This window comes from Notothenia rossii (genome assembly GCF_949606895.1).
Source record: "Notothenia rossii genome assembly, chromosome: 7".
In the NCBI taxonomy this organism is placed as follows: Eukaryota; Metazoa; Chordata; class Actinopteri; order Perciformes; family Nototheniidae; genus Notothenia; species Notothenia rossii.
Window position 1 is genome coordinate 28,770,805 of NC_136905.1, and position 72,089 is coordinate 28,842,893.

General features: G+C 41.1%; 1 long non-coding RNA gene across 1 annotated transcript; it reads left to right on the top strand.

The window, feature by feature from the left end:
• The first annotated feature begins 212 nt into the window (after window positions 1-212).
• LOC307047503 lies at window positions 213-32,089 on the top strand. The gene is made up of 3 exons (XR_013810451.1): window positions 213-393; window positions 31,362-31,554; window positions 32,027-32,089. It is a non-coding gene; the product is annotated as an uncharacterized lncRNA (long non-coding RNA).
• Window positions 32,090-72,089: the final 40,000 nt, after the last annotated feature.

Sequence of the window (72,089 nt, forward strand, 5' to 3'; positions counted from 1 at the left end):
TTAAATTGTTTTGGTGTTGAAGTATATTACTCAATACAATCTGACCAATTTAGCAAATTGTGACTTTGAGATTTTTTAATGATTTAATGTGGATTTTCTTAATGGAGAGTAATTTTTCTGATTATTCTGACACTACATGAAAGCAGCATTCGAGACAGCGTCTGATTCGTCAACAGGTTCGACCCAAAATCATCATGGGAAACACCCACACACCTTGCCCCTGTAAGGCTAAAGCTAACGGCTAACGACAACAGCAACTACTTTAACACTTCCTGTTATCTTTTATGAAGTCTCTAAATACACCACTGCTCCATTAAAAATATTGTGAAGAGGATACGGACTGAATTCCTAAATTGGAAAGCAACAATGGTGACGAAACGGACATCATTTAAGGTAAGTGTCAACACTGCATCGTAAGCGATAGCAAACACGGTATTTTTGTCGTGATTACCGTGGTTATAATATCGAAAAGCTTAATTTCATGGAATTTAAGTTAATTTCTTTATATATAGAGTCTATGGTTAATTTACGAAGACCCAATACTAGAGTTGACCAGAACTACAACAAAAACAACACTCTTGGAATGTGTAACAACAGATTAAAGCAAAAAAAAAGTTTAGTGCTTAAAAACCATTGATGTTGTACAACTAACGCTGCACAATTAATTGTAATTTTATCAAAATTGCAATATGAAATAGTAAAATATTCTAACCACAATATTTGGTGAAGGCAACATTTGTTAACATACATCCCTAGAGAATAACAAATTGTGGAGCTGTAGACCCACATACAACACAACCATAATGAGAATAATGTTTAAAAAATGGTAACTCTTTTTAATGTTGCAAATCATTTAGCAATTGTATTGTCAGTCAAGATAGTCCAATTACTAATTTGTCTAAATCCTGCAGCCCTTGGTTTCTGTCACAAACCTAATATAATGTCAAAGGCTTTAGCAGTGGTCCTAAGCAAGAGCTTTGTTTGTTCTATTTTGTTGCTAATTATTATTTTTAAAAGCCAGACGCAGGTGTTTTCATGGCATTTTATAGTGCATCAGATTCATTAGTGATCATCATTTGAAAGTGGCATAAATAAAGCCCTAATTCTGTTGGCACAATTGGCAGTCCAAATGTTCCCATTGTTTTTTTCCGGGTGATGGCTATAGAAGCCAGACGAAGGGCACATCCATATGACTTTGGTCCTTAATGAGGCCCGTTCTGGCTTTTAAAAAACTGAGACAAGGTCCTTATCAGACGCTCTCTCCCCGGGGATTGTCACCCTTTGCGGAGTACGTTTCCACGTAAGAGAGATTTTCCTGACACAAAGGCATCTCTCGTCTATCTGCAAAGCTTCTTGAAGTGTTTATCCACCAGAACTGACAGAGAGCTGACTTTAATTAGCACTGTCTCTCTTTTTTTACCCTCCCTCCCTCCTCCTCCTTACACCCCCACTTCTCGTCAGATTGCATAACTTCCAACTGAACAGTATATTAGGGTTTTTTATTCACTGAGGTTTTTGAAGGACCAGTTCATAGAGAGACGGGGGAGCGAGCCGGCTGCTCTCCTCATTTATGGCACATAATTAAAACTAAATGACAATTCCACTCTCCTATTTAATTAACCACTTTAGATAAAGCAAACACACATACAGTATGGTACAGAAACGCACACACCCATCACATCCAGACACTCACAGAAGCAGGTCACACCCCCCAAGTCTTATTAAAGCCCATAATATTTCAATCTGGGGGCTTTACTGACTTTGATAATATTCGGAAAGAGGAAAGCCGCCCCTCCCTTGATGGTTTTTTTTTGGGGTGGGGAAGGGAGATGTCATTCAACTTGACACCCTGTAAATACGCTCTCAAGCTCCTGCTCCAGCTATTCCCCCCTCTGTCCAATCATTTGTGAGTTTTTCTCAGTGTTAATGATGAAGGGTTTAATTCATCATAACAGTATTCGCACAACCTCTAATTAGCGGCAACACTCGTACAACAATGCCAGCGTTATCTCCTCATGCAAATGAGCTCTCAGTCTGTTGCGTTTGCTAATTTTATGAAACGGCAGGGCGATAACTACGCAGCCCGTGCTAATCTTCCCCGCGTTTAACCCTGGTTTTCTTTTTAATCCGCCACCCATAACAAACAAACAACAAACAATAATCCTATTATCGGTGAGATGATTCTTCTTTTGACTTTTTATTTATTTATCTCAGTTATGGGCAGGGGGAAGACATGCACTTCCTCTTTACATCGAGATTTTTACTCCAGATGAACTCATCAATACAAGTCCCCTGACAGAGGCCTGGTGATAACATCCATATAATATTATGCCATTGAAAATGAATGGTTCATTTAAATGCTATGTTGTGCCTTATACCACCGTGGAGTCTGGGGTATAATGGATCAAATTAAATTAGCACCAGACTGAGGTGTATAAGGGCTTATTCACATTCATTGTTATTTTGTCTACTACTTTGAAATTATAACCATGTTAATGTGTGTGATTGAAGTGAGCCCAGGCAGTGTGTTTATTGTGTGTATTCTGGGTGTGTGTGTGCATATGGTGGCGGGTGGTGGGGCTTGTTATGGCCCAGGGTTCACTAACCTTGTCCATATTGACAGCTCCTGCTATTAGGGGCCAAAAATGTGAGGGATCCCTGTGGTTAGATTAGTGAGAGATGAATGTCTGAGTGTGAATGTGTGAGTCCACGTGTGTGCGTGTGTGTATGCGTTTCTGATTACCCAGTACCCACTCTACCTGTTGTCGCGGTGGGGGAAAATATCACATACAGTATTTGCCAGCAATGACACAATCAACAACCATGGAGGTTCATACTCTAATATGGCCATTTAAATACACTTGGATTCACAGTGTGGCATATTTAGTTAGATATGAAAGTATCTCAAAGTCATATTTGATAAATACTTATTTACTATGAATAACATACATAATACATAGTGTGTGAGTTGACACTTTGCTGTGACAGGTCATTTTCAGTGACCTAAGAGAGAGTCCAGCCCAAACTTTCGTTTTTTTACAAAGCCATTAAATGGCCTCTAATAATAAACACTTAAATTGTGTATGTCCATATCTGGGTTAGTTTTTAAAATCATTTTCGACATTTAAGACCATTGTTTTTCTTTATTCAATCTAGATAGTGCTTTCAGACTTAATACAACATTTGTGAGTTTGTGTTATTATTGACATTTGTGTTCCTTTTCAAATTAGCTGCAATTGTAGCATTACAGAAAGCACTTTCAATTGCCTTGTGTTGAAAGGTGCTATATAAATAAACTTGACTTGCCTTACAGATAGTGGCCCTACTTCTCAATCATACATATTTGTATTCTTACCTTTTTAATGCAGTTTTATTTTGAAGGGGCCCTATTTAGCTTATTTTCAGGTTTCCTATTTGTATTTTGTGCCCCTTCTGTGACATGTTTACATGCTTCAATGTTCAAAAAAGCACCTCTTTTCACCATCTGTCTGAAACCAGAGCCAAGTCTGCTCTTATTGGTTAGCTGGCCGGCTCTTTTGTGATTGGTTAACTGCATTTCACGTTCAATGTGTTGGAGCGTTAGCCAATAGAAATGTGAGTGTGACATAGTGATGTCATTAGCCACTTTCACACCAAGTACTTAGCCGATACTTGTTCCCCCAGATCTCTTTAGTCCCTCAAACTGTCCTAGTAGATCGCGTTCTCACCGGAATAAGTTCCCGAGGGAGGATGAGGCAAATGAAGCCGCTGACATCACTTCTTCTTCTGCTTTGGGTTTACTGGCAGGCCGCAAACAACTTCACGGCGTATACTGACACCAAAAGTCCCGGTGGCCCCCGGAGTTGGGGACTGTCTTCAGTAGAAGCTGCTGGGTCGCGTCTTCCGAGTAAATTGCCAGAAGCGCCGACACCTCCTCATCACTCCACCGCTCCCATGTTTTCTTTTGTGTTAGTCTCTCTCTGTTGGGCTAATGCAAGCAAATAAAATGGCAGTTTCACAAAACTTTTCGGAGTTTTACGGGCCGTGGTTTGCAATTGGCCCAGACAATCAGAAATTGTTAGTGTGGCCGACACACCCAAGAACCATTTCTTCCTCAGGAACGTACCACCTCTCTAGCAGGGACTATCTGGGGGTGAAAAGGTTTGCGCGAACTAGGGACTAGTTCCAGATCCTTTTTGGTGTGAAACCAAATCTCCCCCCTATCAGCCTAGTTCGGGGGGAAAAGTACTCCGGTGTGAAAGCGCCTAATATGTTACAGAAGAAAACAAAGGAGTCCATTGGAGGCGTTTTCAACTTAACTTATATAAATATTTTAACCTTAGATTTTCAGTTTATTTTTAAAACGTTCTATGTTAAGGGTCACATTTGATACAATGTGTATAGCCTCCTTTTTGGATCTAGTAAAATAAAGTTCTCCTTCATGTTTCATAAGGACCTAAACATTTATTTGTATATTTTTGTGGGCACAGCTTTGAAGACACCTAGATTTGCTTTGATGATGATGGTGTCAATTACACGCTTGCTTTTATCAGTAACAGTATTCATCTCTTCATTACCTGTTGAGGTGAGGCCTTGAGATGATATGTCAAAGCACTGGACAGATGCATTACTGGGTCTACGAGACAATTACAGGCCTGTAGGGTGCTGGTGTCAAGGGTGAGATGTTAAAGAGGGAAGGAAGGGGGGCTGGGGGGTTGTTGGGGGGATAGAGTGTGGGGCGTTTAATGGATTGAGCTTGTGTTGATATGGCTTCTGCTGGCGTCCTCCATCCTCTCTCTGAGCCCACCAGCCATTCCCTTAAAGATGTAATGACATCTCATAATTAGCATAATGTCCCAACTTGTCTGCTGCTTTTAGCTGTCACACTGTATTTGTGTGAGCCCAGCCAATTACAGAGGCGATGCACAACAGGGGGGGAGGGGGCTACATTGGGAGCAAATAGAGGCTCACATGATAAGCCACATCCAACCGGCTGTTGCTCGCAATAGAAGCCTGATGTATGTGTATGAGGCTTGGATGTTACTGGCTAAGTAAGTGTGTACTTGAGTATTGGTGGTGTAAAGCAATTCCTGTACAATTCTGACACTATTATTGTTTTTTGTTTCTTGTTTTACATTGCTCTATTCAGTATAATTTAGTATTGGCCAAATGTAAATGATGATGTTAACATTATTTGAATAGATATTAGAGAGGAAATTATGCATTATAAAAAAACAAATGCAAATATATAAAATAAGCGTATGTTAATATAGGCTACATGGGACTGTCATGGTTGACACGTCTCATCAACGTTGCGTGGAAGTCGGAAACAGTACCGAAGGAGTGGGAAAGTTTACTCTAAGGTACTCGAAAGGAGGGTCACGCCGATTGTTGAACCTCAGATTGAGGAGGAACAATGCGGATTTCGTCCTGGTCGTGGAACGACGGATCAGCTTTTTACTCTCGCAAGGATCCTGGAGGGGGCCTGGGAGTACGCTTATCCAGTCTACATGTGTTTTGTAGACTTGCAGAAGGCGTATGACCGGGTTCCCAGGGAGTCACTGTGGGAGGTACTGCGGGAGTATGGGGTGAGGGGGTCTCTACTCAGGGCCATCCAATCTCTGTACTCCTAAAGCGAGAGCTGTGTCCGGGTCCTCGGCAGTAAGTCGGACCCATTTCCGGTGAGGGTTGGCCTCCGCCAGGGCTGCGCTTTGTCACCAATCCTGTTTGTAATATACATGGATCGGATTTCGAGGCGTAGTCGTGGGGGAGGGGGTCTGCAGTTCGGTGGACTATGGATTGCACCACTACTTTTTGCAGATGATGTGGTTCTGATGGCTTCATCGGTCTGCGACCTTCAGCACTCACTGGATCGGTTCGCAACCGAGTGTGAAGCGGCTGGGATGAGGATCAGCACCTCCAAATCTGAGGCCATGGTTCTCAGCAGGAAACCGATGGACTCTCCACTCCAAGTAGGGAATGAGTCCTTACCCCAAGTGAAGGAGTTCAAGTATCTCGGGGTCTTGTTCTCGAGTGAGGGAACAATGGAGCGTGAGATGGGTCGGAGAATCGGAGCAGCGGGAGCGGTACTGCAGTCGCTTTACCGCACCGTTGTGACGAAAAGGGAGCTGAGCCAGAAGGCAAAGCTCTCTGTCTACCGCGCCATTTTCGTTCCTACCCTCACCTATGGTCATGAAGGATGGGTCATGACCGAAAGAACGAGATTGCGGGTACAAGCGGCCGAGATGGGTTTTCTCCGCAGGGTGGCTGGTGTCTCCCTTAGGGATAAGGTGAGAAGTTCGGTCATCCGGCAGGGACTCGGAGTTGAACCGCTCCTCCTTCGCGTCGAAAGGAGCCAGTTGAGGTGGTTCGGGCACCTAGTTAGGATGCCACCTGGGCGCCTCCCTAGGGAGGTGTTCCAGGCACGTCCAGCTGGGAAGAGACCAAGGGGTAGACCTAGAACCAGGTGGAGGGATTATATCTCTTCGCTGGCCTGGGAGCGCCTTGGGATCCCCAGTCAGAGCTGGTTGATGTGGCCAGGGAAAATAAAGTTTGGGGCTCTCTGCTGGAACTGCTACCTCCGCGACCCGACCACGGATAAGCGGGAGAAGATGGATGGATGGATGGATGGGATTTATTGTTTTGTTTTTATGATTTTACAACTGTTCTCCACCGTGCCACTGTCAGTAAGCCTGGACACTGCGGGGCAAGACGTTTACCTAGTTTATTAAAGGTACGATACTCAGAATTGGCGAAAATTACTGAATTGGATATATGGGGAAATACAATTTATTATATGATACAATCCATTAGCCCACATTTTTTAGCAACTTCATTGAGGTACTGTACAGGATACATTGAGTGTAGGGCTGGGCAATATATGGATATAATATCGATACGGTAACATTAGACTAGATATTAGGGGTGTAACGGTTCACAAACATTTCGGTTCGGTACGTACCTCGGTACAGCAGAAAAAATTATAACAAAACATAAAATATTTGTTGGTTTTTTAAAATTATTATTAAACTGTGAATAATGTATTCACTCAAATAAATACAAAATATAATAAAATAAACATTAAGGTGCAGCATTTCGATGAACTGAAATAATCTGTATTTGAACTTTACTGTACTAGTACTCACAAAACATAAACTATTAGTTTTGGGTTTTTAATTATTATTAAACATTGAATATTCACTCAAATAAATGCAAAATATGATAAAATAAACATTCAGGTGCAGCATTTCGATGAACTGAAATAATCGGTATGTTAACTCTACTGTACTAGTACCTACCTAAGCAGCCAGTTTGACATTATGACTTGCTTGTCATTGTATTTTCATGTTTTTTTAAAGAAAAATTAACTTGTCCACATTGCTTGCCGAAAGGGCAGAGCTGGCACTAACAATGTCTCCTACTGTGGAGAACACCCTCTCGCTAGGGACAGAGGTAGCAGATACAGCCAGGTAGCGCTTTGCTAACATGGCAAGACAAGGATATTTGGCGTTTGTAATAGCTTTGGCTCGGTCTGGACTTTTTGCTAGTGGTGGAGGCTTAAATGCTAGCGGGAGTTGGGTTTGCACTTCAGTCTTTTTTCTTTTGGTACCGGTGATATTCACGTTCGGGTGATGCCTTTTCAAATGAGTGTGCAAGTTTGATATATTGCCAGCTGCGTAACCAATTTTAGTTGAACAATGCCGACAAACAGCTTTGGTTCGGTCCACCTGTCTTTGTCTGTCATCCTTGTACCTAACTGCGAAACCAAAATGTTCCCAACCCGGAGACTTCAATGATGCTGGAGGATTTTCGAGCTCAACTTTATCTGCATTCGCCATTTTGACAGTTCCTCAAATTACTGACTAAATTTGAACGCGTCCCTGTGACCAGCTCTCATAGTATGTCTCTCACCCAATTAAATAACTTGCTCGCTCTTTGACGCGTTGAACCCAATTTGAGCAAATTACTCTGAATGCTTCCAAAAAGTTGTTCACGTTCTCAATTTTTTACGTTTAACGTTATATTCGTTCAGTACACTTCGGTACACACGTGTACCGAACCGAAGGGTGCGGGTACGTGTACCGTTACACCCCTACTAGATATTGAAAGGTTTACTTGTTTTAAAGGCTACAACATTAAAAGGCACGTCATTTTCAGAATTTACCTGATTTGCTGATTCTTCTTTTCTTTTACCTGATTCGTCATCTAAAACTTTCATTGTGTTCATATTATGTCAAAGCATTAATAGTCAACTCAATATCTTCAATGTTTTATATCAAGCCTTTTGGTCAAAATATTGTGATATATGATTTTCTTCCTCAGCACTGTTATTGAACCTTCCCTACTATTGAGTAGCGGAGGATTTAAAAGGAAAGTTTGGAAACGTCAGAATCTTTCTTTGGAATCTCGAATAAATTAAAGTTTGCTTACATCGCCACACTCCTCCAATGCTCTGTAACTGACACTCGTTTCAGCTTTAAATAACTACAATTTAACAACACCTCATACATTTGATTACTGTGATGTATTCGGCGCTGTCATGTTTATACAGAGAGACAAGCAGCTTGTCACAAAGCTAAATAAACCTCGCATGGCACTCCGAAGCCGCTCTATTCATCAGACATGTTTTAATCCATCTCCATATGATTCCTTACCCTATCAACCATACATCCAACTCTCTGCAGCCTTATATATAATGTATCGGAACAGAAAAGAAATGGAGGTGACAGAGTCAGTAGTTACTATGATCAAATATCATAGCTGGAGGCTAACTGGGCATCAGGGCCCACTGACAGACACAATCCACAGGGAATGAAGGGATACAGAGAGGGAGGGTGTCTGTACTATAAGGTAAAGGATGGCGGTGTGTCGGTATAAATCACCATTGCGGAGGCTAATCTCTCAGGGTCTCTGGCAGGATAAATACTTTGCTTATAGATCCAACACGCCTCAGTCTCCGCCACTCATTGGGCACGCTCAGTAGGCACAAGGCCTCCCTGGGCACGGTGCTGGCTCTCCCCTCCTTAAATCATCCCTCATTCTCATCTTTTTTCACTCCATCCTTTCAACACGGAGAGGCTGAGAGCCTGGCTGTGTGACTGGAAGAGGGATGAGAGAGATATCATTCTCATTCCTCTTTATTTCCTCACGCTTCCGATCACTGCAAGAAGGAAGAAAGAACTCCCTCACTTTCATTGAGTCTTTTAGTCTTATATTTAATGTTAAAGTCTTACTTTTTAAAATGAGAATGCATTTGAAGATTTCTCCACTAGAATCTAACATTGTAAAACAAAAGGAAAGTTCTGATGTCTCTGCCAATGACAGACTATTGTCTCGCCCAAAAAAAGACTTCACTTGAAAGAGATACCTTTAGAGTCATTCAGATTTAACTTGTTTTCTTCTTACAAAACTCTTACATATGCAACCTTGCTCTCAATTTGGTACATTTTTGTATTTGCATGTCCCCTGTTTCATCCCCTTTCATCTCTGTGATGCCAAGGTAAAGGCATCCTCCCCCCAACGTCCTCCCTTCCCTTCCCTTCCCCTCCTCCTCCCCTCCCTCCCTTGTTCCCTCTCTGGGTAATCTGGCCCTGTCTGTAACAGTGGAGGTGCTGCCTGATTGAAACAAACGGCCGCTGATTGCTGATCAGCCAGCTGTAAAGCCTGGCAAGGATATGAGCTAATGAAAAAATGGACCTGATTTGAGAGGCACAGAGCGTCGCTCACCCTGCTAGCCCTGCTGTCCCCTGCTGTTACCCTCTATCCCTCCATCCTTCCCTCGTCTTCCTCCCATCGCCCCCCCGTCCCTCCCCTGTATGCCTATCATTGTCAGCTATCCTTACCGGTAGATAAAGAGAAACAAGGAGAGATGTTACGGATTGGTCAGGACTGGTTGTGCAGACATGCAAAGGTCTTGGGTTTTAGCAACGGTCTGTTTAAATATGCGACTGTGTGTCCCACAAAATTACGGACCAATGCGACTGCGTTCTCAAATACATTTTGAGGGAGACATATTTCCCCCGACAAAACTACTACTATGTTTAGGCAACAACAATACTTTCTGACATTCGGAAAAAAAGGTCATGGTTTGGCTACAAAATTCCGTTTCTATACAACTTCACTGCCTTCTCAAATATGTTTTGATAGACATTTTCTGCCGCAGCATTAAACACGTGGTTACAATGTTAGTCAAAATAAAATGCTCAAACTATTATATGTTTAGGCAACAAAACAACTTTCTTAGGGTCAGATAAAAGATTGTTTTTCTTCAAATTAGTATGTTTGGTACGTCATTTAGGTCACAAACAATAATTCAACATTTACTTTTTGTTTAACAAGTCTGATGGTAACTGAACAAAAAAACGTTTTCATCAAAACCTAATTGTGCAGCTCTGTCTCCAACAAACTACAATGCCATGCAACTAAACTCTATTCCCAAATACATATAAAGAAAAACATATTTTGTCATGGATAATGGTCGCAGTGTTGGACACGTGGTTACAATGTAAATCGCAACATTCAACAATTTTTTTTAACAAATTTACTCTCATGTTTAGACAACAAAACTACCCAGTTGGGTTAAAAAAATATGTTTTTTATTTAAGTTAAGTACATTTAAAAACTGAGAACGTTGACTTTGGTTTCACAAGGCTGTGTTGACTGGATAAATATGTTTCCCTCATACAATAATTAATAGAGAACTTTAGTATTCTATTCTACAATATTTAGGAAACCAATCTGTTCTGTGTGGCCTTTTATTTTTGAAATCTAGTATCCTCAAAATGATACAAACATGCTTAAATCTTGCAAGATTTACGACATTTTGGCTTGTGCTCATCTCAACAAAGGGATGACGTCTGAGTTCTTCATGATACAGTGTCTGCATACATGCAAAGAAGTACGTGAAAATGGGTAATTCAACAATTGCTGTACAAGCAATATAAAGAAAGTGAGAAAAAAAGAAGTCATTGCTCTTCTGCACCTCATATAATTTATATTCTTGGTTAAATATCCAACAAGCCATTTCTTTTTATAAAAGTACAAAGGGTTCTTTAATAGCATACAAAGGGAAATGTGTACACATAATGGACCACTTAGGCCACAATGAACATCTTCTGTTTATTTGTGCACATTTTGATAATTTTCTCTCACCATTTTGATGCACACAAAGGCACAAAGTAGCACCCTCTGACCCCCCCATCTTGTAGGGTCAGTACTAAAGTGGGCAATAATTGCCAGTGGCAACTAATTAGAATTGGTGATTTGGTGAAAGTAAAGTGGAAAAATAAGAGAAAACACACAAATAAATGCATGCACACAAATACTGTGCAAGCGGATGCATATTCACACACACATAAGCGAACCCACGCACACATATACAATGCCAAGACGATAAATTAAAATCTTCATGACCCTGTGTATACAAAATTAGCCAAAGGGCCAACAGACCTGCATTAGAGAAGTGCATAGTAACAGAGAAGAACTCTAATTGGGGGTCATTATTTAAGCTGAGAGAAGGAAAAGGCTCCGGACTCTCATTTTCACTCCTCTTTCGCCTTCTTTTTTATTTGACAGGCGCAGTAAATTAAGAAAGTGGTGATATTTAATACCTTTTAACCTCCTCCAGACAGTTTTCTGATCAATTACTAGAGCAGGCTGTAATTGTTAGCCTGGATAATGATTCCACATGTGAGAAAGCAGCGCTAAGATGAAGCCCCGAGTGCAATTACCTTAAACCCCTCAAGTGTACTGGTGTCTGGAGAGGACATTATGGAAAGAGAGAGTTAGTAAGACAGGCAGAGAGAACCTGCGGAGAGAGACAAAGTAGGAGATGATGTGAGATCATCTGACAGTGAGGAGAAAAACCCTCACCCTGCTCATATAGCTGCTGAAAACATCAGCAGGCGACTTTACAGTATCACAGAAAATATGCTAGGGATCGGAGCTGCACATAGTCTGCTAAATAGTAGTAAAGGAAAGATTGATTTTTTTGTAGATCGAGTGGTTGTTTGTTATTCCTAAAGATATTTTTTGTAAGTAGCTTGTTATTCCTAAAGCAGAATGTATGTCAGTTGGTGTGTTTGTTAGATCTTAGTGTACTCTGCTTAGGCTTTTATGCCAAAGGCTGCAGTTCATTGAATGGCCACTTGTGGCTGGCTTCTAATGGGGGGGGGGGGGGGGAGGAATCGTAGACTTGCATGCCTAATTTAAATTATTTAACAGCACAAATAAACATGTTTACAGCCTGTTAGAAAGCCTGCGTTACCTGGGGGGTATACTACGAAGCAGGATTTTCGCTTAGCCGGCTAACTTCAGGGAACTGAAGTATAACTTCTTTATATGTCTAATATTATAGTTGACTTTTCATTCAGGAAATATGAGGCAGCGCTGTCAGTACGCTTCTCCATGTTTGTGATTGGTCGAATGCTCCAAATAGCACCCCTTTCATGTGAACACGCACCTAACTGTAGATAGGACATGGCTGGCTTGAGTGATCCACTTGATAACCCGCGTCGTAGTACAGTTTAGCGAGAGCGCCTATGTTTTGGATTAGGCCAACCGGCTAACTCAAACATATTCAGGTTAGGTTGAACCAGCTTCGTAGTACAGGCCTCTGGGCCAGCCTCAACCCCTTCTACAATGCAGATGTAGAATTAGCCAGGAAATAGATTTAGCTTTCAATGCCCAGATGGGAACGGACTGAGCCGCTCACTTGGAGCTTCACAACGGCAATCAATGCATGGAGTACATTTTTCACACAGTCTCAGGTTTAATGCTTACAAGCACATTTGAATAGGCTAACATACTAAGCTATATTGACAAATCGTTTTAAACATAGCTGCTAAACATAAGGTCTTTTAGTATATTCATTTAGCATGTATGCTAGCTTTAGCATTTTCCTCAAAGCACCGCTAGCATATTGTAAACATATCTTAATTCAGGCAATATGCTGCGATATTGCATTTTCTTTAGATGCTGATGAACACATTTTTATACTTTTACTCCTATTTCATGCAATCAAAACAGTGGGATCTGCATTTATCACAGTTTCTGTAACATCCAACATAATAGCAGTACAATGGCCCATGTCATTGCAAATGAAATAAAGTATTGACTGAGATAATCTTAGCGGGTAGAATCAGTGTTTTGTGAATCATGCACACAAAATGAGTTTTATCCCCTTTTTTTAATGTTTTCTCACCCCACTTTCTAAAATGACAGTTATTGCAAGTTTAATGCATTATTTTATTTATTTTTATATTTGTATATTTCTAGTGGTACAGCTCCTATGGAATCGCGTTGACTTTTTGGCAGAACATGAATGAAAGACATGAAAAAGGTGATAACAATATGCAAACGATGGAAATGTGTAGAAGACGAGCCATCACTTCCCTGTATGTGTTGCCACATGCTGGCATGTTGGCACTTATTGCAATGTGTTAACATGCATATTTGTATAGGTTATGTTTGCATATGTTCAACTTCTGGGTTATGTTGGAATGACATGTCTGCCATCCTTTTATTGAAAAAACCTATGTGGGTGTCCCTTTCTTGGCTGTTAAAAGTGCATGTAGCCAAGCAATTTAAGATCAAATTACACCCTGTGAAATCTCATGCTTGGCCTGACAGCCCCCCCAAACACTAAATAAATCACCTTTTTACTGTGGAGGAAACTGCGAGGCTCAGCTGCACATGAGAGCACTCCCATTTTAAACAGCACAATTGTTACACACGCACAACTGTGGCTTTCTATTTTACCACTGGTTGCTTTCACTGGCTATAGCTATGACCAGAAAACAAAAGTACATTCACATTAGCCAGTTCAAACCGTCAGTGGTGGAGTGTATTTCCTCACTGGTCTGCATGTTTGGTTTTTCAGCCTTGGAATGCAACTCCGTTTTGAATATTCATGATAAACAGCAACAAAGAAGTGCCAAATATCCCACTTGAGTGAAAGCACCGTAAACTGAAATTCACATACTGCTGGCAGATTTAAAACTCAAAAATAAAAGTTAGGTTTGATTCAAAAAATATTTTGTAAAACATTTGCATACGGATGCAGATATTTAAAAGTTGAAAGCTTCATGGAGGATTAAATCATAACTATGACCGGCCTGTTTCTAATACAAAACCTTTGAAATACGTATCCCACAATGGAATTTAAAGGTACAGAAGTCAAAGCGTTCATTTATCTTACTTCATAAAATCCAAGAAAGAGCTACTGCCTTACAGCTTTCACAGTGCCTTAATTTGTTACTTTCCACCCTTGAACTGCTCCACTGTTTTGCATAAAGTGCAAGATTTATCAGGGGAGGTGGAAAGAATGTGAACAAATAGTGAAATTTCTAAACAAACACAATGCTTGATTTCTTCAAATATTGAACAGTTGGTGGTGTTATCTGGCTCGGTGACCCGGCGCTCATAGCAGGCAGCGCGGAGTGGCATGGCCTGACCTCCTGTCTGCAAGCAAGGCCGGCTGGAGGCTGAGGAGAGCCGAGAGAGAGAGGGAGAAGTGGAGAAGAGACAGGCAGAAAAGGACGAGGGCAAATAAAATACCAGACGCCCGCACAAGAAACACACACAAAACTAAACTAGCATGAACCCGCTGCCACCCTCCCTTCCCCCTGACATCAAATATGTTAAGGCCATCTGCTTTTTTACACAAGTAAACAACAATGCACTGTCAATTGCAACAGCGCTGGGTGATGTTTAATATTCAACCAAAATAAATTACTGTATTTGTAGAAGTTAAAGGTCTTACATATAGTATTGTTGGATTGAGTGACTGGTCAAGCCTCTTTATCTTACCAGCGGTATTGTTATTGCCATTTGTTAAGAACCTCATTCCCTTCTAGCCCCCATCCGCTGCCTCCACATCCACGCTTCCGGTGTAGACCTGGGCGGTCCGTTCCCTCCGTGCGGTGAGCTGTGACTCATGCGCTTTCTACGTGTAACATTTTATTTATATTACAATGGCATATACGTGCAACGATTTGTCGACAATTGCACTTCAGAAAGTCAAAAAGCTTCACGTCTTTATGCCAAACATCAGCATCTTTCTGTTTGTGCAACCTCTCCTGTGCTTTTAAGAAACAGATCTGGCACATACAATAGGCATCTACCTATGTTGTATCAGATGTACCTCAGTCCCCAGCGCGCTACCTTTTCTTGAGTGTGTTATTTTCGCCGGAAGAAAGCCCCAATTAATACTACTAGGTTGCAGACTACAGTAGGCAACTGTCCTAAATTGCGCATTCAAGTAATTTGAATGGTTCCGCAACCCACTTCGATAGCAGAGCTGCGCTGCGATGCTTACTTCCAGGTCGGCCTACAAAAATACGAAATCCCTGCACCACTCTTCTCAGCGCACAATTTCCGTCAATCATCTCATCAAGTGATTGATGAGTCAATATTTAAAAAAAGAATAATAATAATACTTTAATTGAAGTCTAATGCAATGTAATAATACCAAATAAAAGCATTGAAACATGCAATTTTGTTGTTGCAACGTTGTATTCATTATCTTTTTTACATTGCTTTTGTAACATGCTTTTAGTGGTCAAAACATAAAAATGATCACCGACAACAATTTAAAGCTTAAGTCAAGTGACGTGGTGGAACAAGTCAGTGAGGGGATGCTTCACATACAGCAGAGTTGAAGTCCCCCGACTCTCCTGCCTTTCTAATAGAAACAGACGAGGATGATTTACCTTCACAGCCACTGAGATGATCCACGCAGCAGATGTTTTACACTTTCTGACCATTTATTTGTGGAGCGGGACAAGGAGGGGGGGGACTTGGGAGGGGTATAATTAGGATTTATGGAGTGAATCTGCAGAGTTGCAAAGGCGACTGATGATCCCTCCTGTAAGAAGTGTCTTTGTCTGCTAGGTGAGGGATAACGGACGGCGCCATGTTGACAAGGGCAAGGACAAGGAGCTGGATGTTTAAGCGTTGCTCACCGGGGCCCTCATCCGCTTAGCACAGATGAACACACAGATATACGCTTATGCCCTGCATTTCAAACACACATACACACTTGCGCACACACAAATCCTAAACACGTCCAATCTATTTAAAACAATGAGTCACTGTTGGGTAAATGCACAAATTCTATACACATGCATGCACGCCGACACGTGCATACATAGAGCATACGCATTTTAAATATGCAGATACTGTATGTTGGTTTAAGATTAGCACTAGGTATGTCACAAAACCAGAAATGTATTAATCAATACCAATAAAATGCCACATTTCTCAATACCACAGTAATAGAAACAAAAGACGAAAATAATAAATAAATCCTATGTTTTAAAAAATATTGTTTGGACGCTGGTTTATATAAGAAAGGTAAAGGGTTCATAATCCCTCTCTAAAATATTTGTTATTGCTGTGAAAACATAATTAAACATCTGTCTGCTGTATATCGAATTTCCCACCAAAACATACATTTAAACACATTATGAAAACATTATAGTAACTTTACCAAATACTTATCTGTACTGAATAGAGCTCAAATGCATCATAATATAGGTAAATGGAATCTGGCTATGGTAACGTTAGCCATTAGCTACGTTATTTAGCGAAGCAGGAGTGTTCTGCCGCCCAGCTGCTAACAGCTAACAGCTACCTGCTCTCCTGATAATAATTTATCCGGGTTTTTTATTTCTTTGAAAAAAAAGTCTTCAAAAAATCGTATGCTATTTATTCTTTAATGTGGCAAAAACTGCATTTTAAAATGATAACATTTCAACAAATCATGGTAACATTTCTATTTAGCTTTGCCTAACACCTATATTTACTAATAGAGCTCAATCGCTGTTAGTGCTTAAAGTTACAGCTAAACAGCTAGTGCAAACTTACTCTCCTATGGCACATTTCAACATATATGTGTCAAACTATTTAGCATTATTATGGAAAAATTGTCCCGGGGAAGATCTGTGTTGGTCCTAAACACATTTCTAGCCTTTAGCTCTCCGATATTGTGAGTTTCTTGCTTTGCACAGGCCTGTGCATATCCAAGAACACTAATGGCGCACTTCCACCATGGCGCGGAGCGCGGTTTAAGCGTGCCGTGTCGTGCCGGGCCCGTTTTTGGTTGCGTTTCCACTAGGCCTAGTTCCGGCCTGGGGTTACTTTTTCACCTTTTTTCTGGCCCGACAAAATCATGGTTCTATCGGGCCCAACAAGCGGGCCAACAACCGGGCTGAATATACTAAACTATTGAAAGAATCGCTGGCAAGGGGGCTACAACTACAACAAGATGAACATATTTGACCGTGATTTAATTGTAATACACGTTTCAAAATGATGCCGAAGTAACAACATACTGATACCGGTTAGTAAAAACCATGAATTAATGCTTTGAAAAGTCTGCAGACAGATGGCAGGCGAAAAACCTTTTAAAATGCGTGTTGTCTAAATGGATATCGGCTAAGCTAACGCAGTATATGTTCCGACCGTCCACACTCACAACAACGGCCTATACAGACATAAATAAACCAGGGACTGTATTCGCCATGACACAGACAGTCTGTGGTTTGTACTTGTTTAACTTTTGTGTAGTTTCTGAACAGATATGAGGAGCTGTGAGCTTGAGAGCTAACAGCTAACGGCTGATGTTGTTTTTCTGAAGATGACGTCACGGCTCCGCCTACACTGCATTGCTATAGATACTACCCCAGTTCCTAAACTGTAATGGAAGTGCAGCATCAAAGTGAGCCGGGCCTAAAAAGGCCTAACAAAACCGTACTAAGTCGAGCGAGGCCTGCGGTGGAAATGCGCCATAAGTACCCCTCACAAACCCAAACGACAGTATATTGTCTGAAGTCCTCTGGACAAGGTTTTCTCCCTTGAGGTTTTGGCAGCACTTGATCACCCACAATGCAGCTCAAACACTCAACATTTGACTGAAGAGTAGGTCCCTCTTATCTAAATGTGCTACTTCTATTTCATTTTATATTTGAGGGCATCATATGAGCATGGCTCCAAAGTACCTCTGCTAAATTCGCCTTATGGGGAGTCAACCAGATGACTCACATTTGTATTTCCGTTTCTCTCTCTGAGCCTCTGGCCTGTAGCCTGAAGCTGGCCAGCGGTCATTAAATTGGTTATTTACAGTAAACAGCACTATAATCCTGTCACAACCTCTCCCTCGTCCTTCCACAAAGCTCCAGCCAATGTTTGGTGGCGAGAGGAGCGAGTGTTAAATGGGTATTGAAGTGACGTTATCTGGATTTCTTTCTTTCTCTTTTTTCCCTCCGATGGATGTTGAGAAGGGTTTGTTTGTCTAAATGTTAGCACTTTGGAAGAGCTCCACAGCTGTGGGCGCCTATATCACATTGGAGTTTTCACTGCACACACACACTCACACACACACACCACACACATGCACTGCTCACTCACACTCTGACAGGCAGCCATGTTGGGCTGGCAGCTCAACAACACAAAGCTTTTATCTGTCAGTGGTCAAGCCTGACTGAACCCCCGCTACATTATGGGCAGTCACACACACACACACACACACACACACACACACACACACACACACACACACACACACACACACACACACACACACACACACACACACACACACACACACACACACACACACACACACACACACACACACACACACACACACACACACACACAGACACTCTATCCAAAACACACACACTTTGAAAAAGTGCCATTTCCATTTTTTTCCTCTTAAAACCTGGCTCAAATCTGCTCTTTTCCGGAAATTAGCCATCTGTGCTGCCCGTGAGTGACAGAATGTTCATATCAATCCTTCCAGGAGATGATGAGCAACCCGTCTGCACAGACAACACCCACACACACCCACAACGACATACACACACACACACGGCCACATTTCCAGCAGCAAGTCATTTGTGGATTTGTTTCCACTATAGATAATGGCACGATGTGAACCTTCGCTTTGAAACAGATTAATGTTGTACTGATTCCCATGGCCACTCATACAAATTTACAGAACATTCGCACACAATATGACCACATGCCACACAAAACAGAGTATGTGGAAGAGAAACAGACAAACACTCTTCCAAGATTCCTGCAGGACAAAGATGGCTGGTGGTTAATGAATCTTAGTTAACACCATTAGATTGAAAGATGAGCCCTGTCCGAATGCGCTTTCCTGTGTATGTGTTTTTTTTTCCTTCTCCCCTCCTGTCTCCCTTTCTCTATTTTTTACGCTTCAATTTCGACGAATGGCTTTCATCAGCAAAGCGCATCTCATTAGCGGCGATGATGCGCCGTATGTTGATCATCATCATCTGTGAGTGGACTGATGAGCGATGAATGTCAGCCGTAATGGTGGCGACGACGTCCCGTAAACCCACCGCGACACAATCGGGCTAATTACTCCATATAGCGCCGTTACCGGCTGCAGCGGCACCAGTAGGAGCAGAAGTGGAAATGACAATCATAATGAACCATATCAGGTGCATCAGTTCACTAAATTCAAGCTGCGTCTGGTTTAAAACAATTCACTAGGACTGAATTCCTGAGAAATAGTATCACTGATGACTGAAAAATATATTGTTATTCGATTAATGTTATTTATTATAGGTCTAGAGGGAACACTGATCCTATATATTACTTTTTTATTTAAATGGTGGCATATTTAAATAAAATATAAACCATTATATGTTGCTTTTTTTTGGAGGATTTATTGTCATTTAACGTAATTTATGTGACAGGTATGAATATTGCTTACTTGCATACCTAAAAGTCATTTAATATACTTTGGTGTCTTATTATTTCATTTAAAGTAAAATATTTAAATACTTCTGTCAAAGCTGCTTTTATGTTCCACTGTGAGGCGTAAAACATTTTTTATGATGGTGACAAGAGTCAAAAGATTAAATCTACGTTTAGAGCAACAGCACACCTTATCTAAAAATACTAAGGCTTTCATGGACAATGCAAAACATCTAAGAAGCCATATTTTGTAAATATATTTAAACCATGATGTCAAAAGAGAACCAGGAAACTCTTTGCATTAGTGGTCTTATCCAGGTTGATTGAATCCCACTGACTGTATTGGAAAAGCCTCAGAATGTCCATTGCCTGATCTTTCCACCACCGTGCTCTGGCTCTTGTGCATCACAGGTGCTTCTTTTCACAGGTGACAGAAGGATGCCGAGATGGCAATATTTTTTTTCCCCTTTCGTTTGAGGGCGTTTGTTTGTGATATCGCACCTCATGCTAACTTGCAAATTATTGAGAGCCAGGGTAACAATAGCAGACGACTCTTTTGTCCTCTCACCACTCTGGTTGTGTGGCTGCTGATGCTGTGATTCTCCTGAAATCATCTTTGGCTGCGACACAAATGTGCCAGAGAGAGAAAACACCGTCTGGAAAACACCCTCAAGGCTCCAGTCCTTGAACCAGTGGTCAGTCTGGAAGCTGTGGGAGGTTTTTTGGCCCAGACGACTGTTATTGTTCAAATGGAAGTTGTGCAAGTAGAATATCTACTTTTATGTGAGCCAGTTATGAGAGAGCTACTGCTTTTGGTTACTTGGTTACTAGGTCTAGGCAATTTCTCAATTTAGAGCACAGGAAATATTGACGTCTTTAAGATTAAATGGTAAATGGATGGACAGCATTTATACGGCCCTTTTCCAGTCTTTACAACCCCTTAAACGCTTTTTAATAGTCTGTATGAATTGACACTGTATGAACGTGTATGAATGGGTGAATCCCTAACCCTAACCCTTGCTTGGACCAACAAATGGAAGTTGTTTGAGTAGAATGTTTACTTTTATGAGAGCTAGTTATGATACAGATGTAGCACCTCATTTCGGATGCCCCTATCGTAGTTGGGTAGCGGCCCTCGCTGAAAGGAAAACTCCCCCGCCGAGAACTACTTTTAAAGTTGCCATTCTGCCGAGATCTACCAGTCCAAATAGAGAGGCGTAGCCATTACTGACAGCCTACTACCAGGTAACTACACACTTCTACTTGTATAAAACTGACCTTCGTACGATGAATACTTCATAAAATACTGCAGATCCTTTATCTTACCTCTTTCTAATCTACACACATATAAGTATTTAACTGAAGTTACACAACAGTGTTGTTGATACAGAGTTGGAGTTTATTCACACGTCACATACTACAGTGGGTCATGTTTTCAAGAAACATTGAACAGTGCTGCCACATATGACACAGGAAAAAAAGAAAAGACTGAACCCTTTCTTTGCCATTATATAAAAATAGTGTTGCTACAAAAGTATAAATTAGGCTTACTAATAAGACAACTCAGATCTGAAGCTACACAGGAATCTGCTGCCAAAGTGCAATGAAAAAGACAATTAATAGAATCAAACCCTTTTTTTGTTGCATTTTAGTAGAGTATAAAAAGAAATGCCTTTAAAATAGGATGCAAGCAACACTAGTTTCTTAACCTGAATTGATAATAGACTATAATCTATTTAAACAGAACAGATCTTAATGTTTGCATTCTTATACCATTTTTTACAATAATTATAATTAATAAGTTCAGACAAACTAAAACGTACATCTGATTAATAACGGTATCTAACTTGAGTTTTTATTATATCAAGGACCTGTTGAAATGCTAGAGTACTGTTATTTTTACTGTCCCCCAAAAGCGCGTCGGCAGCCTCCAGGAATGCTTCTTTCACAACTTCGCCGTCTTTGAAAGACTTCATGTGTTTTGCAAGAACGTGACTGACGCGATAAGATGCTATGGTAGCAGCGTTGCTCTTGTTGTTGGGCCTGGTAAAAATGGACTGCTGTGCATTTAGCTGTCCTTTCAGGCCCCTCCCCTTTTGGGAGCGTAGGGCAGAATTAGGAGGGAATTCCGTCTCGTAGCGTTTGTGCACTGTTTTGAAATGCCGCTCCTAAATTACCCTTCTTCAATAAAGCCATGCTCGCATTGCAGATGAGACAGATGGACTTGGAACTGGAATAGATACAAATATAATCATCCTCCCACACGGAGTGAAAATTATATATGGGCTTTTTTGCTTCTGCCATAATTGCGCTCTTGTGTGTGTGTGGACTGGCACTCCTTTTGACACGGACAACGTCAGGGAAATAGTGCCCACTGCCCAACAGCCACGCCCCGACACATGGGGTCACGCCGGCCAATCACAAAGCTTTGATGCGTTTAAGTGCATTATTCTGGCACAGAAAGATTATGTTATAGGGCATAGCGATAAAACAGAATATTGTTGTTCTATTTTTAGACACATCTCGATCGACTGGTTGGGCACCCCTGATCTACAGGAATCTGATATAGCGGATATTTGTTAAGATCCATATGTCACGGATAGGATCATATTCTGTGCTAAATAAGAGATGTAATCATTTACAAAACATCACCATGTTTTTATTTAACAAAATAATGTTGTTTAATCCACGTTGGCGTACTACAACTACAAAAACCATCGGTTTGTTTTTTCATCAGGAAATGCAGCCCGGCTCAAACAAACAATTTTTAATCATCATCCTCACGATCATTTAATGTATCATATATTCGCTGAATTGACCTGAAAGCACTAACAAATATGAATTTGCTGTAGTCAACTTCATTAAAACTTTATTAACAGGCCTAAACTCAGTAATTCACTAAAAAGAGGATTATTTTTAATGGAGCCTCCTCATCTCACCGCACGGGCAAACAAGAATATGTAGCCTACAGTACAGTGCTAATATTTTACTGTAGGCTATTATTAGTGTTTGATATTACTGCTATAGCAATCACACATTGAGTTCATTGTTGGTAAATGATAAAATCAGACCGTTCTTTTTTTAAATAGTCTGAATGAAACGGCAGCTCTCAGGTGATCAGCTGATCAGCTGTGTGTGTGACTCTCTTTGTTTACACACCTACTGTAATAGCCCATCAGCCACAGCTCCCCCCCCTGATCTCTCTTCTCCAGCAGTAAAGTTTGACTGTAGGTAGGGATGCTCCGATCGATCGGCCGATACTCACTCTCTACCGATCGATCGGTGCTCTCTAAAAATGCCGATCGCGAGAGCCGATCGCAAAATGTAAAATTATAATGTAAAATTATGACGTAAAATAATGACGTAAAATACATGACACTTTTCTCTGTGCATGGCAAAACAAACTCGACAAAATGTCTACACCAGTCTGGCAGTATTTTAAAGAGCAACTTCCAGGTTAAAGACACCTGTGAATAAATGTGTAGGAAAATGATGAATACACTAGATTTTCCCAAAAAATATACAGAATGGACTGTAAATGGACTGTACATGGACTGTACATGGACTGTACATGGACATTCATACAGAGCAGTGTACCTTACTCTAGGACCTAACATTCACACACCGTTGGCCATGCCATCGGGAGCAACTCAGGGTTAAGTATCTTGCCCAAGGATACATCGACATGTTGACTGCATGGGCTGGGATCGAACCCACAACCTTCTGGTTGAAAGACGACCACACTCCCCTCACAGCCACAGTCGCCCAGAAATATACACTACAGTGACATCTGGCGTCGTATTTGTAAGAAATGTTCACTTCCGCATAAAAAAGTCTCGGCACGTGACCTCCCGCGTGTGACGTAACACGGGGGAAACAAGGGGGAGAGCGGCCGGCGTAACGTATTAATAAACATGGATCCCAATGCTAGTTTCGACACAGAAGACAGAGAAGAAGTTGAACATGAATATTCGAATGCATATGACGGACCACAACCTTATAATTATGAGCCTGCTAGGCGTCCAAGAGACCAGGAGCAGCCAAGGATTAGAAGAAATAACGGCCATCGGAGAGAAATTGAGCTGTGGTGTGAGGAGAACCAGTGGAGAACTGGCTATCTTGGTGAGTGACCGGCGTTAGCTACAGAATGTTAGCTAACGTCACATCACAACATTGTGAAGTTAGCTATCATATATCAGGCTATAACTAAAGTAGCATTGATAATATAGTAACGTTACTGGCAGGACTGTTGATACTGATCGATAACAGAAACTAATGCGCAAGTATCAGCCGTATCTCGCGTTACCTAATGCAACTCCACACTACGGTCCTGTGTACCGGAGGGGAGACGCGAGATACGGCTGATACTTGACGATCTGGCGGAGAAAGGTTGTGGAGCCTCCGTTGATATGCCGTTGTAAATGGCTTGATGGAAAGCAGGTGTGTAGTCGGGGAGGGTGCACAGCTGATTGCAGCAGGTGAGTGGAGGTTGAGCCGGGAGCCAGGAGTGACAGCCACCACGCACACACAAACAACACAGACAGGGGGAAATAAACAAACACAAAGGAGACGGCTGGAGCAGTACAGCCACCACAGCGTAACCTAATGCAACTCCACACTATGTCTTACGGTGCCGTGTACAGGAGGGGAGAGAGAGAGAGAGAGAGAGCGGGGGAGGGGGGGGGGGGAGAGAGAGATGTAATACGGTTTCCTGATAAAGCTGTGGAGAGTATGTGCTGCAGGGAGGTGGATGCACAACGCACCCAGGAACGAACGCTAGCTCCGGTCCTTTTCATGTGAGGGAAACTGTGGACTCGATGTCCTGACAGGCTGGTATTTGTGCAACCTGCACAAACACAATACTGCACCATGATTACAAATGGTGAAATACAATGTAAAACTACTGAAAAATACCAGCTCACTAAAACACAACCGCTCAACTCATCGCAACTACTAACTATACCCGCGGTCAGAGAGCGGAGATGTTTACCCTTTTTGATGTAATATGACACGTTTTAGGTATGACCTTATAAAAAAGCAGTTTTTAAGAGCAGAGCTCAAAATTGCTCCTTTCCCTCTGAATTCCTGCCCTTATGTCTCGTAAAACATATCAAATCCTACATTCACTTTTTTAATTGTAATTTTCAAGCAAGTTTAAGCATAAATGTAGAAAAAAAAAAACCCTGCAAGATGCTCATAAAATAGCAGTATGCAACGTGTGTGAAGCCGAAATCCTGCAGTTCCACCCACTGTGACGGACCGGTGAGCGGAGCAACACACACACTAAGAGTTAGACCTAACACACTTAGTTATTTTATCTACCTCTGGAACAAGCTAAACTAGTTATAAATCTGTTTATTCTTCACTGTCGGGTCACTCATTACTGGATCAGTGAGCTGCATGAAATACTGGCTGTCGGGAGAGAGAGAGATGGGGAGAGAGGAAAAGAGAGCGCTCCCGCTCATTTCTCCCATGTTATTATCCAAAGTTAATGTAAACTTGAATAATGTACTTCATTTGAATGTAATAATTATGTTGATTATTGTTTGTGAGCGCCAGTGAATGAGCCCCATTAACCGAGTTTTAAACATCACTTTAAATGGAAGATCCCCATAGACCCCGCCCACTCGATCGGATCGGCGATCGGTATCGGCCGATACTGATTCCGGCGATCGGCCCCAAAATTGGCGATCGGAGCATCCCTAACTGTAGGTTTGGCTTTGCATATTTATGCAGTGATCTGTCTCTTCCTCTCTGCCGTATATAAGTATAAATATTATTTTTCTTTAACATGTACTAACACAAGTCAGCTGGCCTCTCCACTGTTGTTTTGACTAATCTTAAGTCTCCAACTTCTGTGAGAGAGAGAGAGTTGGAAAGAAAGAAAGAAAGAGTGTGTACGTCCGCTCCAGTTTGGAGAGATTTATGAGTGGACCAAACCAAAGAGTGTAAGAGTGTATACTCAGAGAGAGTTTGGGAGGAGAGATTTACGATCCGCCGTGCGGGTCATAATTCAAAGTTCACGCTCACATATATCACATTTTGAATCACATAGATTATGAGGGAGAACAGATTTATCATACACACAGGTAGCACATGTGCAGGCTCCAAAAAGGCAGAGAAAAGCAAAAACAACACGCGCACACAAACTCGTACACCAGATGTTTTTTCTCTTTAAGGAAATGGAATCCTTGCGTACAGTAAACCTGGTAATATGATGACTTTGAATTAGTGTTGGTGATTGCCTTAATCTATAATGTGCAGTCTTTTTCCTGCCTACAAGTAAAAGCATAGATTATTTATCATCAAAGAATGTTTTTTTAAGCTGTTAATTTCAGATAATATGCTATAAACAACCCATTTGTGACATACAGTTTTTGATTGCAGTAACATCCATTTGGGTAGCACCTTTTAATCATGAGTTGGGGAAATAAATATAGAGAACCAAATCCATGCGTCATCCAGTCCAGTGGAAGCTCTTTTACAAGTCTATCTTGATGTAAACTTTACTTTTCTATTTCCTATGATTTACAGTTTGCAGTGTGTTAAATGTTTCATGCGCCACAGAGGCCACTCTGCTGAAACCCATTCAGCTCTGAACACACAAGCCCATCTATTTCTGTTCCTGTTTGTTAAATATTAACCACACATTCCCGCTGTCTCATCCACTGTGTTTAGGTGTATGTGTGTGTTTGGGAGATAGAGAGAGCTTACGTGTGCAACCTTTCTGTGTGTGAACTGCATGCGTGTTTGTGTGCATCAAGTGTTTATGAGTGTGTGCATGAGTCACAGGAATGGTAAATACATTTTTTCATGTCAATACCATCCTGGGACTTTTTAGTCGTCATGACGTTCTATTATTAAAAAGGACACTTTGATATTAATACTGCAGTTGGCCAATTATTTCTAATGGAATTTACCTTGTTGGAATCAAATGAGAAACCGTGAAGTCAAATAAATACAGAAAATATCAGGAAATGTTATTAATTAACAAATAAATACAGTAATTGGGGCGGCAGTCTGTAGACTTGGCCTGGGAACCTTAGGGTTGCCGGTTCGCGAAACCGTACAAGTACAACATAAAAGTATATATATTTAAAAGGGGTAATCCAAAGATTTTGTATTTCACTTCCATACATTTGAAGGTCTTTTCATAGACTGATTTGAAATAAATCGACCAAATAAAAACAGCAGAGGCCGAGATACGCTGGCTTGACTTTACTTGAGAATATGTCAACCTCCAAAAAACGCTGGAAAATACGTTCCCCATAATGCAACTCATTAGTGTCTTTCATAAAATCTTTCTTTACCCATAAATTCCCTCATCTTTCACCAACTCCCCGTACAGTTTTTTTAAACACACTTTATGATATAGTTCTTAAATCATAAGTCCAAGCTAAGGAATTAAAAGAATATTTATGTTTTGGAGTACAGCATGCACTGATGTAAGACCATGTGCATGCATGTTCCTATGGTTACACCTTGTGTTAAATAAAAACACTTGCAAATAATAAATTAACAAGGTCATCCCTCTTCCAACCTTCTTTTCTTGTACTTGTGATAGCGCTTACCTTGTACTACATTGCTGTTTTCTGTTATGTTTGTATTGAAAAATATAGTATAAAAACTTTTAATGCAAAATCCAAGCTGTCAGAACATTGAACTATATTCAAACTTTAGAAAGCTCTTGTAGATCGACACAAGACAGAAGAAACCTGCGGATTGTCCCTTCTCAACTTGTTAAAGTCAGTGAAAGCAGTGAAAACAAAGCAAAGTACGGTAGAATACTCCAGCCCTGCAAATCAAAATTATATTATCATACGTCTTGTTTATATACTATATGTTGCAGTTCCATCTGAATTACAATCACTCCCTTGATTATAAGAACCTTACGCACAACACTTCACCTCTCAAGTGTTTAATTCCAAACTTAAGTTGTGTTTATTGTGCCCGACTCAGGTGAAAGAAAATGGCAAGAAAATCCCTATTTTGATGATGCAACGTTACTTTTTGTGTGAACCCCCTTCACCGGCCCGCGCAAGACAATTAATGAGAGTGTTTTTTTGTTTGGAGGCTCAGTTCTTGTAAAAGTCAGCGTGAAGAAGCTCTTGTTTTTTTTTTTCTCTATCTTGACCTTGTTGAAGCCTCCATCACCCTTCCAAATTAATATTCAAAAGCCCTTAATTAAAAACCCGCCACCCCGTCATCCTCTGGAGCAAGATAAACAAATCTGGGGCTGTGTTTGTTCCCTTCTAGCCCATCCTATACTCCTATTTTAATGATTTCGCTTCAACCTCGGAGAAAAAAAAGAAAGAAAGCAATGCAGCAGAATGTGACATAAAAAGATGAAGACAAGACATAGCTGGGGGTGAGTGAGGAGAGAAGTGGTGGTGGCAAACGGCGGAGGGGGGGCGGTGTACTGTATTTCAGAACGTGGTTAATTACAAAAAGCATTAATGTTTTATTAACCCCTTATCAGTAATTAATCACGGTTCTTTGATGTAAAGTTCAGCTTACAAAAGCACCACGGAAAAAAAATCTCATCCATATTAGCCCATTAAGCCGGCTGCTATGGACCAGTCTTACTAACTGCAGAGTGCAGGACAGCCTCCGCAGGCATTAAAGCATTTGTTTTGACAGCGCTGTTTGTTTTCTACTCCCAGAAGCCATTGCAGTGCACCTCCAACTCCCACTAGTCTCTCACCAAAGGAGCCGGTTTGCATTTCAAATATGATGGAGCTATTGCATATTGTGCACAAAATTCTACCTTTCTGCCCAATGTTTATCCAGATTCCTGCACTGTACGGAACATCTCATACTGTACTGGCTGACATAATTAGATTTCCTCTAACATAGAGGTGATTATTTTCTTTTAACACAATGAGTAGTACAATGCTGCTAATGGAATCCCATAGGAACGTCGTCTGAGCCAGTGTTGGGCAGTGGGATAACATCTCAGGAAAAGCTTATTTTGAAGAAGGACATGTCAAATAGTAGCGCTAATATTGCACTTTAAGATTTTAAAGGTGCATTCTAAGCTAATTTATAATGAAATAAATATATAAAAAATGTAGAGGTTAGAGATTTCGGCTGAGAATTTCGTGTCAAACTGAGAAATTAATAACATTTTGCCTTTTTAAGGACATAATATCAATTATTTTAGCTTGAATGCACTTTAAGAAACTAATTTCTAAAGGGCTCGATGACATTAAGCAACAGATTTCATCTTTGATCATATTTGTTTGCCTTTTCCCAAATTTTACATCTAATTTAAAGGTAAGGTATACGTAAGAATGGAGAAACCAGCTCAAGTGCGCTAGAATTTGAAAGTACGCAGCCGAAAAAAATCTGCCCCTTCCTTCAGACTTCCTTACAGAGCGCCTCCTCCAACACACACAGACCATGACCAATGAGGGCACGAGAGAAGTTTGTGCTCGAGATGGAAGGCTGACAGGCAGGTAGGCCATCCAATTTTGGTCGTGCTTTTTACAGCGCCACGCCTTCCACAGATGAAATATTTTTATGTATTTATTGTCAAAGCATTTAATGTATTCATTGCTATCGGGATGTTAAGAGCATTCCATGGAATATAACAACAAATGTTTCTGAAGTGAATTACCTACCTACGGAGCCCTGGAGGGTTCATAGAGAGAAAAATAAATAAAACGAGGCCACGTTTGATTAATTTGTAAGCACAAGATGTAATTCGTCGCTTCAATTTAAATAAAACTCGGCCACGCTTTATTAATTTGTGCGCACGGTATACTTTCTCGTTCGCACAAGATACTTTTTCGTGCGTACAAGATACTTTCTCATTCGCACGAAAATGGCAGCGCATACATTATTTGAGATAAATTTAAAACTCAGACTTCATTTTAGGGACATTTCGGCCAGAGGTGTAGAACTATTTGTTTAAGCACCGGATTAGCAAAACAGGAGAGTCTGTGAACCAGTCGGTCTTGATCTATGAATTCATGTCCGTGACTCTCACAGTATATGCTATCTGCGCCTTCGCCGTGTTTACCTTCAGAACAGCTGAATAGAGATCGAGGCTGCTACGTTTTAGCCACACACGCACACACAAACCTCTACACACATCGAACTGCCCGATTATTCCCCCTATTACTCGTTTTAGATGTCCGGTCACCAGGGCGCATGATGTGTAAATAACCCAATTTGTGTTCTGTAAAACTGAAAAGGATATGACATTGTTTTTTTTACTTTCATTGCAGTTGTATATATCTTCAATATAATTTAGGTTAACTTCCTGTTTTATTTAGATGCTTTTATTTTGAAGGCGAGTTTACGCTGTTCACAGGAAGTTGTTGTTGCTATGGAAACGTGAAATGCTACATGATGTGTGTGTTAGGTGTATGTGTGTGTCCGACACGGGCATTTGTTTTCAATTTAGCATGAACAGTTTACACACATCTGGCTAACTCCATACTGTATGAATATTCCCAAGTGAAATAAATTTGTTTAATCTCAATCTCGATTTAGGCTAGTGCTAAATGCTGTAGGAGGGCACCGGAACGAACGCCACTATCATAATATCTTCTGAAAACAAATGCCCACACATACACACACATACACAGACACACATACACACACGCCATGGCGACTGGACATCTTCTTTATAAAACTAATAATATGGCGTAATAATCGGGCAGTTCGATGTGTCCAACCATAAGAAAGTATCTTATGCGAACGAGAAAGTATATCATGCGCACAAATTAATAAAGCGTGGCCTCGTTTTATTTAAATTGAGGCCATGAATTATATCTCGTGCACACGAATTAATAAAGCGTGGCCTCGTTTTATTTATTTTTCTCTCTATGAACCCTCCAGGGCTCCATACCTACCCCACCTTTATGCGAATAATATAATAGTTTCAGAAATCTAATAGAGGTTGTGATTCTAGTGATGTGGTATGATATCTACCAAAAAGGTTAATTATGCTGCAATATAGCATATAATAAAAGTAATGTGGAGAACATTTTTTATTTTAAACATTTCAGGGGAGAGAACTTTTTATTTCTATTTATTTTTTATATGATTTATTTTTGAGATTTTCAATACACAAAGACAGCAGCAATACAACACATTACATTAACCCTGCAATTTCTTACAAAACAACCCCAAGAAATGATACATCAATTACAATTAGACAATAATGCAATAATGAAAAAACAAACAAACAGGTAACACAATATAACATAAGTGTATTACTTAAAATGTATCTTTAATTAAAATGTAGCTATTGTTATTTGCAATTATTTATATTTGAAACTGTATTCTTAACAATGAGTTGATCCAGAACAATTGACAACTATTTTTTATAATCAATAAATTACAAAAAAACATGCAAAACTGCCCTAAAAATCCTGTTTTCAGCCTCTCGAATATGGACATAAGATAAGATAAGATGGTACTTTATTGATCCCAATTTGGGAAATTATTTTTGTTGCAGCAGCATCATATCTTGATTTTCTCTGCTTTATTTCATATTGAAGTGAATATCTTTTCAATTTTGACTGACAAAACCTCATTGAAGTACCTTTGACTTTGAGAAACTGTAATGAACATTTGTCACTATTTTCCGACGTTTGAAGATTAATGGACTTGTTTTTCTTTCTTCTTTGTTTCAGATCCACTCCAGCAGGGTTATGAGCTGTCCCGAGTCGGGAAATGGATTGTAGTCACCCGCATAGAGGAAGATGACTGTAGCCTTTCACCTAAAACCCCAGGCGGCCCTTCTGTCTCTCAGGGTGCTGTCTGGGGTGATGTGGAGGTCGTGGGGTGAATCAGAGGCCAGCTGGACTATGAGAGGGTGATCATGAGGTCAGTGGAGCCTATAAACACTGTTTGTGTGTGAGTGTACGGGGGTGTCGGAGTGATATTGGGGGTGAACGTCAGGTCAGGGTGCCTATGTACACTAGGACTGTGGGGTCAAGGAATGGTCACTTTGAGTCTTTGCTCAACTGTGTTTAAACATGAGCTCAGACAAACAGAAAACACAACCTCAACTTGTTAGGCCTACAAATCTACCACTGTGCATATCACCATTTAAATTGTTGAATTAAATAAAAATAGATCAAGAAACACCCAAAAACTCTGGAAAAATAACTCCAGAGTAAAAATAACTGGAAATGTTTACTTTTTAATTCATTTTACAGTCAAAAGTGGAAAGTTCATAGTTTGCCTTTTGGTTTAACATAACAGTAAAGTAAAATGCTAAATAAGCCTTGCAACTTACATGGTCTGCGTTTGGTGTTCATTGCTATTTGTTATTTCCGCGAAAAACTGAATGGAGCGACACTTCAAACATCTGGCCGCAAGGAATTATGGGACGGCATTTTCTCCAGTAAAGGATGAACTGTAAAGAAGATAACAAGGTAAGAGTTGAAGCTTCTTTCTTATCAAGCAGAGAAGTCAAAAAGGTCTTATCATGGCTGCTACTTAGTTACTTCCGTGTCATTTTACTTGGGAAACCTTCCTGACTGACAAAGACTATTCAAGTTCGCAGCTGATGGATTGACAGCCGCATTATTAGTTAAAGTAAATGTAATTTCCACTGTAGTTTTTATCCCCCCTTATCCACTCACAAACACATACACATGACTTTCCCCCCAACTACCAGTCCTGTTCTCTGCACAAAAGTACAGACAAGACACTGGAGGCCATGTTACCATTGTTGATGCTTTTGTTGTTATTGTTCCTGCCCGTGTTGATTAAATTAGGAAATCCTTTAAGTCGGCAGAAAAGAGGGGCACGTTGTTTTATTATTAAAGAGGGAAGAGACACCCCGGTGAACATTGCGCCGGTTAATGAGAAGTACAGCAGAGTGCTTCAGGACTCGGAGATTTCAATAACATGGCAGAGCAACCCCCCCCCACCTTCTCTTAACCCCCCCTCTCCTAACCACCCTCTGTGAGGTGGATAATACAACAGACCCCCCTCCGTCTGGTTGCTCCTTCCTTGTTGTCTTCGCTGGCAGAGCTGATTGTAGGTGCTGTCTGAGAGACAAATGTAGTTCAACAGCCTTTAGGTTCTCTTTTTGTTTTCCCCCCTTTAAAAAAAAGGGTTTAAAAAGGCTTGAGCAATATGATTTTGGGAGAAAGATACTTTTAGATGTTTTTATAGGAGCATTGTATTTGACGAATTCCATTGTTCATTTGTTTTAAGACAAATATTTGTTGCTACCCGCAGAATGTAATTTTTAGCCAAGTGGAGGCACTTCAAGGCAAGGCAAGGCAAGTTTATTTATATAGCACTTTTCAACACAAGGCAATTCAAAGTGCTTTACAAAAAATGAAAGACATTAAGAAAATGGAATTTAAAATCAGTCATTAAAAAGAAAAGCTAATAAAATAAACATTAAAAGAAAAAATACATGGATAAAAGTTACAGTGCAGTCTAAGATTTGAATAGTTCAATTAAAAGCAGCGACAAAAAGAGAAGTCTTCAGCCTGGATTTAAAAGTCAGATAATTTCTTTACATTTAAATTGTCCCCTGAAAACCAAAGATAATGGTAACACATATACACAGATCTTTGAGTTAAGACAGACTAATATAATATACTAATATAGTATCAATTATACAATAAGATTCCAGTTCAGTTTTTTTAAGTTAAGTAGCAGAACTAAACTACTCTGATAAAAGTAAACGTTACCTGTACCAAGTAACGCTGTGGAGCCGATCAATTTGACGCTGTGGCCATAAAGGCTCCACACTAAAGATTATACTGAGAGTGAAACAGATGGAAAGCCAAAGGTCTGACGGTTTTCAGAGTGAAGACACGAGTACTAGTAACCTATCTAGTAACTAAAACATATCCACAGAGATTTGAGTTAAGACTGATTAATGCAGTTTCAGTTCTGCAATAATATCTAAATAAACTTTATTTTTTAACTTGACCTCTGAACATTTCCAGAAGGCTTTTCTGAAATAATAATGCATTCTGATTATCATTTATTCTTCCCATTCAATCATTGAAGAGAACTTACAACAGTCGGCTAAATTCCACAAAGTACTTCAAATGTTTCTAAGTGCTTTTTACTTATTTTTCACCTGGAATTTAAACTTTTTGGAAAAGTCCTATCAAATGTGTTTATACCATCTTTTTAAATTCTTACTTCAGCTTTACAGCGCCTGCATTGTTTGCTGAAAACCATGTCAGTTTTATCTTCATTCACTTTACACTGGGCCACAATACCGGTGCCAGGCAGTAATCCACGATGAAATGCCATTTCAAGAATAACAGTCATCTCGTCTTTTATTTTGCTTTCCACCATCTCACAGATTGTAGCGTAGGTGGGTGCCATTGTCAGGGCAAGGTCACGTCTACTGCATGTATTTAGTGCAAGTGTGGATGTATGTTTTTGCTTTTATTAGTCAGTGTGCATATTTGCTAGTGTGTGTGACTGCATCTGTTGTTTAGAGGGTTGTGTCAGACTGTTGATTCACCAGACAGACTGCCACTGCATTCCCTCCTACACGACTGCTGTTTCGCATACAGGCGTGTGTGTGTGTGTGTGTGTGTGTGTGTGTGTGTGTGTGTGTGTGTGTGTGTGTGTGTGTGTGTGTGTGTGTGTGTGTGTGTGTGTGTGTGTGTGTGTGTGTGTGTGTGTGTGTGTGTGTGTGTGTGTGTGTGTGTGTGTGTGTGTGTGTGTGTGTGTGTGTGTGTGTGTGTGTGTGTGTGTGTGTGTGTGTGTGTGTGTGTGTGTGTGTGTGAAAGACAGCACATAATGTTTACATGCACACACTCAGAGTCTTTGACCAGGCAGGGCAGTAAACAGACAGCAATCATAAAAACATGCTGTTGATCCCTCGTCGTGTTTAATCAGGGGGAGCCAGCAAAAGGAAACTGAACATAAATCATTATAGCTGTCTGTCAAAGGTGGAATCACATTACCTTCATTCATATTGCCTTTTAATATTGCAATTTGTAGTTTCACTGAATGTACACTGATTACAAAAAAGTGTATTTGTGTACAGTAGCTTAAGAAGATGTAGGTGTTTACACTGCTTTGACATATCGAGGATTAGATGTTGTCAGAACTCTTGTTTCTTCACATTTCCTTTTCTCTTATTGCCTGTAATTAAGGCTTGAATACCAATATCATGTTTGGTGATGTTTAGGAAAAGACGGTATGGAATACAGGTCAAAGGGTCCCCTTGCATTGATATAAAGGATACACAACAACTAGAAATATTTTGTTAATCTTTTCTTGATAGTTCATGTACTTTTTTAAACAGGCTATGTTTTCTACTTCTCTAGCATGATAGCAAGCTTTTCATGTCACCCTTCACCACCCAATTGACTTTTTGTGAGTGTTTTTTATTCGCGATCTGTGATAAAATCCTAAGTAGTTCCATCCCAGTAAATGAAGCTGCTGGCCCATTGTGAGACCACATCTTTATACACATCAGTGTTTGTATGGATTAAACAATTAAGATAATCCATGTTAGCTAGTGACCTTAGAAGCCTGCTACTGTAGGTGGACTTTGTTAGCATTGACAGAGCCAGGCTACTTGTTTCTACCTGTTCCCAGTCTTTATGCTAAGCCAAGCTAACCATCTGCTGGCTCCTGCTACATATTAAACAAGCAGATAGGAAAGTGATTGCAATCCCTTCATCTTACTCTTAGCAATAAAGGGAATATACATTTTCCCTTTACGTCAGATTATTCCAGTATGACAAAAAATGACTAAAAATACTCAAGACCAAAGGGGGTTAATGTGACCCTTTTACTTTCTCTTATCACCCTGCTTCCTCATTCCACATCAAGGTTATCAGTGAGACACAGAGGCAAAGGTCAGACAAGTGTCCTCTCTATGACCCCTGACCACCCCATGACCTGGTGTCCTCAGATTCATCAGGGCGGTGTTAGTCTTGAGTTCACAAGGGTCATCTACTGTTCAAAGACACAAACACTCCATCAGCCATTTAAACATTCAGCTTATTAAAGGACAGTCCTGAAATGTTGGTATAAACTATAGTGTAAAAACGTAAAACACGTCTCCGAAATGATTATGACTTAAGATAGGGTTTATATGTTTAGATTAAACTACCAAAGAGTAAACTAAAATAAGCCCCCCTTTTAATGGTATTAATGCCTAGTTTTAGATTACTTTAATTTGAGTGTCGATGGAGCAGTTAACAAGTTAGCATAACCCAGATTAATCTAAACTCCATTCAGAAAACAAGCCTTTTAAAAGTTTGTTCCCTTTTCATTTTGCGGAAAAAACTCTTGTTCTCTACCACTACTTTGGAGATGGTATGTTTTCCTTTTGATATTATAAAAAACATTTACATAAAATAGATAAATGTCAGACTCGCTGACAGTGATACAAATATTTCTGGCCCTTCCCTGGTGTTTCAAGTTGACAAATCTACAGAGGCCACCTCTTGACCTTTTGACCGTGATCGGGCCTTATGGGTAATGATGATACTGATGGCCTGACAGCCAACTTACCCAGTGGCCATCTGGAGCAGCTGTCATTGTGGCTGATTGAGAAGGAGACACAGCGGCCATGCATTGATTTTTTTTTTGTACTGCGATCTAACCTCTTTTTTCTCAGGCTCCCTCTCTCTGATCCTTTTATTTAGCATCATCCTCCTCACCCTGAACTTTGACCTGAGAGAGAGCGGAGCTGGAGGTCACTGTCAATGCCCCTCGCACCCATCTCCACCACCAGCATGTACTGCGTATTTAATTGTCATCTTTATCCATTGAGTTAAACTAGCGAGCTACTACTATTGTACAAGTTCAAACATGCAGCTATTTATTGGCCTACACATTCAGCTCTTTTTTGTTATTGTGTGTTTTCCTACTTGTTGATAAAGTAGCCCCAATAAAAAAAAAAGTTAATGTGCTTTGTTCCCTCATAAAACTTGTTACTTTCACTCAATTACTCTACATTTCAGAAGAAAATGTTGTACATTTCAATGTATTGTATATCTAAATGTTTAAATACATACTCTGAGTTTGTTTCAGTGTAACGTTACATTGGGTGAACCATTAGACTAAACTACTAAAGAGTAAATAAAAACTGAACTCCACTTTCAAGGGTATTTATGCCTAAATTAGCTTATTTCTTTTTAAATGTTGATTAAGCAGTTCAAAGTTAGCAGAGCCTCGATTGATCTTATCTCCATTCAGAAAACAAGCATTTTAAATGTTATTCTGTGTAGCCTTGCCAAATCAAGATGAATTAAGAAGCACAAAGTAACACAAATAAATGCAAATCATACTGCGGTCAAACTTGCGCAACAAATGTGAGGTCAATATTAGCTTCGCATTTACAGCATTATACACAACCGACTTTTAGGTTGAGTTTTTCTCTTGTCCTGCTGATTCTGTTTGTAATGTAAGCAGAAGGATAGTGATTGTCTGCTTTTACTGAGTGTTAAATGCTCCTAGAAGCAGAGCAGGTTGCAACAATGTCCGGCTTTCCCTACCAAACCCTACCCCCCAACCCCACCACCAAAAAATCCCCACACCACTTCAACAGACACCTACACATACCAATGCTGCAGTATAGTGATCCGCATAATCCGACAGGCTCCGGGAGTGACTGATAGCTATTGTTGTGTTGGAAAGCTTTTGTCACCTGACAAAGAGCTCTGGCTTTGGCCCTCATCCCTCGGCATCATCCTCTTCCTCATCCTCTCTCTCACGGGGATATGGAGGGGCCCTCAGCGCCCCATCATGATGAGTGATGGAGACTCAGGGATGGGCGAGGAGGAAGAGGGTGGGGGGGATTGCAAAAAGACTATCTTAATCACAGGGAAACACACAAGGCTGTTTGCGGCATTGTGAAATTACTTTAAATACAGTTTGTTCCCTGTCAAAAAAGGCACACAAAGACATCAAATGTGCATTGAGAATTACCAGCTGTCTTGATTAATACGCTGAATAAGGTATCAACATCATAGAGGAGGCCCCGGCGCCTTTCTGCTGCTCTGACACTTTTATTTTTGCTCATTTCGCTTGTTTATTCTCATGATAATGAAGTCACAGTGTTAGTGTCATCAGGAGAAATCTAGCATTTTGGCCTGGTTCCACTGCTTATGTATGCAATAACTACTTTCCCTCTCTTTTCATTGTCAGTGAGCCACTACCACCAAAATGGCTCCTAATTGAGGAAATATTAAGCCAAGAGTTGAGTTGTGTATATATACAAAATTCAGTTTACTATACAAGGATCTTTTAGCCGTCAAATATGCTTATCAATATATTTCTGTAAAACATTGCACTTGATTTCGACGGTAAGGATTTCAACGCGCTGTACTGAGTGGGAGTGACGGAGCACTGCTGACAAGCTTAAAGCATTATAAATGTCGGGACAATACAAACCGGCAGACTGAATGCTTGAGATTTCTCTTTGTTTTATTCGAGGCCAGGACACGTTTTTTTGCCTCCTATCCCTTTCTTCTCTTTTCTTGTATGCATGCCATTTCTCTCAATGGCCTCTTGCTGCACTGTGGGGATAGCGGCAGCACTTACGCCATGTGTGAGACAAAGAGAAAGGTCTGTTTCAACACCATCATTCCCACAATCCCACACAGTGACGAGCGAGAGATAGTCACCATCTGTGGACGTGTCTCTTTGCCTAATAGTACCCAGCAAAAGTTAAGTGTGAACGCCTCAGTGTGGCTAGGTGTTTCTGGAGTTACCTCCCACTATATTCTATATTGCCTTGTTTTTAAAATAGCGTGGCATTTGCAGCCCACATTGTGTTTAGTAATTTTGCGTGTTTAAAAATACAAAAATAAAAGTTCTTCGTCTGTGGCCTCTTTCACTCTATTTCACTCTATTTCTCTCTTCCCTCATTCCCTGTCCCTGGCTACAGCGCAGCAGCCATTAGCTTTACAAATCCAGCCTTTGATCTCTGATTTGGGCGGGTGCCTAGCAGAGGAGGGGTGCATGTGTGCTTGCGTGTGCACGTGTGTGTTTGTGTGTGTGTGCGTCTAGCTGTCTATGTAGGCCATTGGAGGGCTAGCTGGCACTGCAGAGGAGGAGGGTTCACGACCGGTCCACTTCTGCCGAGGTATTACGGAGGGAGTCAATTTCCAGGGAAGAGGCAGTGATGATAATGCTGCTTCATTTGCATTTGTACTGAGCGAATAAGCTGCCTAATGGTTTAAATATAACTCACTTACCGCTCACTCCAAACTCCACTACCTCTCTCTCCTGTACCACTGTTTCTCCAACCCCCCCATCTTACCTTTCCCACCCCCCTTCACTTATCTCACCCTTCAGAGCCTCTCGTCTCGCCTTATCCTCGCCTCATCTCTTCGGAGAATATCTCCTTTCCCCGGCCAGTTGCCCAGATATTACATTATTGAACAGGAATCACTTTTAGCACTTTGGCAACGGTCAGGGACTCCAAATAGGTACAGGACCACTGTTATCACACACACTAAGTGTTTCAGTCAAGGCTCATTATTTAGATTTTTTACCAGTACTTGCAATGTCAAAAAGTTACTTATGAGTGGTCAAAGTTTACCGCTATTTAAAGGATTGTAATCCCTTATGTGTGTCCAACAGAAAGACATTTTTGGTGTACAGCAAATGCTGAACAAATCGTCATTATTTAGAGGAATCTGATACAATATTTCCTTCTGTTATATATTAAGGTTTTAATGTCTGGTTCATGATGTCAGACACACACACTAATCAACATTTGAAATTCATATCGTTAAATGTATGCGTTTTTAAATGTGACTTTCTTAATCTGCAAAATAGTTAAATGAAATAAAAAATTATCAGTTTTATCATTTGTTTTAAAGAAAAATGTCTAATGAAATCCAAATAGTTGAGTTAACATATATATTTTTAAATGTAGGTTTATATGACTTAAACTGTAATTATTTTGAACATTTGGGTTTACAGTGTAGACAACCAATATGCTATGAATGATGTAACAAACAGTTAATCCATCACAACCAATCAAACAAACCGTATCATATCAAGGACATTGGAGATGCAGTACAAGATCATCTAGCAAATATCAGAAAAAAATAACACGTTCTCTAAGATAGGACTTTAAAATAAAGGTTCCGACAAGACAATAATAAGGGCTGTGATGAACGACCAGAACACAGCTGTGTTTCCTTCCCTCCGTCCACTCGTCCACCCATCTGTCCGTTTACAGTACTCTGCTTTTTCTTCCCCTTCTCTGCTGAGAGGTAATGAATGGCGTCCCTCACTGTGGCGAAATCACCTGTTTCTGCCTCAGCCTTTCCTGCGCCGCATTAAGTGGGAATTTATGGAGGCGGCTTCCCATTGAACAAAACCATTTCTCTTCCAGTTTGGTTTAACAGCACACTTTATTCCCCGCAGATTTAAGGATAGTAAGCTGGGGGTATATGGGTGGGTGGGTGGTTGTGGGGAGGCAACACCATTAGGGGCTACGGCCCTCCCAATTTCTCTCACACTCACATTGGGAAGGCAAACAGCCCTGAGCGGTCTGCTCCTAAAGAGACCTCTGTGAATAGATAGATGCCTGACGGATCAAGTGGAGTGCTAACACATGCGCGAGGACTGTCCCATTTCTGGCTCTTTCACATGGCTGGATCTCAAATGGGACTTTAAGTTGGGGCCTTTTTATTCGTCACCTAAGAATAGAAATGTATAACAAGAAGCTGGTCTGATACACAGGGGGCAAGGATGATGTTACTTGATAGTGAATCTATTACTGAACCCTTTATTGAAATTGGGCAGACATGTTTGACACAAAATAATAGATGTAGTACTGAAAAGATTGAAGTCAATTGACACTAATGTAATAGGACTAACAATGGTTTGTCTTATATGAGCACATTTTCTTGCAGAGTTCGTATCTTCATGGTTTATTTCGCTTATTGTAAATCGCATTGGATTAAATGAAATGTAATGTTGGGGCCTCTTTAATACCATAACCTATAACACTGTGGTATTTTTCAAATTATTCAATGGCAGCTTATATGGGTGAATCTTTTAACTGCCAATGACTGTGTCATATGTAGCTGCATTAGCGTCTCATTACTTGGCGATAGGCGGAAGATTCCTTAATGCCTCTCGACAGGCCATGATGTAATTACACAGTGTTTGTTGCGAGTCAACATGATAATTTGTGTTTCCAAGGGATCTGTCATACGCCCGGGACGCTGGGCGCATAAATGATTCAACCCCTCATAAATGTCCTGATTGAAAACAAGCTGTTGCCCAAACCAACTTAACTATCTTGTCGTCGCCATACCTCGTGGCCCCTCAAAATAAACAACCTAAAAAAACAAATCCCCCTGTGGAAATTCATCACAATGTTTGGCGCTGAGGCAGAATTATGCATAAGAAAAAAGCTTACCTTTCACTTCTCCCTCTGCCTCTGTGTAAGAGATCGAGGAAGGGGGGGCATGATGTGTAGAGAGTGTTTAGTGAGACTACAGTACTCTGCAATTCCCCAGAGGCTGCCATTGTCGAATTTACCCGTTCCCACACTCTGAGCTCGACCTAACAAGACTACACAACATCTGCATGGGGGCTGCGGAGTTGATATACATGGTAGAGGTTTGTGCGAGGCCTATGTGTGAGTTTGGGGGCGTTGATTTGTTGTTGTTTTGCCTATGTGTTTTGAAATCTGCGGGGTGGGCAGGGTATATTAAAGGCAGAGCGAGGTGTTCCTGCGTTGCCGTCGGCTCCGCTGCACCTCTCCAGCATTCTGACTGTGACCCCAGCCTTCGGGTGTTTGTGTATTTTCATTCCCTTTGTACACACTCTCTAAGATGTTCTCCTCTCTTCTCCTCTTTTCTCCTCCTCCTCCATCTCTCCTCCCCCCCTCCTTGTGTTCCTTTCAGAACAGAGCCCCAGATACTGAAGATATTGCCCCTGGTTTGTTTGGCCTGTCTCCCTTTTTTCTCGCATTCTCTTCTCGCCATATATATATAACGCCTGATCCTCCTCTCTCATCTCCTTTCTTTTTTCCCTTTTATTTATCCTCTGCAAGTCTTCTCACTTTGCGATCAATACGGTTTCCGCTTGAAGCCTCGCGGCCAATATGAGAGGAGCCACGGGATTTTTTGAAGTTGGAATGCTAAACATGTTAAACAGCGAAGTTGTTTTTCAAAATTTGGGATCATCGGAGAGATGTTAAACGTCTGAGTTTGTTTTTCCCAGTTCCCAGCTGCATACTGTAGATGCATCAGACGTTATGGCTTTTTATCAGCTTATCTTTGATCTTGCTGTAGCTTTTTATATAATGTTTCTGATTCTTGCATTTGAATCCATTAGCGGATCACTAAATCAGGGATGTAGCAGTTATCGTTACAAAATGAACATGTGATGTGTGTATTTATATCTTTGAAAATCCTCTTTGAAAATCCGTTTGTTTGTAAACCAACACTACATCAGCCGGTCTTCATGGTGTATGTGAGCTTTTGCATGATTTCTGCATAGATTGTAGTTAAAATCTTGAAAAGAAGAACAATTCACTGCATAAGGTACTTAAACAGTTCTGAGCCTGGCATGTTCCATTACTCATTAGGATCATATCTCGTGTTTATCCTCAAAGAATATAATTAAACACATACTGTAAGGTACATTTCCCACTAAGGGTGGCTTAATGCAGTATAGTATATTAACAATATACAGTATACAATAGTATAATTGTATAATATATATATAACAACAAAGTGCCATATTTTAAACATCAATTACATTGTACAATTACCATAACAAATCATATTTATGTTCAAAACTAATTTCGGATTTGCCAAGTGGTCATTTTCAAGGTTTTATCTCACTATTGCTCACTGGAAACCACTTAATAATGAACTAAACAGTATAACAAATATCCTTGTTTTTATGTATCATCTTCGAATAAATGTTCTTTACGACTGTTGACATCCTAATTCAATGTAACAAAAACACGAGTAAATAACTTTTCCTCTCAATTTAAGATGTTTTAATGTAAAAAATAAAAATATTGTAAAAGTATTTTTGCTGCTGCACATTCTTGGACAGAACTAACGGAGACCCTTCTAACTTAATTTACTTAAAGTACATGTGCATTACCTGGGTACGTTTAGCCATGCAAGCAGGGTCGCTATATAATTGGCAATGTGTGTCGGACATTTAGTTGGTACGTTTTAATCCATCATGTTGGACAAGAACATTTATAGTTTGGTATTGGGTGAAATGTCATAAAACGTTGTGTACTGTATATGTTCATTGTCCCCAGAGGATGCACTCAACTAATAAGGGAGGGGTTACAATATGCTGATGGTGAATTGCTGATGCATTGGAATTCTGACCACCTATGGAGTCAGGAATTTGTTTTATTTGATCAGCGAGCTCATGCACACCTGGATTTGCTGTGTCTTCCCAACCTGGAGTTTAATCCAACGTAACCTGTGACACACTGATATCAGGTATAAAGGCTTCTTTGTTATCCTCAACCAACATCTCTCTCCCTTTATCAGTCTCTCTGCTCACTCCTTCCTCTTTGTTGTGCACCTGCTCCTCTCGCTCCTACTGTTGGATGGACGGAGGGAGGGAAGGCAGCTAAGTCCCTGATGACTGTCCTCATCATCGTCTGTCTGACCGCCGCTGACTAGCCAAAGAGGCAGCGAGCCAGATAGACAGCAGGGCGGTGGAAACAAATATGAACTGCCCCGTGCCCTCTATTCGCAACCTACTGTCAGTCACATTTTTTGCAAATGTTTCAAATGTCACAAAAAAATTCAATTATAATTAGGTGTGTTTTTGATATCTGTTGTCTTGAAGGAAATAAATTGGTTTCATGAATACATAATACCACAACCGCTGGCCTTTCATCAGTTAATAAGTATAGTAAATTAAATTAGATCTTGTTTAAGTCACGTCTTCATTCAAAGCGGTCTACATACAATTCAATACTGTAGTCATGCCGACGGAAGTAATTTGGGGTTAAGTCACTTGCCCGATGACACCTCAACATGCTGACTGCCAGGCCGGGGGTTTGAACCATTGACGCCAATTTACCCTCTGAGCAACAGCTGTGCAAGTTTTTATTGCAATTTAGATACGGTAATGTTTGTCACTTAAAAGCCACTTTTTACTTCTGTATTAAGGCTTTTTGCAATCATGAATTCAAGAGTATTTATATTGCAATCAAACACAATTTATTCACGTTTAAACCATTTTTAACTTCTCTCTTTTTTAAACACCCTTCCAAAAAAGTTGAATCCGTCTCAATTCCCCCTCCCAACTCCCTTACCGTCAAGATTGCGATGATAACAAAGTAAGGGATTTATTCATCTCAAATTCTAACACATCAGGTATGGTATTAATCTGCAGATGCTCCCTTCAAAATAAGACCACATTTTGCTGTGTACGTCAGTTTTGGAGCAACCTCAGAGGCCAAAATGTGGCCTGCAACAGACTAGGTAGGGCTTGATTGTAGCCTAGCTGATTGCCAGAAATACCGGAAGCAGTCACTGACAAAATAAAAGTTATAGGTTCTCCTATATTGTAAGTCAATGAAAACATGAGAATTCATTGAGCATACAATCATAAACAAAAAATATTAGGCTGATAGGTCAAGTAGTGGGGATAAAACTATTAATAATCCTCAGTGGATATTTGACTAAAAACGATCGACGAGATCATTGAGCTTTTCTAAATTTGCAAAATTAAAATAACACTTGGATAAAAAAATCCAACTTATGTGAAAAGACTGAACCTGCATGTGCAGATGTTAGTACAACATCCATGTGTGTTCTTCTGTATGTGTGCACTGTACACTTCCAGACTATTTATATGCACGCTTTTACTTGATGGACCACATGAGACAGGAGACGGAGGGGTAAACATCAAACCCCTTCTCTGGTGGTCGTCAATATAACACTCCTACACTGATCGCAGAGATTATTAAACACTGCGTTTTAAATTGTGACACTGTGAGTGATGTTTGTAAGGAACAAAGAGGGAAGAGTGAAGGAATGAGGATGGGAAGGAGGGGGGGACGGGGACGAGAGAGGCAGATGAGACTCAATAGTGATGGCATAGATCAGGGGTGTCAAACGTACGGCCCGCGGGCCGGATCAGGCCCGTGAACAAGTTTAATCCGGCCCGCGAGATGATTTTGGAAAGTATAAAAAATAAAAAGAGCTGCAATTTTTCAATGAAAGAAACTGCTGTTCTAAATGTGTCCACTGGGTGTCGCAATAGCAATTATGTGAAGCGAGCAAACTATGTATAACGGGGCTGAGGAAGTAATCCTGTGTTTACAGTCTATCGTGCTTGGCTTCCTCACTCCCCAAAATGTCGCTATCAAAAAAGAGAAAAGTGGACACAGAGTGCAGAGTTTTCCAAGAAAAATGGTCATCCTCCTATTTATTCACGGAAGTGAATGGGAAACCCGTGTGTTTGGTTTGTTCGCAGCACGTTTCAGTGCTGAAAGAATATAACCTTCGTCGCCACTATGAGACTCAACATGCCGACAAATATGATAACTTGAAAGGAAAACAGAGAAGCGAAAAGGTGAAGGAATTGCTGGCGGGTCTGAAAAAACAGCAGTCTGTGTTTACTCATAGCCGAGAAATCGGCGATGCTGCAGTGAAAGCCAGCTACCTTATTGCTAATGAAATTGCAGTGGCTTCAAAACCATTTAGCGAGGGTGAATTTGTGAAGACATGCATGCTGACAGCTGCAGAGATTGTGTGCCCTGAAAAGCGTCAAGCTTTTGAAAATATCAGCCTGACAAGAAACACAGTTGCACACAGGATTTCTGATCTTTCGGAGGATTTGGACAGCCAATTGAAGCGCAAAGTTAAGTCGTTTATTGCGTTTTCAGTTGCAATTGATGAAAGCACGGACATTACAGATGTTGCGCAACTGGCCATATTCATCCGCGGAGTTGATGATACTTTGACCGTAACCGAGGAGTTTGTGGAGTTGGTGCCGATGACGGATACCACGACAGCGGCTGATATTTTCAACACACTCGAGGGTGCCCTGGACAGAGTCGGAGTGGACTGGTCACGCGCTGTCAGCGTGGCTACAGACGGTGCGCCTTCAATGATCGGGAAAAAAGCAGGTGTTGTGACGAAATTCAGGGAAAAAGTGCAGACTGCAAATGGAGGACGTGATTTTTGGACTTTTCACTGTATTTTGCACCAGGAGGCATTGTGTTGCAAGTCATTAAAGATGGATAACGTCATGAAGGTGGTCGTCCAAACTGTTAATTTCATCCGATCAAGAGGCTTGAATCACCGTCAGTTTGACAACCTTCTCAGAGATAAAGACCACAACTACGGCCTGCCTTACCACACCGAGGTAAGATGGTTAAGCCGAGGCATTGTGCTGAGGCGTTTCTTTGATTTACGAGAGGAAATTGAACAATTCATGAAACAAAAAGGCAGACCAGTGTTAGAATTTAAGTCCAAAGAATGGATGCAGGATCTTGCGTTCATGGTGGATGTTACAGAGCACTTGAATAACTTGAACACAATGCTGCAGGGGCGCAACAAAGTTGTAACGCAGTATTATGACAGCGTATGTGCGTTCAAGTTGAAGCTGTCATTGTGGGAGACGCAGCTCGCGGGAGGTGATGCAGCGCACTTTCCTTGTCTGAAAAATGTGTGCGATACCCAACATGTCGCAGACATGAAGCGGTTCAAAGATAAACTAATAGGACTATTGCGGGAGTTTGAGCAACGCTTTCAGATTTTTGGTGAACTGGAGAAAGACTTCAAAGTTTTCTGCTCGCCATTCACCGCGAATGCCTCTGATCTGCCCGTCAACATTCAACTTGAAATAATAGACTTGCAGTGTGACTCAGATTTGAAGGGGAAATTTGCTGCAGCTGGCTTAGACACATTTTATCAGTATCTTTTGCCAGGTTACCCCAACTTGACAGCCCTTGCTGCAAAAGTGTTGTGCATGTTTGGAACCACGTATATTTGTGAGCAAGTTTTCTCTGTAATGAGCATCAATAAAACAAAGCTGCGCTCAAGGCTCACGCACAAGCACTTAAATGACATCCTGAAATTGGCTGCCACTCAGGCTTTGACCCCTGATATTGATGCACTTGTGAAAGCTAAAAGATGCCAGGTTTCAGGAGCAAAAACAACAGTGGGTAACCCAACTTAAAATGCTGCATAAGACACTGCACCCTGATATAGTTATCTAAAAAATGATTGTCTTCTGTGCAGATTGAAAGAAAGTGAACAGTGTGTGATTTACTGTAATAATGACAGTAACTTCAGTTCATAAGTTAGGTTTGTTGAAATTGTTCATGCATTGCACAGCTTTTATTTATCAATAAGTAATGTAGCCTACAAGGCAGGAAGTAAGTAACTCAACCCTCTTGAAAAGCTTCTACCTCAATTTGTCTCAATCATTTGGTGAGTTAGTACAGGATTAATATGTTAAAATGACAAATTAGTTATTTGAGAAGAGTTTTTGTATTTTGTTCATTCCCAGTATATGACTTAATGTTGTTGTATGGCTTTTTGTTGATACGCCAAGTCTAAATGTGCTTGTACTGTTATTGCACTAAAGTTCACTAAACTTAAACAAAGAAAACAATCTGAAGTTGTCGTCATTTTTTTGTTATTATGCTATGATTTTACCGCTCCGGCCCACTTGGGAATAGATTTTCCTCCATGTGGCCCCTGAGCTAAAATGAGTTTGACACCCCTGGCATAGATGGAGAGAGAGAGAGAGAGAGAGAGATATTCAGGCATCACTGCTTTTCCTCCAGGTGTCTTTGGCCTGCATGATTTCATCTGCGAGGCCATAATAAACTTCCTTAATGAAATAAGTAATTAACATATTATAATTGTGCAGCGGATGATTTTGACAGAGATCATTTTCCATATCTAATGCTATGCTAATTTAATCTGTTCCCCTTCTCTGCCCGACACGACCCTTTCTGTGATTAAGTTTCATGGCATCTCACTTTCGCTTTTCCTCACCTCTCCTTCTTCATTCTCCCCCCATCCCTCACCCCCTTACCCCTCATCCCCTTTCCCTCTCTCCCTTTACTTCCTTTCTCCATCTCTTCCTCTCTTTCCGGAGTGATGGATTGACTCCTCCGTGGAGGTTCAGGGCCTTGTTGTTGTGGAGTTGCAGGCGGAGGGACATGCACAGATGGCGGGGGAACTGGAGGCTCGGGGTGGAGGCCTGGATCTGTATGTGTGGTCTGATCTCGCTCATTCCTCTGCCTCCTCTGCATGTACACAAAAAGAGAGCAGGAAGCGTGGGAGGTGGGAGGAACAGCGTTGATTGAAATATAGCCAAGAGCTGGTGGTCATATGCCTTCATGGTTTGGTCGTCGGGAAAGAAGTGATTGATATTAGGGTTAGGGTTAGGGTTACATAATCCTTGTCTTTGACTAGATATTCAGAAAGCATTTGTGTTACAGAACAGGAATAATTGCATTGACTAAAAAGGAAGAAATACCAAAATGCAAATTTTTATTTTTTTTGGGAGGGATACCTAAGTTGATTACATATTATCACATTGAATAATTCAATGTATATATATATATATACGACAGTGCCATAGCTAAATGTTTTAGGTGACGTCTAAAGGTGTGTTTTGCTCCGCTAACCGGTCCCTCACAGCGGGCAGAGCTTCAGGTGCTGATCTCTCTCTCTCGCGTCCGGTTATACTTCACTCGTGTTTATGTCCAAATCCATCAGATCTAGCTAGTTCTAGCCAATGATATGGCTGCTGCCCCTCCCTACACGCAGATCACGCAGACTCAAACCTCATCTTATGCCCAATGTGGCGCAAATGCGCTCCGCAGCCATTGCGAGGTTCCGGTGCTAACACTTCATGAGCGTCCTCCCCCGCCCCCTGTCAACACTCGCGACACATGAGTGGCCAGCCTAAACAACAATGAGCGCTGCTTGGCAACCGTGTGTGGCGGCAAAGTAAATAGACATTTTGACAGGAGAGATTTGGTTTTGCTGGTATTCAACATATTTTACCAGTCATAGTCCGGTAATTATTTACACTCTAAGAAGAGTCCTACACAACAGACATGGCGTCAAAAAGAAGTAATGTGTGGAAATATTTCGACCAGGTTAGTGAGTGCAGTGTAGAGGTCAAACTATGCCAAATTAAACTTATATATACATACTATACCTTGCTATACCCGCAACCTCTGTTCCAGCTGAGAGGGTCTTCTCTACAGCTGGCCTGATTGTGAATCGCCTCCGCACATGAAAGCTGTAGGCCTATAGCTGTCAAACTGTGATCACCAGTTCAATACATTTGACAAATTCGACTTGGTTTCTACACCTATTTGAACATGTATGTATTTATTTCCAAAAATTATTGAAACAAAGATTTGGGGAAAAAAATGTTTTTACCCAATCCCCAATACATTTGCTTTCAAATTCCAAACCCTATTATGAAGTAAATGTTGGTTGCATTGTATTGGCTGTAGAATTATGACACCATCAGTGTTTAGATTAGCTCCCATAAGACTATTCTTCAATATACGATTGTCTCCCACCGGCAACAATCTGTGGACTTGAGTAAATGAAGAGTTAGGTTTTGGGCTAGGGTTGATTAAAGGTTGTTAAAGGTTAAGGTTGAATTACAGCACAATGGAAGCATGTCAACCATAGCAAAACCTAAACAGGAAGAGGATAAACCTTTTGTTCTCCCTGGTAGCTTTCCTCAAATAGTGGAATGTAGTGGACCGTTGAACAACTGGAGCTACTTTGGAAAACTCTTGCAAGCAAAAGAAAAAGAGCCCCATTGATGGAGGAGGCAAAGAAGGCGAAAAGGAAGAGTGGTGAAAAATAAATGAATTCAACAGTAAACCTCAAACAAATTCACACAATAGAAAGTGCTCCAGGTATTTAGAGGGTTCCAAAGTGCCATTCAGTTGTTATTCTTCTCAGTAAATCAGTAATTAACAATGACAAACAAATAAAAAACAGAAAGTGATTCAGTTGTCTTGGCGTCAACAGCACTAATGATAATACCATTCTGGAATGTTAGGAGGAGTAAAGTTAAAAGATTATCTGTTTTCACTTAAAGTGTGATGTAATTTTATTGATTATTTGATTGTTTGTCACTTCTCATAGTAGTTAGTACATAACTTTATTCAGCATACTTTACCACCAAGAAGGATTGCTTTGATAGGAGTGAATACCATTTGTGCATGAATTTGTAGAAACAGAAGTCAAATCCATTACAGCTTTCAGTGGACAAGCAGGAGATGATCAACAGGCTGAACACTACAAACATTATGATCTCCTCTGTTCCGTAGCCTCCGAGAGAGGACAGATGACTGAAGCGAGGAAGTTCATTGGGACAGAGGGGTGGATGGGAAGAGTGGGAGGCAAGGGACAAATGAAATCAGCCAGCTGCGGTTTGATCTGTCCCATGTGATGGCAGAACCTTGTACCCCCTCTCGCTCCTGCTCCATTCTCCCCAACTCCCTCTCTCTTTTCACTCTCAGTCCCTAAAGTCCCTCTCCCCTGGCTTCTCTGAGCAGAAGGAGGCACCCACTGGGGGCTTTCCATTTTCTGTCACCCATGAAATGATGCGCACAACACAGCCACCCCTCACTACTCTCCCCTCCTTTCCCCCTTAATCCACAGCTCCACAGCAGCCAGAAAAAAAAACAAAAAAACAACAGTTCATGAAGGCAGAGAAACAGTATTTAATATATGTTGGCAAACCCCTGAAACACCAGCCTGGTTTTGTCAAATGGTGTATGATTAACACGAGAGGTATTTCACGGTAGGCAATATACAACCAGAGCAAGTGCACAGGTAGGCTGGCGAGACAGTCTGCATAGGAAGAAGAACGGAAATGGATGGATGGAAGGAATAAGCAAAGAACTTTCCCACAACACTGCCCCCTTTTTTCCCTTGCAAAAGCAAAAGTTACCCGATGATTTGTTTACATTGACTACCTGATTTACGTACGTAATTTAATCTACATAAAAATAATCCTTATATCAACCCAAACCATGATTTATATCCTAAACCTAAAGGTTTTGTTGCCACAACTTAAGCAAGTAGTTGATATCCAGGTGTATAAAAATGGGGCCGTGTGTACATTGCAATCAGAACAGGACATGGACCTCTATTGAGAATGTCATCATCCTCGTCGCTTGAAACCATTTGATTCCTGCTAAATTCCGAACATTATTTTTAACGCATGGCATAAACCAAGTGACTATGACTTTAAGTGGTTTTCTAAGATACTTCCTGTAAAAAGATTTCTCCATGCTCATGTTCAGAAAGTGGTGCAACAAAGTAATGGTGAGTACAACAGATAAAGGGAAAGAAGAGTAAACAATGAAGAAGCAGTATTTTGTAAAACAATTCCTCCCTTTCCTAAGTTGAGCACACAAGAACAACTGAGATGTATAAATATTATAGTGTGCAAAGGCTTTGTCTGCCTGAATACAAAAGGTGTGTGTGTGTGTGTGTGTGTGTGTGTGTGTGTGTGTGTGTGTGTGTGTGTGTGTGTGTGTGTGTGTGTGTGTGTGTGTGTGTGTGTGTGTGTGTGTGTGTGTGTGTGTGTGTGTGTGTGTGTGTGTGTGTGTGTGTGTGTGTGTGTGTGTGTGTGTGTGTGTGTGTGTGTGTGTGTGTGGTCAGGTGGGGCAAACAGAGGATGAGTAATGTGAAAGAGCTCAGATGTGAATGTAGCGAGTAACAATGAATGAGTGACAGGACACATGCCACTGGGTAATGAAGGGTTCATACCCGCATGTTACCCTTTCCTGCCTGAGACCAAAAAAGCCCTCATACACCAACATGTAGAGAGAACCCATTCCCGCCCTCCGACCTTCCACTACGCCCAGGAGCGCCCAATGAAGTTTAAAAATCTTCCTTGAGGACAACTCTGTGCCCGGGAAACAGCAATTATAACAAGGCAACAGTAAACTTGAGTCAAGTACCAATGCCGCCGCCATCCTTAAGGCCTATCAGTTACTTAATATAGAAAAAGGTCAAAGTGTGGAAATAGAGGATGCTAATTATATATCTGATATAAATTATGTTCTAAACCTGTTGACTAATATTAGTCAGAAGGATTACTATAACATTTGGATCACAGTTTTCATGAAACTTAGAAGAAGGATGAGGGCAAAGGTAAACCCATAACATTTTGGGGCAAATCCAAATCCCAGGGCAACAAAACTGTGCAGCATTGTGAAAAAAGCATTTTGGAAGCTTTCATTTGAAATTACTTCCTGTCGTATCTTGGAAAGTTGGTGGAAAAAAAGCAACACTGTCTGCAATCTATTTGATACCCCATGATGTCGGAGGAAGTACTTCCCAACTCAGGACAAGTCACCATTCAAGGAGCATGTGAGTGCATCATTGTCCATGGTGGAGGAATGCGCTCTACAAATCCCAAAAGTATCCTTTATTTGCATATTTATTATGTGCCAACATGTCAAAACATGAACTTGTGAACCATACAATCATTTCACAGGCTTCTTACATAATAAAGCATTTCATAAGTGCTAAAAGAAGGTGTTACTTTGGAAACTGGTTAGCAAATTAAACAATAATAAACCGACAAATTATACTTGAAATTCCATTAGAAATGCAGATACAGTTTTCTTACAGTGTAATGATCAAAGAACAGAAATTACATTAAAGGTAATACAAAGTCGTTTACTTTACAGCTTCCCAATAATGTAGTCGCTTCCCTAAATACTTTGCACATTACATTTAACAGCATGCAAATTCAAACGTTGGCAAACAAGTAATTGAAAAAAAAACATAATTCCAGGCTGCAAATGAGACCTAAATATCTTTTTATCCTTTTCTCTTCCTTTCTTAAAACCCCCTCCCTCCCCCTCACCACACACCCAAAACAATCTCTCGGTGTGTCTTTCCTCTTTATCTCCGTCTTACTGTTTCTCTTTGGCGAGGTTCACAGGGAGATCTCAACATCCCTAAATCATCATCAGAATGAGAAAGGAGTCCCAGGGCTAATGCAAGGCAGATATGTTGTCTTTTGTGTCGGAATATGAGAAAAGGAATTTATGTGAGGCGCTCGGTGAGTCAGAATTCATTTCTTGCTCGAGCTTTTGCCCTGCAGTCAAACGTAAACTGACTGCAGACTCAGCTGGCTGACTGAGTGAGGACACACACAGACACAGCGCACACACAGAGGCGTGCAAACTCAGCCCACTCAATGTGCACGTATAGACTACCTCAACACTCTGCACATCCATAGACTCATGTTCAACCTCAATAGAGCACATCTGTGTGCTCAGAGTGGCCTCTCCATCCTTGAGTGACAGGTGTACATGGGTGGCACAATGACCGCCAATATTGTCCGGCGACCATGGTAACAATGGCCCGTCTCCAGGGAAATGTGGAGCCTCAGACATGAAAAGAGAACATTTCAGGTGGGGGTATGGTTGAAAGAAGAAAAACATTTTGAGGGTTTGTGCTAATCAACATTGCCCGCGGCAAACGCTTTGATAGGGAAAATGGATTCTGATCTTTGATTATAAAATAGGGCACAATCTGAAATAGCTCAAACACAAATGGAGCCTGGATAAGCACTGTAGAACAAACCAAGAACATGGACAGTCCTGACCATTAGATTACGTGATTGTGATCCACATCTGAGGAATAAACAGCCATTGGAAGCAATACACTCTGAATGAACACCTATTAGACATTTGATTTTGTAGAATACACATGGGATGTATAGAAAAGTGAACATCATGGGGGGAATATTAACAATGAACAGGTCTCACTTCAAACAATACGCTACCGTTTGTGATATCACTGAAACGTTGCCCCAGTGATCTCTGCTGATGATGAAGACCGCCGAAAGGGACAGCTAACAATCTGTGGGTGTTTGTGCGTGCGTGTGTGTGTGCGTGTGTGCGTGTGTGTGTGTGTGTGTGTGTGTGTGTGTGTGTGTGTGTGTGTGTGTGTGTGTGTGTGTGTGTGTGTGTGTGTGTGTGTGTGTGTGTGTGTGTGTGTGTGTGTGTGTGTGTGTGTGTGTGTGTGTGTGTGTGTGTGTGTGTGTGTGTGTGTGTGTGTGTGTGTGTGTGTGTGTGAGAGACAGACAGAGAAGGGGAGGGAGAGAAGGAGAGGGATACAGAGTGATGTACTCTTATCAGTCTTCCCAGTCCTCAGCAGCAGCAGATAAACAGAAGTGTGAAGGGCAGTTGCGCTGCAGGGGGCTGATTGACATGGCTGGCGCCCAAAGAATTACACACGCACAAACACACACTCACACATTTGCCTTTTGCTTTCTTCACTTCAGCTATATATCCACAAATGCGTCATCTAGCGACCGTAAGTAGCACAATCAGTACTTCTGCTGTCCCACGGAAAAATTAGGACTCAACGTATGATTTATGGGAATTTGTTTATTTTCAACAAATCCAACAATATTATATCATTGGTTGATTAAGGGTGTCTTGGTCTAACTGCTCGGTGGAAATTAGGCCCACTTTACTGAAACACTGTAACCACTAAACACAGGTTATGAAATTAGTAACAACATGATTGGTGAACTGTTCAGGAAATCATGCTGCAAAAGTTATCAAAGAGTGAGAGAAATAAAAAGTACTTTTTTTCGTACCCCCTCACTGTTATCAGCATATTAAATGGCTGTTATCAGTTGCCACCAGGACCATAGATTGGAGGTAGTATGGCCCTGATAGCTCTTAGATGGCTTAGTAGGCTGTTATCATCTATTGTTAAACTGGATTTTCGCATCTAGGTTTAAATAGTTTGGGCGGCGACCTCTTGTGGCTGTTATAATTACGGGAAGAGAAGAAAGTCAAGTCTGCAAGGAAATTATGTTTGGGTGAAAAATAAGGGAAAGGATTGCTGTTCGGGACCTGTGTTAAACCACATTTGATTTACGTTACCTATTGTCGTTATCATACTTAAATCACGTACACAACTAAAAATACGTTACCAAACCGAAAGTATTTTGTTTTAGTTCTCAATTAGGTTCAATTTACAGATTGTTTTCCTATCTGACGTATTATAACGGTAGTGATAGCGTCATTTATTGGGATGATAATATTCAAGGTGGATGATTATCTTGAGACTTCTTGGGACTAACTGTGGAGACCCGATCACAGGTTGGATATCATTGATTTTGACAGTTGGTAGCAAAACAGTAGCACAGTTTTACCCAAATACTTGACTTTTCAGTTCTACTATAGCTCCCTTTGCCAGGAACTCTCTTTAACTCATTTTGCTTTGAAATAGAAGCACCCTATTACTGTTTGTGCCATAAAGCAATCTTCTTTTCTGTGACATACTGTGGCAGGAGGTCTCCTACAAAATGTGAAGCTGTAGATGTAAAATAACAAAACAGTATAGGAGCCCAGAAGACACCATTGTCTTATTTCTTTATGGTTTCTATAACAAAATCTCAACCATCAATCCAACCAATCATGCTTTATTTATTTTCAAATGTGACATATCAATTACTTGTATACTCATTTATTTGTGATTTATTGCAAAATAAATCAATCACATACTGCATACACGGGCTAATTTTAAGCTACGCTATGTGTGTATTAGTGAAGATAAACACTACCTCAGTACCAACAGCTGAAAGCAAAGAAGGGATTAAAGCAGAGGGGAAGAAAAAAAGAACTAGCCCATGTCGCAGGGAGGACAGCGGGTAATGGAAATGACTGGGAGAGTCTTGATGGACAGCCAGAATGCCCCTTGTGTAATCTTTTTTTAATGTGTGTAGATTTGTTAGTGTATTTTTGCAAAATGCATGTGCACGTACACCTCAACATGTGCCACCTGCGTGTGGCCGCCATGCTTATGCATATTGGTTTGCATTTATGAACCGGTGTGTGTGTGCGTCTGCACAAATAATTGTGTGTGTGTTTATGGTTCAGTGTGTTAGTAGATTATCGAGCAGGCATGCCCCGTGGCACCATGCTGTTCCACACCGAACATTGAAACCAATACCTTTTTGTCGCTGATAAAACTGGATGGCCAGAGATAGACATGCATATTATAACACACCCACTGCTCAGTCAGAGCCAGTATGTGTTTGTGTGTGCATGCAATGGGCTAACAGTGGTTGGTTTAATGTTTGTTATCTGTGTGTGTGTTTGAGTAATACACTCCCACATAGACACCATACACTATCCCTCCTACTCTTTCCACTCCCCCAGAGACAAAGTCCCAATTTCTCCATTGCCTGCAGTCAGACAGAAAGACGAGGTTGGGGGTGCAAAAAAAAGAGGAGGAGGGAAAGCGCGGGAGAGTAAGGAGAGGTAACGAAAAGAAAAACCCAGATGCTATCAGCCCTCCGAGAGTCACCAGGGTCATTGTCATGTGTCAGTCAGTGTAACACAACTCTCCCTGATAAGCCGGACCGATTGCGACGATTGGCCACGATGGGTGACAGCGCGATACCGCTCTGTGCCGGCGCTCCTGACAAGAAACAAAATTAACCCCCAGCGCTTTGCAGATAAACATCTAAAATGGTTTCGGGACCCCAGGGGCTAATGGGAAGAGACGGGAAGCTATCAAAATATCAAATGCGCGTGACAAGCGGCACAAGGACCAGGTCTGTCAAACACTCGCCTCTCTCCAAGTGTGATTTAACTCTGTGTCTTCCCACAAAGCCTGGCAGCACAGCGCTGAGAAATGAGCCTCTCGCCACCCCCTGTCTGTACACTGTGAAGTCATATTTTAATGGACATATTTACTTAGGCAAACCGATGCAGGGTTCCGGATTTTAATTAGGTAAACAGCTCGTTGGGAGGAATCAATGGCGATCCGTTAATGAAGGTCGGCCCGGGCTAATAGCTGAGGCCTTTTCTGTCTCACAGCGTGGAAATTCTAACGAAAGAAGTGAATGCAGTCATCTTTTTCTGTCTGATGCTAGTTAGGTAACAGCTAGCTCTATTTGAGTAGAATGAGTGCAGTATGTACCTGAGTCTGTGAGTTTTTTTTGGGTTTATGTCCTTGACTTGATACTTTAAGGACTGGAGAGTGGTTGCGGACAGAGAGCCTGTATGTGTGTGTTTGTGTGTGTGTTTCATGTGTCTCAGCTGGGTGACATGTGAAGGTGATGGGTGTCACCGGTGTACCCGTAGTCTGAGGGCATGTCTCTGCCTCTGCCTCTGGCTCTGACACCAGCCTGACTGACTTATGATCAGGATTTATCATCTTGATTTATGATGAACCTGGTTTGTCCCGCTCACAGCCAGGGAGACGTGGAGACCTGTGTGTGTGTGTGTGTGTGTGTGTGTGTGTGTGTGTGTGTGTGTGTGTGTGTGTGTGTGTGTGTGTGTGTGTGTGTGTGTGTGTGTGTGTGTGTGTGTGTGTGTGTGTGTGTGTGTGTGTGTGTGTGTGTGTGTGTGTGTGTGTGTGTGTGTGTGTGTGTGTGTGTGTGTGTGTGTGTGTGTGTGTGTGTGTGTGTGTGTGTGTGTGTGTGTGTGTGTGTTCATGAGTGTAAGAGATAGGTTGTGAGATAGCTTAGGTCATAGACTATTCATAAAAAGTGAATGGAGTCACAATTGGTTTGTGGAATAAGGTTCTGAAGTCGCCGCTTTAGGATTTTAGATATTTTTTAGAATACATTCTCATGATAACCCTGAAAACACATCGCAGCTTAAAGTTCTTAGTCAAAGAACATGGATATCACGCTGATCGGTAGAAAACTGTCCATCAGAAAGTAGGCGGGTCCTAAAGCAAACCCTGCTTTATTGTCTATTTTACTCGAAAATGAACCATCATTTTACTCATTGAACATAATGCTGTAGTGAAGGAGCTTTGAAACTAGCGTTTTAAGCCAACATTTGTCAATAAAAGGTTTGATTAGGTTATTAAATCAGGTGAAAAGCAGGGCAATTTCCTCATAGATTTTTCAGTAATACCCTGCACTGTTGTCTATTTGACTTGAAACAGGATCACACTTTACTAAATGAATAGAATCCTTCATTGAAAAAACTTGAAACTAGCGATTGAGGCAAAGAACTTGTGACGAAAAAGTAAAACAAGGGAAATTAATAGTCACAAATAGTGCAATTTTCTTATAAACCTCAATGCAATCTGACAATTAGTGGACTCGTGCCATTTTTGCCTTTAGATGGAATGCCAGTTTAATGCAACTCCTGCATGAGCTTTACTTTTCAAACTTTGAGGTTGCAACTTGGCCTAGGCGCATGAATGAGAGCAAAAATAATAATTGTAATTGATATCACATGAAAAACAAAAAATGTGACCTCTCGTGAGCAAGTGTATAACACTCCGCTCCCTTAGCAACTAAACGGCACTGTTTTTTGTTTGTGTGTGAATATCTGTGACGGTGAACTTGAAGCAGGGTGTTGCAGAAAGTGAAAATGATGCGCCAGTTTTTCCCAAGATAAATGAAGGCTAGAAAATCTCAAGACTGAAAGCTAATTGAAATGACTTAATAAAATGTTTCAAAACTGTGAACAAGAGGACCCACATTTTGAGCAAGCAATGCATGCAGCATGTCACCATGCAATGAGTCAATTTCACTCCATATTGTGTGGTACCAGGCAAGCAGTCCTAACTACTAAATGCCGGGTGCGAGGACATGGGGGCTATTTAGTAAACATCTTTCAATTCCATGCCAAGCGGCCAGTATCAAGCCAGGCAGCCCCTTAGCCCCCCCCCCCCCCCACCCCCACACACACATCTATGTTGGGATGCTGAGAAACAGGCCGTCTACAGACCCAGGGGATGGAGGGATGAGAGGGGAGAGAAAAGGAGCAGTAGGAGGAGGGGGGGGAGAGAGAAAGAGAGAAGGAGGGCACTGGAACACATCCACAGATTAACCCTCACAGAGGAGAGGGAAAATAGAGCGGAACTGAACATACGTGTCTGTGTGTGGAGTGAGAGAAAGGCGACATTCACAACAAGACAGAGGTGCCCATTGTATCCCTCTGTCTTGCAGTGGACATCCAGAATAAAAGGTGACACATACACACCTTTACTTGTCCAGTGCAACCTTATATTCTCCTCCCTTTACACCCTTACTTACCTCCTAAAGCCACTGCTAATCCTCTCCTTCACAATCCCAAATAAAAGCAACATAGAGGGAAAGAGAGCGCAGGAAAGGAGGTTAGGGCAAAGAGGGCTTGCTTGTCGCATTGTGCCAAGCCTTCATCTCTAGATATGGTATAGAGTTCAGTCTAATGGGGAGGCATTGTTTGAATGACAGTAACGTGTGTGTGTGTGTGTGTGTGTGTGTGTGTGTGTGTGTGTGTGTGTGTGTGTGTGTGTGTGTGTGTGTGTGTGTGTGTGTGTGTGTGTGTGTGTGTGTGTGTGTGTGTGTGTGTGTGTGTGTGTGTGTGTGTGTGTGTGTGTGTGTGTGTGTGTGTGTGTGTGTAATAATCTGTTCACACCATCTTATGTCGGGGCTCTCTTCTTATCTAGGGACAAAAACCTGCACCCATTGGGGTTTTATTACATTTTATTTTAGGGGTAAGACTTAAGACGGATTTTAGGTTTGAACTATAGATCAAGGTTGAGGTCAAGTTTGGGGTTAACTATGTAGTAGTTGTTAAGCCCTCAGAGATGTGTCCTCACATTTGCAATGGTAGTGTTTAGGTGCCTTCAAAAGAAGAATTAGTTCCACATTCATAAAGAGCTGCATCGGTTGATCAACGGAAATTATTTATAAAGATTAAAATATGTGTTTGCTTTTTGCTATTTTCAGTAACTCGAGTAGATTTACTTTTTTTCTGTAAAGTTTAAGAGAATATATTTCGTTTTTGGACTAACACAACAACAAGTCATCCCTTTGTAAAAAAAATTGTATGGTTTTCTGACAATTTTATCAAAGGATTTATCGAGTAATCTAGAAAATGATAGGCAGATTATACATTATTTGAAAAATAATCCATAGTTGCAACCCTTCTTTCAAGGTTAAAATCCACAAAACTGTACATACCATCAATTTTGAGATTATATTAATTCCCACCTCCTAATTTGTTCATTTCTTGTAAAAAAAATGTGAATTCTTTGAAATTCAAGAATTTGATATTTGTGCTATGATATGCATCGTGGGCAGCTGTCCCTTTTTTTTGGTTTATATTTTATTTGAGCTTGCAATTTTAACCAGTCATTTAAAATGTAGGTAGATTTACTCTCATCACTTACAAAGCATGTGCTTAACAGTATGAATCATAGGCCTATTGACATTTTCTGCAGTGTGCAGCAAAGTGTTTGCAATGACACACCTACTTAACATAGTTTAAATTTAGCATGTAGCTGAAGTGATCACAGGAGGAAAATAAGATATGTATGATAATGAGAAACCTCTCAATACAAGTCATTCATTGATCATAAAAGAGATTGCCAAAACAAGACATGACCACTATACAGCTGAAATATCAAAGAGGAAATATTATACTCATTGACAGGTTCATATTTGTTTGTAGTGTCTCTCCTGTGACATGTTTACATGCTTTAATGTTCAAAAGTGCTTTATTTTTCTCATACTGCCTGTGCTGCAGCACCTTTTCACCTTCTGTCTGAAACGAAAGCCCAGTCTGCTCTGATTGGTTATTTTATATAGCTCTGTTGTGATTGGTCAACAACCTAGATATGTGTCTACAATGTCCCCGGACCTTAGCATATCACATACAAGTGTTGGAGCGCCAGCCAATAGAAGCACGAGTGTTACATAGTTATGTCACTATGATACGGAAGTAAACAAAGGAGCCCCATGGAGTCCTTTCAGGCAAGGGGGGGGGAGGGAGAACTTTGGGATTTTAGCCTTTGCCAGAAAAGGGAAAGCCCCTGCCAATAGAACATTGCTTTTGTAAGTGTATGAAACTACATCCATGCCATATATAGGACAAGAATATCTGTGTGTATATTTTCAATATCATTACCTGTTTCAATTATGGTTTGTAGTTGATTTGTTTTATTGAACTACGTCTGTGGCAAATTCTATTCATCAAGTGTTTTGGTCACAAAAGAATACTATATGACAGGTTTACATCCTTAACACCATAAAATACTCAGTGTGACACAATACAACCATTTCTAGATGTATAATCATGTAAAAACGTTACAATCATTGAATTTTTTCAGTCAAAGATGTATTAAAACCGAAGTTTTGCTATTGGCAATTCACCATGTCTTAATGTCCTCCAAACAAAAAGACTGACTACACCTTTTTACAAGTTATCTGGTTGTTATCTAATCATATATATTTTTTACAATTGTTTAACGGTTTATTCATCTTCATAGAACAGGTCTCTAAACATAGAGCATGTTTACTTGCCTTTGATATGATGCCAAAGCTAGTATTGTACATCAAATGCTCCCCCGCTGTGAAAAGCTGCAGTGTGTGTGTGTGTGTGTGTGTGTGTGTGTGTGTGTGTGTGTGTGTGTGTGTGTGTGTGTGTGTGTGTGTGTGTGTGTGTGTGTGTGTGTGTGTGTGTGTGTGTGTGTGTGTGTGTGTGTGTGTGTGTGTGTGTGTGTGTGTGTGTGTGTGTGTGTGCGCTCCCTGTATCTGTAGTTGTGGAAACAGAGAGGCTCTACAGATCCAGATACACAGTCAGATACACGGGGGAATAGCTGTGAGTGAGTACTGTTGGTTTGTTTGACAGGGACCTCTTACCCCTGTCTCTCACACCTCAGATAGAGAGAGACAAATACACGGGGATGGCAGATAGCAGACGAGTGAAAGGAAGAGCAGAGAGGGAGAGAAACACATAAAGATAGACCACGAGGTGTAGAAGACGGGCCTGGGGAATAGGAGTCCTAACATAAAGGAGCAAGAGCAAAGCGCCAAAGGAGAGGCGACAATAAAAGGGTTTGGGAGAGAAGGAGAGAATTAAGGGAGGAGAGGGGTTAGGGAGAAAAGGGAGGGGAAAGGGAGAGATAAGGGGGGAGAGAAAGCTTGGCACTGCACCGGGTAGTGGAGGGTTTATTATTTTCTGTTGCACTCAATCAAACGCCGGCCCTCTGAACAGAGAGCAATGCTGGCGAATCATCCTGGGGGCTTTCTCTCCCTCTCTCTTTCTTCCTCTCTTCATCCCTCCCCTCCTCCTCCTCTCCCCTCTTGCTCTCTCTCTCTCTATCTTTTTTTCCTGCGGTGTATGAGTGCTATCCATCTGTCAGCTGTCAGTGCCAGTGAGAGATATACAGAGCTGTCACTTCGCGTCAGCCTGGGTTTGGGAGGCCCCTCTTTTGCAGCTGCTGCTCTACACATACTTTCCCTATGGCGGCACAGGGGGGCTGCCATTAAAGCACAAACATGAGCACACACACACACACACACACACACACACACACACACACACACACACACACACACACACACACACACACACACACACACACACACACACACACACACACACACACACACACACACACACACACACTCACACACACACACACACAAACACCAATATGCCGGTCAATTAGAAACCTGATAATAAGCAGTCAGTGTTGGATAGATGATGATTATCACGATTATTACCATCGTTCTTTTAATGTCCTTTGGTCTTATTACAGTTTTATGACTTTTCCGCTATGAATGGTAAAACATAATTGCACGCCTTTTCTTTTGTAGTGAAACAGTCAAATCTGATATCTGCAGAGAATTATTTTTTTTTAAAGTTTCCCTTTTCAAGCTATAGAGCGCCAAAGGGAAACTATTCTGTTTCAGAAAAAAAGGAAACCTCATTCGTTTGACATTTGAAATGTCACTAAAGGCATCATTTTTGGAACAGAGCCTTACAATCAGTGTTTCCTTTGGTTGATGAAAATACAAATCTAGAATCACCTTGTTAGCCGAGTGGTTCCAGCGCAATGCAACACACTGGGTTAGATTCCAGCCCTTAAGTCCTTTGTTGCATGTCATACCCCTCCATCCCTTTCCAATTTTACACTGTAATCCTTCATTTACAGGGGCCAAAAACATATTTAAAAAAAGGAAAATCTGTTTTTATTTTATATGTATGGTTTTAGTGGCCTTTAACAAACATTGTTTTCCAAATGTTCATGAGCCCTAGACCATTGCGGGTTAAATGCCACTGCCCAACAGAAAAGGCAATTTCATTGGCAAGTCGAGGGGCCACAGTTACTTTAGCCTGTCCGTTAAGCTGGAGATAGGAACAGTTTAGACATTACAGCTCAAACTTTGGGAAAATTACCTTTTTGTGGATGTGGATAAACCAAGCTGTAGCACTGGTACATTTTCAATAGAGCTTTATTTGTATGTGTATTAAGAGAATGGTTATAAAAGGTTAAAATGACAAATGTTTAAGGTTATGGTATGGTGGAAGCCAATAATCTTTGAACATGGATTGTAAACCCCAGAAAACACTTTGTTTTATCTGTGAATGCTTTCAAAAAGAAAAATTAAAGAGAATGCTAAATGAAAGATTGCAGTCAGAGCGAGTTGAACAAGACTTTAGCTCAGTATTTGTGTCTTGAAGTACACAATATCAAGGTATGCATAATCTGTTCCGAAAAATTACAACCCTGTTAATATTAATTATTTAAGATCAAGTAAAAATAATTCAGTTCTTGCATTATTTAAGCCCTTATGGTCCGTCCACACGGCGGCGTGCGTTAAAGCTTCAACGCTTCTTCTTCCCACTTTGAATGGGGGTGACGTCACGCTTTGCCGAACTGCATTGTGGTTCCGTCGCTTCGCTTTGCTCGCGTTGCTCGCTTCAAAAGTTCAGAAAAGTTAAACTTTTGAAACTTCGGAACAACGGAAGCGTCAGCCAATCAAATCATATGCCAGTATAAGCTCTAGCCAATCAAACCGCGTGCTTGTGTGTCCGAGGCGGGAGATTCATGTGATTGGCTGTTGGTCAAGTTTCAGACACGCCCGCCGGCAAGCTTCAACGCACGCTGCCGTGTGGACGCTGTGTTAAACCCTTTCAAAACCCATTGGATAACGTTCAAAACAAATTGGCCATGTCTACAATAATACAGATTTTGGGGTTAATTATGTTTCTGTAGCATATTGGCACCCAATAAAAGACCTTAAAGAAAGCTGTTGGGATTTGTGTATATATGTGTCTGTGACTTGTGGTAGTGGGGTTAAAACAGGACGACTGCATTGCCAAGTAGGGATGAAAGGGTGGGATGGAGGGGTAGGTGGTGTTGGGATGGATATGTGTGGGGGGCAATTACACAAATTAATTGCAGGCCTCTGCTGACACCACTCAGGAAGAAGAAATGAAGGGTACACATGTGTGTTCTATGACAACAAGAGAAAAGGGGGATGTGTGTGGCTTCCTTCCATGCCATCCATTTGTATATGTTGACAAGATTGCCGGGTTTTTGTGCCTATTGTGCCACTCCTGCCATTCCGGCGCCAATTGTGTTGGGTTTTGGGGCCTCGTTATTAGAGGGTGACAGTTTCTGGGCGGAAACAAACACGACTCTGACGATTAACACCATGTCACTATGTCAGCTCAAACAGTAATCCTGATATTCTGTCTATCGCACATGTGTGCAGTGAAAAGGAGGGGGGAGGTGAGGGGAAAGGACAGTGAGAATATCATAGAAATAGAGAGGGAGAGAGAGTAAGAGGCATCGGCAAGATCCCAGGAGAGACAGATAAAGCCGTGTCGTTCATTGAGGACATTGTGTACGTGCCGGCGTACTGTAATGCAATGTTAACATCCCTCCCAATCCCGGGCTCTCCACAGGGAAGAGCAAGGCCTGCTGGGGGATCTGTTTAGTTGATCAGACGTGCCAGTGCTCTCACCAGGCAGGGGAATAGACTAGTGTGGGATACAATAAGAGAGCAGGGCGTGACATACTAGGATGAGATAAAGGAGTAGAATAGCATTGTAGGGCTAAGCATGAATAACATGGCAAAGTCAAAGGACGAGATAGGGTACTATACTATGGTATGAGGTGTGGGTGAGAGGGGGGATACAGAAAAGTAGGGTATTGCATACGATGGATTATGATAACATTTCCAGTAGTAGTTGAGGTAGTATCCTTGAGTCGGTAGCACTAGCTTTTCCAAGTTCTGACATTACCGCGTACACAGCATTAGCATTAATGCATAAATGTTTCATTTTGTGATGATATTATACATTTTGTATTTACTAAGCCAGCAACTGAAAAATGGTTAGATTCAATAAAATATTTAGACGCGTTACTTCAATTATCAGTTACGCTTGAATATCAACCTTTTGCCAATGTTAGCTAGCTTACAATCTTTCGGAATCAGCCAAACAAAATGGATCGTTTTATCACATTTGCATCTCTTTTTTTTTTCGTTTTTTCTATTTATTCGGAACGGTTTTCCTCATAAATGCATAACAGATCTGAAGTAGGCCATAAGTAACTAAAAACTATTCTACACTAGAAAATATAAAAGTATAAGATGAAAGTACGTTTTTAAGTATGAAAGAATCATATAGTCCCAATAGCTATCATTATTGTGGCATATACGGTTTGATATGGAAGTACTCAAGTCATATACGAATATCAGACAAGACAATTATGCAATGCTGTGCATCATCTGACACTGGGTATAACAATGGTTTTAGTATGGAGCTCATTTCCTGCCATAACTCCACAAACAAACTAAACATGTTTTACAAATGCCCTATATTTCACTAACAAACACAATGTTGTTTGCAAATACAAAACACCATTTACAGACTAATGCATTTGTTTTGCAAATGAAAAACATACATATCAAACAAACATATTACATTTTTCTTATAAATCATGTTTCAAAAACTGCATAGCTATATTTGTGTGTACTTGTAAGATCTCTGCTTTATTTGTTCCTTAAACAGGATTTATTAGAAAATGTGATTGTTTGATTGATACGTTTTTTATCTGCAAAACAAAATGCATTAGTTTGTAAAGGGTGTTTGTATTTGCAAACCACAATGTGTTTGTGAGTGAATCATAGGGCATTTGTAAAACATGTTAGTTTGTTTGTGGCGTTATGGCAGGAAATTAGCTCCATATGTTAGGCTATACAGTAAACTAGTCACAAATGGTGCTGCAGAGCACTAGCATTGGAATTGATATTTGACAGTATGGCTCACTAAGGCAAAGGCTAGTGTGACAAAGACACAAAAACAATAGAGTATCATAGGATGATGTTGGATCAGAGGTAAAAGCTTGTGATTTCTTTGCACGCAGTAGCTTTGCACCAGAAGGTGAAGCTAGGCCAGTTTATCCACGGGCCTTTTTTGCGATCAGATTGTAACTCAGTGCCACTCCAACTCCAACGCCTCTGTGGGCAGATTGGCTTCACCTTCACATTCTCAATCAGCTTTTCTATCATAGAGGTGTCACATTAACATACATGCATGCAAACATGCCATGCAAAATAAATGGCAACTTGCAGATGGGCATGTTTGTGTGCAAGTGAAAACACACACACATATACACATGCTCTCTTCCCCTCCTCCTCCAGCACCTCTCAAACCCATTATTGGCAGCAGTTCAGTGACGGCTGTGTGACTGCCAGTACTGCGGATCTGCTCCTGGAGCGAGCTCTCCCCATCAGCGCTGGCTTGATTACCCTGATGTATGCACACCCAGACACTTGACAATCTCTCAGCATTTACATATGCAGCCTCAGCACTCCACACTACTTCTGATCTGAGGTGTGTGTTTGTGAGATTTACCGTGTGTGTGAGCGCGAGAATGTGAGTGTTCGTCAGGCGTGCGGGAGAAGATGAGGAGAAAGCAGGAGAGGAATGGCAGCTCTCGCTCGCTAAACGTAAAACAAACAAACTTTAATCCGACGCCGAGCCCCTGCTCTTCAAAGACGAGACGGAAGTAAGAAGGAGGGATAGAGTATGAGAGAGAAAGAGACGCCTCACCTAAGGGTGCGCAACGCCGTAAACACACAAACAGAGCGTTTACCAGCCGGCCCGTTATTCACTCTCATGTCAAACACGTAGCACTCAGAACTAACTACCACACACACTACCGGGGATAGAGCTGTGTTAAAACCCTCACAAAAGCCTGCACTTGACTGATGTTTTTCTTTCTTTTCACATGAAAAATCATCATACAAACAACCCAAACTCCCCCCCCCACCCCCCCACTCTCAGCCCCCAAACCTGATTCAAAAGGGCCTGCCTCTTGTTCTTTCTTTCTTTCTTTCCATCTCTGTCAAAGTGTCGGTGAGAGGCAGAAACAGAGAGACGGGGAAAGAGAGGAGGTCTGGGGAGTTGCACCGTGTCGATCCTTTTTGGCTGGCGCTTCACAGGGAAAGCGGGCTCGGCTGATCATCATTAAAACGCACACAACTTGACATGTTTATTTAATGGCTGCTCCCGGCGAAGACGGCAAGCTGCTGCTATCTCTCACCGTCACATGTTGATCTACCACCGTGCCATGTGGGTCTGCGAGCGTGCGCGAGAGAGAGACAGAGTGTGTGCGTTAATCTTCTCATATGTGCCTTTAATTTCCTGTATGAAGATTTTCTGTAATGTACAAAGGGGAACTCTGTTCTATGGAAATATTGTAAAGTCAGGTCAGGCTACTTTGTGTTTGGATTAAGTGGATTGAAGTGGTTGTTTCTCATACCACTGCAATATTTACACTAGGTTTAACTGTGACTGAACATACAATACAGATTTCAAACCTCTCCGAAATCTGTAATCTAAACAGTCCATGCCTTTAGTGAACATGCCAACCGGCGCCACCCCGCTGCATAAATACCTTTGATGGCTTCAGATCACATCGGCCAACAGTCCAATGAGTGAAGCCCTCTGTGATCAGAGAGGAAGCAATTCTTTATGTTTTGCTGTTAATGCAGTGGTAGGGTCAAAGGGCTGATTGAATTTGCATTTGATTTTGTGTTGAGGATTTCATTTAAATACATTAAAATACTTGACTGCAAATGTTTATCTTTGGGTGGCTTTGGAATTTTGTTTCATTGGTACAAAAAGAAATCCTCGGGATTGTGAGAAACAGCATTTCAATCTGCTGTCTGTATCACACAAACAGCAGATTGACAATAAAGTTGTCTTTGACTTTTTACTTGAAACTACACACATGAAGAGTACATGAGGTCATTTTCTCAATTTTCTGTTTTAATCGCGCATCAATTTATGTTTTTGATAAACATTAACATATTATAAAAGTCACCTTATGTTGTTTGCTGTGATTGTTTGCGAGTAGCTACTTACAAATCAATGAGCAACATTAAAGGTTCCATTGTTGAGGTATACTAAAATAGATTTATACTGCGCAACCCCCCCCCCCCTCCCTACGAGCCCAGTGTGCTCCAATTGGTCAGCTCGGCCACTCTGTTCTGATTAGTCAACCACCAGAGAGGCTCCGCCCATGTCTAACAGTGCTTTTTTTTACAATGGCGTCGGTACAGCCGTATATGTTATACGCTAACTAACCGAATTGTACCTACAACTGTTGTTATTTAGGTGCACTTGTGGAAACTGCGCCATGATGCCTACCAAAGTGGAAAACGTCTGTTGCAAAGAAATTAGAAAGGTAGCCTAGCTGACAGTTACAACATTATGTAGCCAGCTAGCTGAAAACACTAACAGTAGCACACGACATTATATGCCAGGATATACACCATGCATACCCCACACCCTGCAGAACCTCCATAACATGTACAGATTTGATTATAGACCTTTGAGGCGTAGAGCTTTGTAAACTGGTGCTGTGGCTTTTTAGGACGAGGCATCAGAGTGGTCATCCCGTCATGTGTTGTCCGCTGGATACGCCAGGAGTTTCCTGATCTGGCTGGACGAAATCAAATGCAAATCACAAAATATTAGAGAAATGTAGTTGTTTTAGGTTTGTTAGCTTGCCAGCTAGATTAATATGCTAACCTACGTTTGCTAGTTGTTCAGTGTAATATGCCAACCTACTATGAACAACAGCTAGTGGTTCATATTAGGCTAGCAAGAACATGTTTAAAATTGCAATCTTATACGGGTAGTCTGCTACATTCGGTCATTCATTGTAGCTGGCATAAAAACAATGTTTTCCCTAGCATGTCTAGCTCTTAGTAGCCTTCTTGTTTAGCTCCGTAGCATACACGCTCGGAATGACAACTATAATGTAATTAAGTTTCGCGACTGACCGTACGGTAAATCACCCGGAGTATACTGTCTATGAGCATTTCGTGTGTGAATGCAGACTCCTGCTATGAGATACATCAAAGGCCATCTGCTGACATTGGAGGTGATGTTTGGAAACACTAGCAACTTAGTTAGCCCAGTTAGCACTGTGTCAATGGCTTAGCAGCCCGAAAAACGTTTACCTATTTAACCAGTCGTGGTAGATACCTTGTTTGTTTTAAACATCATAAATACACAAACAACAATGGATACTTACAGGTTGTGTACCCGAATCTCCCGCTAGTCAAAACAAAGTAGGAACAGCATCGTCCTTCAGTGTCCCACTCTGTGCATATCCGGCATGAATCGCTGCAATGTTTGCGAAGCTTTGCTCCGTGAAATGCCGTGCACACAGTACAATACCAGCTCGAACATCTGAAGGAACAGTGTTAACAAGAAATGTCAACCACTGACTTCATTGTGGTTCTGCCCTCGGTAAGGCATACATTGAAGATTTCCCCTCACAAGACAGGAAACAGACCCTTGTTGGCATCACTGCAGTTTTGAACTGAACCTGAGCTTCCAACAGTATATATGTTCGGCTGGCAGAGGGTGCGGCCATAGATCTGGGCGTGGCTACTGGGTATCCCTACGTCACAATACCCAGGAAGAAAACATTGGAAAATGAGATATCTCCAACAAGGCGTTTTCGGGAGTTATTTTCTGTGTTAGAGTTCTACTCCCTACAGGGTGTACTTTGAGGGTTTTTGATTCTGCAGACCGTTTACAATCATAAAAACCTTCATAACACACAAGGGGACGGGTAATAACCGGAAAAGCATGTCAATATTCACTCCCCTTTTAGCTCTGTTTCGGCCTCCACCAACCCTTTTTGCTTCTCTACTATATTCATTAGTTAGTCGCTAAGTTTGTTTGCCTGATAGTTGTGGGGAAAATAACTTTCTGTTGCATTTGGAAATAATGTACATGAGAGCAGTGGGAGTGCGCAAAATAAGTTAAGTTGTGGTCGTAAAACAATTAGCTGAACAAGCTTAAATGTTTGATGGAACTAAATTAATCTGCTGACTTTGTGATCTTTATTTGACAGTGGATCACAATGAGTAGTGGTCTTACAATTTGACCTACTCATTATACATACGTTTACTACATAATACTTTTACAAAAAAAAGAAAGCCCTTGGCAAGATTATTTTCCAATTCTTAAACAATAGATAAGTGTACTATATGCATAGGTCTCTTACTCTAAAATTTGAAAATGTCCAAAAAAACTGCATTAAATTAAAAGGCACTCTGACAGTGCAGACCTTTGCCTAGTCCTTGTAAAATAAAATACTTATATTCACCCCTTGATCCCAATCTACTCCAACATTTTGTATTTTATTCCTTCTTTTCACACTAAGGGCAGAAAAACAAACAACTGAATTGAAAACACATCATCCTTTGCAGTGATAATAACTTACCGTGAGTTGAAGACAAAGTGAGAGAACAACATGCAGTGCTAGGTGAGGGCTTGTGGGTGAAGCAGTAAAGAGAAAATAAAATTGAGTGAAGAGGGATCAGAAGTATAGAACAGAGCAGATGTGTGTGTGTGAGTGAGAGACTGCAGGCGGATTAAGGCGACATACTTCCTTTTTTGTTTGTTTGCGTGTGTAAACGCAGTTTTGATGAAATATTAATAGTGCTTTCCAAAATGCCTTGTAAAGGATCCTCTGTCTTTGACTTCTCCATCTGTAGCACCTCAGGTAGCTATTTAGTATGCCGTTCTTTCTGTCAGGAGGGAACCGGCAACCCTCCATGTGTCGAGCTGTCAGCACAAATCTGCCGCCACCCCGCCCCTTCCCCCACCCTGTGACACACCTTTAGTCCCGCAGTCTGGGGCTCTGCCGCCCCACCTACCTAATCGCCATCCGAAACTTCTCCCTGCACTTTTCTTGTTGTACTTTAATGATGACAAGCACTCATCAAATAAAAGATAGAATACAAGAGGTGTGTGAATGATTGATACTTTATGACATATTTCCTTATGTACGTCTTCTTTTCCTCTCACCAAATAAACTGAGACGCGCTTTCTTTTGAGATCGGGTTAGCTTGATGATATTGATTGCACTTCAGAGAGCGGCGTGATTGGCAGCTGCCAAGGATCTGAGGATCTTATCCCAGCCGTGCACCCACCCGAGCATCATCCCAGAGCCCCTACAGAGGAATCAGATACACCGACAATCCCTCATCTCCCTTTGCCGCGGCTAATGCTGCCTGACTGAGGAACGCTAGATGATAGTGTCTGTATACAAACATGAGTCTTGCTTGCGGTTTAGCCAAAAAGGCCTCATGCTGGGGGCGTGGGCGGATTATGAGACACCGGGCCCCTGGGCAAAGGCCCAAAGACCTCTTCCATATATGAGCAGGATAAAAGGACTTCAAAGTGTTAAGCATCTTTACTGTATGTTGTTGTTTCGCAAATTTGTTGTCGTTTTGTGTTTTGGTCTTTTTGTAGTTATTTTGAGTCATTTTGTGAGTGCTTTGTGTACCTAGCAGTCGTTTTTGGCTCTTAAGTGGTAGTTTTTCCCCTTTATAATATTTGTTTAACTCTCTTTGTGTCTCTTTGCCGATAATTGTCATCTATGTACAGTATCTACTTTGGTCTCTTTGAAATCTTATTATATCTTGTTTTAGTCGTTTTATGTTTGTTGTGGTCATCTTGATTGTCTTTGTTGTTGTTTTTATTTGTAATTATTTTGGTCTTTTTTTATTTACATTGTGGTTGATTTTAACTTCTTGGCAGTGGTGTTGTATCTCTTTTTCTAGTCACGTTGTAGTTACTTTGTTGTCTCTTAGTAGTCATTTTGTGACACTAGTTATTTTGTATCTCTTTCTAGTCATGCTATGTCTTTTTTGGTTGGTTGCCCTTTTCTCCTAGTTCTTATAAGTATCTTTGTGGTCTTTTTGAATCCGTTTGGGTCTCTTTGTAGGGTTTCACTTTCTTTATGGATATTGTCAGTCCGTTCTTGGTTGGTACATGTTTCATTGAGTGACATTGTATAGGTAAAGGCCGGATGGTCCCCTGACACTCATTTGCCCCTTGGCCAGTTGAGTAATTCAACCGTGGTTGGGGGAAGCAGAAACTCTGACACTCGTTGGCTTTCAGAGTCTTATGACGTTTACAGAGGCTTAAAGAGTCAGCTGTCAATCAGTTGCGCTGGTGTCATTAGAAAGGTGAAACATCTTGCAGTGTCATCACAACTGGTCAGCCAGACACCCACCAGGCTTCCTGTCACAAGGAGTGCCTAATTATAGTTGGACTGCATCAAAGGCTTCATTTACAAAATAGAAAACCTCATTTCAATCTT